Source organism: Mauremys reevesii, linkage group 22 (assembly GCF_016161935.1).
Source record: "Mauremys reevesii isolate NIE-2019 linkage group 22, ASM1616193v1, whole genome shotgun sequence".
Classification (NCBI taxonomy): Eukaryota; Metazoa; Chordata; order Testudines; family Geoemydidae; genus Mauremys; species Mauremys reevesii.
In genome coordinates, this window is record NC_052644.1 from 3818291 (window position 1) to 3887586 (window position 69296).

The 69296-nt window shown below is 59.6% G+C and overlaps 3 protein-coding genes across 5 annotated transcripts in view; 1 reads left to right on the forward strand and 2 right to left on the reverse strand.

Moving 5' to 3' along the window:
- The first annotated feature begins 13182 nt into the window (after positions 1-13182).
- ZFP36 (ZFP36 ring finger protein) lies at positions 13183-17768 on the forward strand. The gene is made up of 2 exons (XM_039511069.1): positions 13183-13365; positions 14533-17768. The coding sequence occupies exons 1-2, from the start codon at positions 13330-13332 to the stop codon at positions 15529-15531; spliced, it is 1035 nt and encodes a 344-aa protein (XP_039367003.1). The 5' UTR covers positions 13183-13329; the 3' UTR covers positions 15532-17768.
- A 24776-nt stretch (positions 17769-42544) lies between these two features.
- On the reverse strand, positions 42545-49675 carry LOC120388164 (mRNA decay activator protein ZFP36L2-like). Its single transcript, XM_039509795.1, has 2 exons — positions 49568-49675; positions 42545-46118 (listed from the first exon to the last, which is right to left on the reverse strand). The coding sequence occupies exons 1-2, from the start codon at positions 49619-49621 to the stop codon at positions 45315-45317; spliced, it is 858 nt and encodes a 285-aa protein (XP_039365729.1). The 5' UTR covers positions 49622-49675; the 3' UTR covers positions 42545-45314.
- A 15677-nt stretch (positions 49676-65352) lies between these two features.
- Positions 65353-69296, reverse strand: part of LOC120388772 (transmembrane protein 229B-like) — a 9595-nt gene continuing 5651 nt past the window's right edge. For 2 of the 3 annotated variants that reach the window (XM_039510850.1, XM_039510849.1), the window contains exons 2-3: positions 67152-67270; positions 65353-66429 (exon numbers count right to left, since the gene is read on the reverse strand). In XM_039510850.1, coding sequence (XP_039366784.1) covers positions 65925-66419 — 495 coding nt within the window. In that variant the 5' untranslated portion in view covers positions 66420-66429; positions 67152-67270 and the 3' untranslated portion in view covers positions 65353-65924. Of the gene's footprint in view, positions 66430-67151; positions 67271-67383; positions 67465-69296 lie in introns of those variants that run through there. The other variant, XM_039510851.1, reaches the window with a different exon arrangement.

Genomic DNA, 69296 nt, shown 5'->3' on the forward strand with positions numbered 1-69296 from the left:
GCCAGCTGTAACGAGTGGCGTCCATGTCGCAATCCAAGACACACACCCCCGAGGCAGAGGGCCCGGGGCTTGGCAAGGGGTGGGCCATTTCCCCAGGTCTCCTTCTGGTAGGGATGCACATCTGGAGGCCAGCTGTGCAATCAGCCGGATGCTGACTCAGCCCTAGGCGATTGGACGCTGCTAGAAGCCAGCTGGGGGCTTGGGGAGGGGTGGGAATCCATCCACTCTGTCACACACACCCGCCCCACAGCTGCCTCTCGTTATCAGCACATTCCTGCCATTCCCGGCTAAAATTAGCCTTCCATGTTGGGGGGGGGCCAGAGCCGGGCCTGTGGGGGAAAGGGGGGCCTGGAGCCTGGCCTCTCGGGGATGAGGTGGGGATCAGGGCCTGGAGCCAGGCCCATACAGAGCGGGGTGGGATCAGGGCATATAGACTGCCAAGGGAATACGGACTCTGTGTGTGTGATCGGGGCCTGCCCCCAAACCCATACACTTGTGCACCCCCTCCGGCCTGCTCACCCCTAGCCCGCATGTGGCAGATCAGTGCCCTGCAGCCCTGCGCTCTCCTCAGCCGCGCTCGGCCCTGCTACTTTTAGCCGAGGGGCTGATGTTTGCTTTCCTGGCTGCCCTCTTTACGTAACCTCACCCACCGGGCCGCCCCCCTCCCCTCCTGAGCCCCCTCTCCCGCCCCACGGATCGCCCCGGGCTGCAGCTACATGGCCTCTCACCCTGCTTCTCACCCGCTGCACCCCGGGCTGTGGTTTCCACCCCCTCCCCGGTCCCCACAGCTTCCATCCGCCTCGAGCCAAGAAAGAACGTGTGCCGTGATGGCCAGTCCTCACTCGGGTATAGCCTGTACCTGGGGGGCTGAGTAGGGGCCGCTCTCCCCAGTCAGCGCTGGCCCTGGCACTAGGGGGCGCTGGGCTGTGGGGAGCAGGGCGGGGCTCAGCAGGGGGCACTGGCCTAGGGGCAGCAGGGTGGGGGCTCGGCAGGGGACGCTGGGCTGCTGGAAGCTGGGGGGGGCAGGGCACAGCAGGGAGCGCCGGGCTGGGGGGAGCGGGTGGGGGCTTGGCAGGGAGCTCCGGGCTGCGGCGAGCAGGGGATGGGGCTAGGCAGGAAGCGCCGGGCTAAGGGAGCAGGATGGGGGCTCGGAGGGGAGCGGGTGGGGTCTTGGCGGGGCGCCAGGCTGGGGCGAGCAGGAGCGGGGTGGGGGCTCGGCGGGGGTGCTGGGCAGTGGGAGGAGGCGGGGGCTTGGCAGGGGCACCGGGCTGGGGAGCAGGATGGGGCTCGGCGGGGTGCTGGGCAGTGGGGAGCAGGGCGGGGGCTTGGCAGGGGCGCCGGGCTGGGGAGCAGGATGGGGGCTCGGCAGGGGTGCTGGGCAGTGGGGAGCGGGGTGTGGGGGGATCATTAGGGGACACTCAGCCCTCGCAGTCAATGCTGATCCCACAGCTCAAGGTGCTGATCTCTCTCCTCTCTGCGTTCGGTCACCTCTAGGACTAGCAGAGGCGAAAGCCAGCAAAAGCACCTGCATCGGCTGAGACCCTGGACACGGCTGCATTCAAACCCAGCGCCCGGCAGCTCGGCTCTTTCTCCCAACCAGGCCTTGTGAAGGAGCATTTGAAACCTATCGCTGCGCACGTCAGCCGGTGAGATATGGGAACCCTAACCCTAGCTCCAAGTGCCCTACCCATAGGAACCGTAACCGTAGCTACAAGTGCCCTACCCATAGGAACCCTAACCCTAGGGTGGGGCGCCCTGCTCATAGGAACCTTAACCCTAGCTCCAAGTGCCCTACCCATAGGCAGTGGTGAGCTGGAGCCGGTTCCCACCGGTTCTCGGGAACCGGTTGTTAAATTTAGAAGCCCGTTTAGAACCAGTTGTCCCGCGAAGGACAACTGGTTCGAAAAGTGCTTTTAAATTTAACAAAAGCCCCAGTAGCTCCCTGCCCTTCCCCCGGCCCCAGCTCACCTCCCTCCGCCTCTGCCTCCTCCCCTGAACGCTCCCGAGGCTTCTCCTCCCCCTCCCCGGCTTCCCGTGAATCAGCTGTTTGCGCGGGAAGCCTGGGAGAGCTGAGAAGGAAGCAGCGGCTTCCCGCAGGTTTGCTCGGGCAGGTGGGCGGGGGTGCTAGGAGGGCTCGAGGCACCGCATGGCTGCGGCCTGGCCCCCGACCCCGTGCCCGGGCGACGCGCCTCTGGCCCGGTCCCGACCGCAGCCGGCCGGGCGGTGCAGCTCCAGCCCGGTCCCGACCTCGGCCAGCCCGGTGGTGCAGCTCCAGCCCGGTCCCGACCTCGGCCAGCTGGGCGGCACGGCTCCAGCCCAGCCCCTTGGCCCGGCCGGCTGGGTGGCGTGGCTCCGGCCCGGACCCTGGGCCCAGCCGGCCGGGCAGCGCGGCTCCAGCCCGGCCCCAGCCAGCTGAGTGCCCTGACTCCAGCCCCGGCCGAGTGCCCTGGCTTTGGTTCCAACCTTGGCCGAGCGGCCCAGCGCAGGCCTGGCCCGGCCCCCCATCTCCATGCAGCGCGGTAAGGGGGCAGGGAGCATGGAGCGGGTGTTGGATAGAGGGCAGGGGAGTTGGGGGGGTGGATTAGTGTCGGGGCGGTCAGAGGGCAGGGAACAGGGGGATTGAATGGGGGCAAGGGTCCAGGGGGGGCAGTCAGGAAGGAGCAGGGGTTAGATGGGGCAGAACGGGGCAGTCAGCGGACAGGGAAAGGGGGTGGATGGGGCAGGGATCCAGGGGCGGGGCTGTCAAGGAACGTGGGGGGTTGGATGGGGCAGGAGTCCCGGGGGGGGGGGCATGACCTCCTCATGGGGTGAGGAGGAGGGAACCGGTTGTTAATATTTTGGCAGCTCATCACTGGATATAGTGTAACAATGGGGCAGGAGAGGGGCTGGCTTGTCCTCCGATAGGGACGCAGGTGTGGGGGGGTAATAGGAGCCTATATAAGAAAAAGACCCACAAAATCGGGACTGTCCCTATAAAATCGGGACATCTGTTCACCCTACCTATGCGATAAACAGATCCATAGGAACTCATGAAGGGGTCACACACTGGGTGTGAGTCAACAGCATCGTCCCGTTGCAAAACACAGACACACACACAAGCAAGCATGATTCCCGCCTGCATTAGCAAGCGTGTGGTAAGCAAGCCGTGACTCCGAGAAATGATTCTTCCACTCTGCTCAGCGTCGATCAGGCTGCGACGTGAGTTCTGGGCCTGGCTCGGAGCACCAGGCTTTGGGAAGGATGTGGACAAATTGGAGAATGTCCGGAGGAGAGCAACATGATGAAATGTCTGGAAGACGTGACCCAGGAGGAAAGATTGAAAAAAGTGGGTTTGTTTAGTCTGGAGAAGAGAAGGCGGGTGTGGGTGTGGGGGTGTGAGATAAGTTACCAAGTACATAAAGGAGTATTATAAAGGGTGGGGGGGGATAAATTGTTCTCTTTAACCACCCAGGACAGGCCACAAAATGAGGGGATCAAATTGCTGCAAGGGAGGTTCAGGTTGGACATTGGGAAAAACTTCCTAGTGGTCAGGATAGTTAAACACTGGAAGCAAATTACCTAGGGAGGTGGTGGAATCTCCATCACTGGAGGTTTTAAGAGCATCCCAGTCAGGGATGGTCTGGATCAGGAGCGGGCAAACTATGGCCTACAGGCCGACACTCCCACCGGGGTGCAGGGTCGGGGGCCTCTCCATGTGGCTCCTGGAAGCTGTGGCATGCCCCCCCCCTCCTCCAGCACTCCAATGGGAGCTACAGCGGTGGTGCCTGTGGACAGGGCAGCGCGCAGAACCTCCAGGCCGCACCTCCGCGTAGGAGCCGCATGAGGTAAGCGCTGCCTGGAGCCTGCACCCCTGAGTCTCTCTCCAAGCCCCTGCCCCAGCCCTGATCCCCCTTCCACCCTCTGAACCCCTTGATCCCAGCCTGGAGCACCCTCCTATACCCCAAACCCCCCAGCCCCACCCCAGAGCCTGCACCCCCAGCCGGAGCACTCACCCCTATCCCCAGCCCACTCCACGCTGCAGCCCGGAGCCCCCTCCCACACCCTGGACTCCTCATTTCTGGCCCCACCCCAGAGCCCACACCCTCAACCAGAGCCCTCACCCCCGCCCCCAACCCAACCCCCCAATTTTGTGAGCATTCACGGCCCGCCATACAATTTCTATACCCAGATGTGGCCCTTGGGCCAAAAAGTTTGCCCACCCCTGGTCTAGATAATACTTAGTCCTGCATCAGAAGAGGGGACTGGATTAGATGATCTATCGAGGTCCCTTCCAGCAGGACGATCCTATGACTAGATCATAAAGAAAGGTGGGTTGGCTTCTGGCCGGAGACAATGAAGGGATATTTACATAACAGCTAAACAAAGCTGGGCTGGAGTATCAAGGGGGAGTGGAAGCTGCACACCCTGAACTTTGAGAGAGAGAGAAGCCAGATTAGAAAGAGAAGGGCGGTGAACCCCCAAGTTATCCTTCATCTAAGGAGACAAGGGAAACCGGCCCCTGGAACTCCTATGGCAAGTCCTGACTGAGAGACAGTCAGCTGTGCTGGAGTAGGAGTAACTGGAGAGCGAAACCATCTGAAAGAACGTTTTAGCCACGTGTCTCACTTTTATTCGCTTGTAACCGTCTCTGCTTTGATTTCACTTACTTGGCATCGCTGCCCCTCTGTCCTGTTGTTAATAAAGCACGCCCAGCACTGTGTTGGAGTGAAAGTCACGTGTAAGGCCGGGTAACGGGGTGAGCTGTCTCTTGAAAGCAGCAAACGAACGTGGTTATGTCTCCGGCACGGCCTGGATGAATTTGGGGGAAATTTCAGTGCGCCCAGGGTTACGGGCCGGGTGGTGACGCAATCTCTCACTGGTCTGGTTGGCCCCTCAAAATGCGACAGAGGTACAAAAGGGCGTTAGACTGTGGTCTGATGTATATGGGGGCAATCTACCAGCGCGACTATCATTAAACCAGATTTGTTAAACCAGATTAAGCCCCTGTGTGAACGCTCTCATTCGGAATAAAAGTGGTTCCATTCGCAGAGGTGAATCGGGGGCGAGGCAGCTCTTCTGCCTCCTGGATGGGTGCTCCACCCTCCAGTCCAACCTTGTTGCGGAGCTTAGGAGCGCAGCCGCTGCCGACAATAGCTCTGCCCAGGAGTAGGATACGGTACCCACGTTAAATGGGTGAAGACCAGGCGAACACAGATCTCGAAAAGCAGCCATCCCTGGGGGTGTTTCTAGCGGGGTTCCCCAGGGCTCGGCACCAGACCAGACTCTAGTCAGCGTTTTCATCAATGATTCGGAAGTCAATATAAAACCGTGGGTGATGGAATTTGAAAAGCAAAGATTGGCGGAAGAGTCAATACCGAGGAGGACGGGACAGTCATAGGTGCTGGCTACACTGAAACATAAGCCCAGGGTTAGTAGAACCGGAGCGAGCAGACCCTGGGCTTGTTAAGCTCAGGCTTGAGCGTCTACACTTGTTGGTAACCCTAGGATAGGAACTGTCGAACCCTGGGGCTCAACCTGGGGCTCCAGCATCTACACTGCGTTATGGGGGCCTGGGTCCAACCAGCCGTATCCCGGGCTTCCTAGCGCCCTCCCCAAATGTGCCTGCTCTTGCCCTTGGCTTGTGGTGCAGTGTGGGGAAACTTGAGCATCCATCAGACTTGATGTGCGGAGGACAAAGAAATTCAGCCCATGGGACACTTCTTAGAATCATAGAAGATCAGGGTGGGAAGGGACCTCAGGAGGTATCTAGTCCAACCCCCTGCTCAAAGCAGGACCAATCCCCAAATGGCCCCCTCAAGGATCGAACTCATAACCCTGGGTTCCGCAGGCCCACGCTCAACCAGGGGACTCCCAGAGCATGAGCCCTCATGGGGCTGTGTCTACCCTGCCAAGCACCAGGGCTTGAACGTTGGGGCCTGGCTTCACCCTCTTGGGATCCTGGCCTAGGGTCTGCACCCACCGGCAGCTCCCCACCCAGCTCACCTCTGCTTCGCTTCCGCCTCTGCCTCCTCCGGGCGCCGTGTGCCCACTGTCCCACCCCCTCCCAGCGCTTGCGTGGCGAAAAAGCTGTTTCGCGCAGCAGGGAGGGAGGGGGAACGCGACGTGCTCGGGAAGAGGCAGGGCCGGGATGGGGATTTGGGGGGGGGGGTCCAATAGAGGCTGGGAGGGGGCGGAATTAGGGTGGGGACTTTGGGGAAGGGGTTGGAATGGGGGCGGGGCAGGGGTGGGGAAAGGGTGGGGTCGGGATGGGGCCAGGGGCAGGGGGCCGCGAGCACCCACCGGTGCCGGAGGAAGGTGGCGCCTATGGATCCTGGGACTCTGGGTTAGCGCGATTTGTGTGTAGACACAAGTTATTGGGATCCAGCCGGGGTATTTAGTGGCCTGTGTTATACAGGAGCAGGGCTGCTCGCGGGGGGGGAGGGGGGGCAAGTGGGGCAATTTGCCCCGGGCCCACAGGGGCCCCCATGAGAGTTTTTCGGGGCCCCTGGAGCGGGGTCCTGCACTCTTCTTCCGCTCAGGGTCTTCGGCGGTGGGGGGTCCTTCTGCCCCGTGGCGGAAGGACCCCCCACCGCTGAATTACCTCCAAAGCGGGACCTGCCGCTGAAGTGTTGGGTCTTTGGGGCACTCTGGTGGCGGGTCCCGGAGTGGAAGGACCCCCCGCTGTCGAATTACCGCCGAAGCGGGGCCCCCCGCCGCCGAAGACCCCAGGCCCCCTGAATCCTCTGGGCGGCCCTGTACAAGAGATCAGAGTAGACAACCTAATGGTCCTTTCTGGCCTTTAGCTCTGTGGCTACGTTTACACTGCGATAAAAGACTGGCCCGGCTCAGCTGATTTGGACTCTCAGGATCTGGGGTTGTAAAACCGCAGTGTAGATGTTCGGGCTCGCGGCTACGTGGCAATTTTTAGCCGCCGCATTGCACGCCTGAGTCAGCTGATCTGGGCTGTGCGGCGTGGCACAGCGAGTCTTTTATCGTGGCGTAGACGGGCCTTCAAAATCCGCGCCGATCAGTCGATCCCCATGTTTCAGGGCAGCCAAGCCATCGTCTCAGTGCGGCCTTGTCTACTCCGGGTGGGTTTTTACACCCCACCGATCCTCGCAGTATCCGAGCGCCCCGCAACCGGGCGTTACGCCAGGGGACCGCACGTGTGCCGTGGGTGCTTTGTTCTCTCGCGTGGCGTGCTGGAGGGTCTTGTTTTGGTAGGGTTGTTGCTTTGGTTTGCCGCTCACTAGGCCCGTTGCCGTGCGTGTATATTAGAGAAGATCAAAGAAAGAAGAACCGACGTGATTTGACGCGGGCTGGGAAGCCGATGTGGAGAGCGGACGACGGGCGGGCGAGCTGGGTGCGCGCACTCCCAGGTGAGTGGCTTCGCTGTAGCCCCGCTCAGAAGCCCTGAGGAGACAAGGTGAGGTCGTTGTTGGCCAGGACGGGACGGAGCCCCTTGCCGGCCGGAGAGGGCAGCAAGTGATGTGGGAGCTCAAGAAACCCAGGAGAACTCCCCGGCGAAGGGCTGAGTTGAGCAGCTGCGAATCAGGAAGATAAATCTGCCTCGTAACATCAGCCCAGAGCCGCACCCCATCCTGAGTGTGACAGTGATAGCACTCCCCCCACACACCCCCGCTAGCTGGGAAGTCCCCTCCCTGCGTGGTTTTGCCCTCCGGCAAATGACGTGGCTTGGATGCCCCCCCAGCCCCACCATCTCTAGGTCATATCTTCAGGCGACCGAGAGTGTCCAGCAGGACAGATGCCAGCCGGCCCCGTGCCTTGTGTGTGAGGGGGGTGGCTTTTCTCCAAAGCACCAGGAATCGGCCGTGCCCTGGCGCATGATGTTGGACTTGGTGGAACATTGGCTGGCGAGATGGAGTTGGGACTAGCATTAGCAGATGACACCAGGCATCAGAACTCCTGGGTTCTGTTCCCAGCTGTGGGAGGGGAGCGGAGTCTAGTGGTTAGAGCAGGGAGGGCTGGGAGCCAGGACTCCTAGGTTCTGTTCCCAGCTCTGGGAGGGGAGCAGAGTCTAGTGATTAGATCAGAGGGCTAGGAGTCAGTATTCCTAGGGTCTCACTCCAGCTCAGGGAGGGGAATGGAGTCTAGTGTTTAGATCGGGGTTCTCAAACTGGGCGTTGGGACCCCTCAGGGGGTGGCAAGGTTATTACATGGGGGGTTGCGAGCTGTCACTTTTAAATATATAAAAAAGTGTTTTTAATTTATTAGGGGGGGGTCACACTCAGAGGCTTGTCGTGTGAAAGGGGTCCCCAGTACAAAAGTTTGAGATCCACTGGTTTAGACTGAGGTTGCAGGAGGACAGTCCGGGAGTCAGGACTCCTGGGTTCTCTCCCTGGCCTTGGAGACCCACTTCAGGCTAGCGAAGCCGTGTGCAGCCCATCTCCAAAGTGGGACATTTCACCCCGGTCCTCCTCCCCCGCCCCCGGCTCCCCCTGCCTGTCGAGACGGCTCATCCCCAGCCTGGGGCCTGCCTGAGCGGGGGGCCCCCCCCCCATCGCCTCCTGGCACTGGGAGATTCCTGGGAATGCGGGTGGATTGTGCAACAGTCTGGCTGCAGAAGGTGCAGCAGAGGAAGTGTGCGGGCCGCTGGCTTCCCCCCACGCTTCCCCCAAACCGGAGCCAGACCCTCCTCCCGGGCCGCGGAGAGCAAGCGAGTGCCATTAGAAACCACTCCAGATCGAAGGCAGTCACGCTGGGGTTGGCTGCTGAGTTAAGGTCAACGGAGCCGATTCCCCCGAATGACAGGTCAGAGCAGAGGATCTGGACTCCCAGGAAAACAAATCAGAACTGTGGCTTCGTGCTCCTAAAAGTCAGGGGAAGTTAAACACGAGATTTCAAATGATTTCTGAACATGGTGGTTTAAAATAGAACATTCAGATACACGGCACAGAGCGCGCCAGCCCCAGACAGCTTACAGCTGGGTGGGAGGGGAAACTGAGGCAGGAGACCAGCCTTGTGGAAGGTCATCAACAGAGCAGCTGCGAATAGAGCCCAGGCGTCCTGGTGCTGCAGTGGGGGCCTGAACCTCTGGGCCCTGCTGCCTTTCTAGTGCTGAGGAAATTACCCGAGTGGAATAAGACTCCCGGCGCGAGGTGCCTGCTGGCTCCAGGTCTTGGGACATTCACGAGACTGTGAGAAGGCAGCAGCTGTGAAGCCCTGATACTCCACCCCAGGCCGGGCCTCCCAGAGCCAGGACAATGCCCATCCCCACCCCCTCCCATCCTCGGTCTCTCAGAGCCAGGGAAACGCCCATCCCGGCTCCTATCCTGGGCATTTCAGTGCTGGGAAATCCCCTTCCTCCATTCCCATCCTATCCTGGGCCTCTCAGAGCCGGGACAATCACCGTCCCCCCATCCCATCCCCGGCCTCTCAGAGCCAGGGAACCCCCCATCCCCCCATCCCATCCTGGCCATTTCAGAGCTGGGAAATTCCCCTCCCCCATTCCCATCCCTTCCTGGGCCTCTCAGAGCCGGGACAATCCCCATCCCCCCCTCCATCCCATCCCGGATCTCTTAGACCTGGGACAATCCCCATTCCATGCCCCCCCACCCCCAATCCCATCCCCAGCCTCTCAGAGCCAGGAAATCCCCATCTCTCTTCAGAGCCAGCATAACCCCTTTCGCCCCCTCCCCTCCGACCCAGGATATCTCAATCTCCCTGCCCCATCTGGGCTATCCCTGTCCCGCCCTCCCCCATAGAGCTGGGGTATCCCCTCCCCGGGGCTGTCTCGTTAGCGCCTTGTTGTTGTTATTGATCCTTGGACTTTCGCGGCTGATTCAGCAGGGATTTCCCGGCCTATCGGGGCAGTGTGCCAGTGATTCACACCCCGGAAACGTGGGATCCTGATGCAGAGCCAAATCGGAAGCCCTAACCCCGTCAGGGCTCTCTGTCCTTCCAGGGGTGCGGGCTCCCCTCCCGGCCTACTTTGACATGTTCCCCCCTTCACTGGTCCCCCTGAAAGATCACCCCCCGGGTGTCATCTACGCCCGTGCAAAGTGGTAGGTCCCAGTGCAGATCCCTGGGGGACCCCTCTATTTAGCTCTTTCCACTCGGAAAACTGACCGTTTATTCCCACCCTTTGTTTCCTGTCTTTTAACCAGTTACTGATCCAGGAGAGGACCTTTCCGCTTCTCCCATCTCAGCTTACTTTGCTCAAGAGCCTTTGCTGAGGGACCTTGTCAACGGCTTTCTGAAAATCTAAGTACGCTATATCCGCTGGATCCCCCTTGGTCCCCATGCTTGTTGACCCCCTCAAAGAATTCTAGTAGATTGGTGAGGCATGATTTCCCTTCACAAAAGCCATGTTGACTCTTCCCCAACAATCGTGTTCATCTCTGTGTCTGATAATTCTGCTTTTTACTATAGTTTCAACCAATTTGGCCGGTACGTGAAGTTAGGCTTATGGGTCTGTAATTGCCAGGAACTCCTCTGGAGCCTTTTTGAAAAACAGGCGTCATGTTAGCTAGCGTCCACTCATCCGGTACAAAGGCTGATTTCAGCGACAGGTTACATACCGCAGCTAGTCGTTGTGCAATTTCATATCTGAATTCCTTTAGAATTCTTGGGTGAATGCCCTCTGGTCCTGGTGATTTATTCCTGTTTCCTTTATCTATTTCTTCCAAACTCTCCTCTATTGACACTTCAATCTGGGACAGTTCCTCAGATGTGTCATCTGAGAAGAATGGCTCAGCTATGGGGATCTCCCCCACGTCTGCTACCTAACATAGAACAGCCCAGTGGCTGCTCCGAGATACGCCCAGTTGCCCACGGCCCCAAGGGGCTTTCCCAGAATCGAGGAATAGCTGGGGTGCAGCCAGCATAAACAGAGGCTGTGGAACATGCTGTTGGGGATTCCCGGGTAGCCAGTGAAACCAGGTTTCCTGGCCATGACCTGTCCTCACCCCTTGCTGTTATTCACCTCTGCTACATTTCTCCCCAGAGACAGCTGCACTGTAACACTGCCAGGATGGCTTCCTGAATATACGGGAGGCTAGATTCTGCCTTACTTATACCACAAATGAGTGAAGAAGCCAAATAACCCAGGCATCCTGTCTACCTGCCCACCTCCCACTCTAACCACTAGACTCCACTCCTCTCCCAGTGCCAGGTACAGAACCTGGGAGTCCCTGTGTTCCAACTAGGGTGACCAGATGTCCCAATTTTATAGGGACAGTCCCAATATTTGGGGCTTTGTTTTAGCTATTACCCCTGCCACACACACTCCCGTCCCGATTTTTCACACTTGCTCCCTGGTCATCCTAGTTCAGACCACCAGACCCCATTCCTCTCCCAGAGCTGGGGATAGAACCCAGGAGTCCTGGGATGATTGCGGTCACCGGCAGACCACACACTCCCCTTTCAGAGTCAAGAATAGAACCCAGGAGTCCTGCCTCACAAGCCTGTGCTCTAACCACTAGACCCCACTCCCCCACCCACAGCAGGAACTGGACCATGCTGCTCTTGGCTTAGGCCTGTTTGAAAGCAGACGGGCGAAAGCCCTGGAGAGAGACATAACATTGCAGTGACTGCAGAGGACGGTGTAGGTTTGCCCTGCCGGTTGGTTGAGGTTTGTCATTTCCTGAGGCTCGGGGGCCGACTCAGCTTTGCTGTCTCTCTGCAGAGGGGTGCGCCGGCACGCGAGCGGGCGCGTGGGAAACTTCCCGCTCGCTCGTTTGTTTGTTTCCCAAAAGCGTTGCATTGACGAGGCGCCTCGCTGCAAGAAAGGGGAACCCGGAGCAGCCGCTGCCGCGCTGAGTGTGCTGGGCGGCCTCCGGAACCTGCCCGTTTCCCGGGTGCTGACGCAGCCCCGATATATGGGGTGAGGGGCACCGTGAACAGTCCCTGGTGAGCAAACTGAGAACTGAAAGGCTGACGCAACTCGGGCCAGCGCACCTAGCCCCCAGGGTAGGGGGTAGGCTGGGGGTGTGGCCGGGACACACTGAGCTGTGACTGTTCTCTGCCCCCTAGGGTCCATAGGTGACGGATCGGGGGGCGTGACTGGCGTGCACTGAGTTGTGGCTATTCTCTGCCCCCCCCCAGTGTCCATTAGTAGGGAAGTGGTGGGCCGGGATGGGGAGTGTCACCAGATGCCTCTGCCAATGTTGCTTCTTGAGGGGTATTGACAACTGGGCGATTCGGTGCCCCAGCCTGGCCCCGCTCCCCAGCAGGGGTGTTCCTGTGTGTGAGAGGGGTCACATTAGCCCGAGGCCGGGACTTTTCCCCTATCGGCGAGGTGGAAGCAGGGGAGGCCCTTCCCGCTGTTGGGAAAATCACAGCGTTGGGCTAGTGTCCCAGATTGCCCAGAAATCACAACACTGCAAGTTACACGGGGCCTGATCTGTAGGGCGCAGGGCACGAGTTAGAGCAGCCCAAAGGCCACCCTGGTGTGCGTGTGAGCGGCCGGGGGCCCGGCTCGTACTACGGTGCCGCAGTAAACGTGAGTGCCCGGTGTCTCCTGCATGGCCGTGCTGCAGCAGCGAGCGTGCCAGCTCTCCAGGCCAGCCGCCCTGGGGCCTGCCAGCCTCAGAGCCAGCCGGAGCGGGTTGCGGCCTTTGGCTGGGGACGGAGAGGCAGCTTGAAAGGACGATGGGATGCGACCTCTGTTGGAAGCAATGAAAACTGCAGGTGCTGATGGGAAATTTGATTCCCCTGGCCCGGAAACCCTCCTGAATTTGTTCTTCAGCTCAACCAGGCCTCTAAGCTTGCCAGGCTCCCCCCCCAGGATGATGGGAACAAATCCTATCACCCAGATGAGCCTGATCTGGCTCCCAGCAGAGCCAAACAGCCCCCCCCTACCGCTGATGTTTACCAAGGGTGACCAAATTTACCTGGGGTGACCAGGTAGCAAATTGTTTTGGGGTGGGGGTGGTGGGGGGTGGTAATAGTTGCGTATATAAGACAAAGCCCCTAATGTCGGGATGTCTGGTCACCCTACATTGACCCCTTCTGGGGCCTGTTTCTCAGCCCCCCACTTCTTTCCCCCTCCTCCCGCCATCTGTTCATTCATTCCTCTCTCTCTCTCTTTCCTCCCTGGCTTCCCCCCCCCTTTGGTTTGGTCTTTTCCCACGCCCATCTATCCACCCCAACTCTCAGGGGTGGCTTTTTTTTTTAATAAGATGAGCTCATGGGAGGCGGGGCTACAAGAAGCCACGCCTCCCCGTGCGCCTATATAAGGAGCTGCTCGAGCGGTCGGTTTCTAGCTCAGCTCAGCTCAAGCCCTGGTGGGTTAAAGCAGGTCCCACCCGGGGGAAGACAGACAGACAGACAGACAGACTCGCTCACTCCTCTCTCTCCAGTTGCTCCTCGCTCATCTCCTGAGTCGCCATGAGCTCCATGGTGGATGTAAAAACCTTGTACGAGGTAAGAGGCGATCTCCCCTCCTGGGGGGGGGGGTGGGCTGAGTTTCCTGGGCTGGCCCGGCTCCCCTGAACTAGGCGAAGACTGACTTATGGGGGGCGATTTCTCCTGCCAAAACTCACAGCTGTGAACCCCCCCCCCCTAAAACTTTTTGTGGTCTGAGCCAGATGTGGTCTGAGCACAGCATCGCATCAAAAATCGGGGGGGGGGGGGCTAGAAAGGAGCCCTCCCGAAAAGATCTCCACTCTGTCTGCTCCCCCCCCCCACCCCACCTTTGGAAAAAGGGACCGAAAGTTGCTAACGCGGGTCTGAGCCGGAGTTGGGAACTTGGCTCGATTTGCTGCTTTGCGAGTTTTGGGGGGGACTCGCGATCCGGGGCTGATCGAGTGTCTGGCCGGCCGGGTCAATTTCCAAAAGCCTTTCGGGGACAGGGCCCGGACCCTAGCGGGGTCCACCGCCCCGACTGGGGGGGCGGGGGAGAAATTCCCAGCGGTCAGGAAAGGGTTAAAGTGCCCTGGAATGGCGTTCCTCCCCGCCGCCATACCGGGCGGCTGCTGCTGGGGGGGGGGGGGACTGGCCGCCCCCGGGCGTTATAGCAACTTTGGGGGCCGTGGGAACTTGGGGGGGTGCAGCTTAGGGGCTGTGTGGGGTTTTGAGCAGGGCTCCTCTCTGGGTGGGTGGAGGACCCCCTTGGTGCGGGGGGGGGGGGGGGGGGAAAGAGACGAGGGGAAAGGGCAGTTCCCCGTTTAGGTTTACACCAGGGTGGGGTCCCCACACCATGGCGATCTGTCCCCTCTTCAGCTCTGTCACTTCTCCTTCCCCACCACCCGTTGATTTCTCGGGGGCACCTCACCTTTTCCCCCTCCCGGTGCCCCGCAATCGCTTGTCGGCCCCCCCTACAGCAGGCTGGCAGAAGGTCCTTTGCTTTGGAACGGGGTGGGGGGGGGGGTCCGTGCCCGTAGAAAACCTTCCCCTTTCCGGGCCCAGCCCGAGGACTTTATAAATAACCCTGGGCCCTGTGCCAACCCTGGGCCTGTGAGTCACCACCCGAAGAGCCGGCGCTGGGGAGAGCCAGATGCCGAGTTTGCTGTAGGCAAAGTGGCCGTGCCGGAGAGGGTGTCGGAGCCAGGCATTAACCCCCCCGCTTTTTCCTCTCTCCCCGCCCTACAGAACCTCCTGAACCTGAATCTGAGCGAGGGGCGAGATGCTTCGGCCGGCTCTGAGCCCCTGGGGGGCGGCGGCGACTCCCACGTCTGGCCCCTGCGCACGGTCTGGAGCCCCAGCACGGAGCAGACGCGCTCCCTGCCCGAGCCGGCGGCCCCACGCCCTTCGTTCCGCACCGACCGCTCCCTCAGCCTGATTGAGGGCCGGGCCCTGCCACCCCCTCCTCCTGGCTTCCCCCCGCTGCAGCCCCCGCCGTCCCCCGCCCTCTCGGCCCGCTACAAGACGGAGCTGTGCCGCACCTACAGTGAGACGGGCCGCTGCCGGTACGGCACCAAGTGCCAGTTCGCCCACGGGGCCGGGGAGCTGCGGAGCCTGAGCCGTCACCCCAAGTACAAGACGGAGCTGTGCCACAAATTCTACCTCCACGGCGAATGCCCCTACGGCTCCCGCTGCCACTTTGTCCACTACCCGGAAGAGCGGGGGCTGGCCGCCTCCCCGCAGCTTCTGCGCCAGAGCCTCAGCTACACCGGGGTGCCTGCTGCCCGCCAGGGCTCCCCGCCGCCTGGCATCTCCGACCCGGCCTCTTTCACCCGGGCGCCCTCCATCTCCCCGCCTCCCGCCAGCGATCTCCTCTCACCGCCCTTCGCCCGCCTCAACTCGGAGCCCGTCCCTCGCATGGCCACCCTGGGAGAAGCCCTGGCCTCTTCCGCCCCCAGTGGGCGCTGCACCTGCCGCTGTGGTGGCAACGGCAGGCTGGGCACCTTCGAGAGCCCCCGGGACTACTACGCTGCCGCCCCGGGCATGCCCGTCGCCTCCGGCCTCCCCAGGACCCCTTCCTCCAACTCGCTTTCCGACCAGGATTGCTACAGCAGCTCGGGCAGCCTCAGTGGCTCCGAATCGCCCGTCTTCGAGATGCTGCCCACCAGCGGGACCTGGAGTGGCACCCGCCGCCTGCCCATTTTCAACCGCATCTCCGTGTCGGAGAGCGGGGAGGTTTTGGAATAGGAACCTGGCCAAGGGAGGGAATCTAATGGGGTGGAGAAAGGGGGAGGGGTTGCAATCGATTCCTTGGAGCAAAGGGCGACCCGCTGGTCCTGCTTCCAAGAGCCCTCCAGACACTGCCCCATGGCCCCTCCAGCTGCTGGTTCAGATGTTTGGGGAGGGGACAGCAGCTCCCCAGCCAGATGTTGGCAGGAGCTGCTCCTGTCTGGGGGGTGGAAGGGGATTGGGGTGACCTCCCCTGGTGTGGGACATGAGCTCCCCACAGTGGGGGAGGGAAGGGGGGGGACATGCATCCAGATGTGCACAAAGCAGATGCCAGCTGGGGAAGCCAAGCTCCCTGCCTGGCCAGATGTAGCCACGCCTTTTTAAGTAACTTGCTCCCGCTACCTGTGCTTGTGGCATGACTAGCAGGGGCCGCTGCCCCCTCGGTATAGGGCTCATCACCCCCGCCTGCCTCCACCCGCTCGTCCTAAAGTGCCAGATGACACCGCCAAAGTGCCTTGCCCAACGCCCGCCGTCCGGGAGTGCTCACCTGCTTCAAGTCAAGGACTGCTGGTCTCCGCGCCTCCCCCATGTCAGACTTTCCACCGGACTCACCTATGTTACAGAGGGTGAGGGGCAAAGCCCCGTGGGGCCGGCGTGCAGCCCTGAAAATGGACTAACTTGGAGCTGTGGGATGGGGAGGGTGCAGTTTTATGCCCCATATGTAGCAGTTTTTTTTGGGGTGGACCACATCAGCATATAGGGGTGTCTGGGGTGGGATAAATTTGGCTCTAATGGTGCTGCTTTCCTCCTCCGCCTTTACCCTTATTTCATGCTGTGAATATTTCAGGAAGGGGTCCCTGAATTGTTTGTGGGGGGAGGGGTAGAGGGTGACGGTCCTCCTGCTTAGCCCCCTTTCACAAGGAGCTGGCTCGATACTGGAGTACGTCCCCTAGCGTTAGTATGCGAGAATGGAGTAACTCTGTTCACTTCAGTTGGTGGTTTTCAAACTTTATTTTATTTTTTTTATTTGTGGACCCCTAAAATATTATGGCTGGAGGTGTAGATCCCTTTGGAATTCTTTGACATGGTCTGCAGCCCCCTAGGGGTCGGTGGACCACAGGTTGAAAACGACTGGACTTAATGGGTGTGAAACAGCTCTCGCTTTAAGTTGGCGGAGGGGTGTATTTATCGCCAAAGACGGTAGCATTACTGCAGTATTTATGGCAATTCCACTGGCTCGACAACCCAGCTGCAAAAGGAAGGGTGAAACTGACGCGGGAAGGAATTATCCAGAGTAGGGAAGCTCCAGTGTCTAAAAGGGGAGATGAGGCAATCTGAGCCGGCAATATCTCTGGGCGGAGCAGGAAGGCAGCAGTGACGTGATCGGGCAGTTTGCGAGGAAGATGTGGTGTGTCGTCCCCGTCCCCCTCAGAATCCAAAGAAGGTCATGGGGAGGGAGGGGTCTTTGTCCGTTTCTCTCCCTTCCCAGTTTGAATGCGGTGGCTAAGCTCGGTCAACATGACAGCAAGGTTGACCTTGATTTCCGGGGAGTTGGTGTCCAAAGCCATAGTGTTAAACCGGTCAGCCCTTGCCATGTAGCAAGAACTCTGTGAAGGGGTGGCGAGGGGGGAGACACTGAGTGTGCATTGCCTGCCTCCTTGCACAAAGCCGAGGTTGTGAAGTGCTCCTCGCTCCAGCCCACGGGATAAAAACGTGCTTTTTCTTGTAGAGGCAAGCTAAGGTTCTGCTCTGATCACATGACTCCCAAAGCTTGGGCTTTCAGAACCGCACTAAACATCACACGGCTTTGGCAACACTGGTAGCGAGCTCCAAATCCCGCTGTGGCAGCGTGTGATGCCCTCTTGGCAGCTCAGAGGCCTAGTGAGATCTTTCATGTTCTGTTTTCTGTGCTAACAATTCCCCTGCTTTTTAACTGTTGCTCTTGGAAACAGAAAACAAACAAGCTGATGTTTACCTTTCTAATGATAGACCAGAAACCAAAATTATTTATGGAACCTTATTTATTCAAGACAGAATTTTATATTATATTTATCTTTTTTGTAATATTCTGAATAATATATTATATTTTTCCGTGTTATTAAGAAGTTAATTGGAGAAAAACAATCCAGCCAGATGTAACCGGGAAGCAATATGTTTATAAGTGACAAATGCTTTTTTAATCATCTTTGTGGTGTTTTATTACTGAATCTTGAGGATTTAAAAAAAAAATGGTGGAAATAAAACCAAGAAAGCCATGAGATCGGACATGTTTGGTGTTTTTGGTGGTGGTGGTGTGTGGTGTGTGTGTGTGTGTGTGTTTTTTGTGATGGGCCTGCAGCCTGGGCCCTGTGAGATGGCTCAGTGTACCCCCACTGCAAGTCCCTCCTCATCTCATCTGAAGAATATAGACCAAAACATGCACAATGGGGCTGAAATTCCATTAAGATGCCTAACACATGATGTCCCATATCTTTCCCCCTACCTGCTGTCTGAGTATCTCCCAAAACATGGGGTTTTTAATAAGAATGGGTGGGGAGGGGAAATCTTCAAAGGCCTAACTGCACAGAGGCTGAAGGGAAGATGGGCTCTGCCCCAAACCGCTTCCAACCTCAACCCACACAAGATAGAGAGGGGGAAACTGAGGCATGGCTCAATAGAGGAAGCATGGCCCAGGGGTTAGGGGACAACCAGTGGGAGTTAGGTGCCTAGATCCCGTTGAGGAGCTGGGTGTCAGGACCTCAGTCCTCTAGTCTGGAGGGAGCGTTCTAGCTTCCATAAATAAGCTTTGGAAGAACAATCACCCATGTAGCCCCATTGTTCTAGTAAGGGAGTTATCTTCCCAGCTGCACGGGGGGATCCAGAAAGCACTTCCTCATTTTACAGGTGGGATTTGCTGCTCCGGGCTGGCTAGGTTAAAGCTAGCACAGGTATGGCTGCTGCCATCTTCCCCCTGAGAAGCTTGATCAGTTTAGATTTGTCTCGGGCCTGCCGTGAATGGTGGCACCTCCCCAGGTGATAAGCCCAGTCCAGATGCATGTTTCCTCCCCCCCTCTTCACCGACTGCTCTCGTCAGGGCTGACGTTAACAGGGCGCGGCCGGTCCCTGCCAAGGACACATCAGCAAAGCTCTTGGCACAAGGCCCTGTCCCCTCCCAGACTGGAGCAACCGGCCTGGTGAGTTTGGTAAACAAGCCGGCTTGGGAAACCCAACCGCACCCTCCAGCACCCAGCCGAGCAAGGCCCAGGCTGAGCCGACGGGGAGTGCTGGGTGGTTGGGCCTGTGTGAGAAACCACCCAAGGTGGGGCCCTGAACACTGTGGCACCAGGAGGTCGATTCCCTCATGATCGGTTTCATCCCATGGGCCCCCCGTGCCAAACTTCACCTGCCCTAGCGGGTGCTTGATACATCCGGGCAGAGGCAGCGCTGGGAGACTGGTACATGTTAAGGCCAGAAGGGAACACCCAGATCATCTGCTTTGATCTCCCCACAAGGCACAGAGCGCTGCCCTCATGGTATCAATGGGAAGCAGAGGTGTTCAGGAAGCACCGAGAGGCCTTGGCTGAGATCCAGGTCCCATTTTGCCGGGCGCTGCACAGACCCAGACCAAGATCAGGGCCCATCGTGCCAGGCGCTGCACAGACTCTGATCACGATTGGCTAGAGTAGGGGGTGGCTTTGCGTTGGAATCCCCCACCGCAGCCCGGCTGGAGGGATTCTCCCTAGAAAGGGGGCTGGGTTCTCATGGCGGCTGCATTGCTCCCGCTCAGTTGGGGGGTCAGCCGACCGCCGGGATCTCGCTCTTGGTAGGGCCTGCCGAAGCTTCTGGGAGCGTGGCTGCCTTCCATTCCGCTGGCTTTGGGTTTGGTTTGTTCTTTGTGGTGTTGGTCGCCGAGGGCCAAGGAGGGTTCTCCATGGGGTTCATTGCAGCTAGATTCCTTTGACCCGCAAGCCGGGGGCTGCTGCACTGTGGCGGGTGTGTTGCTGCGTGTAAGGGAGGCTATTGCCTGTGCGACTATAAAAATCTGCCTCTCGAATGGGTAAATCTACGGGGATGTTTCCTGGCTCAGGAGCAGTTGGTTTCGGCTGGCACAGGAGCGACTCTGGAGCGTTGAGTTCCTGTTTTTTCCCTTGTCTACTCCTGCAGTTGAAGTCGTTTTTTCCAATGCCCCCCTGCCCTGCCCTGGCAACTTCCTTCACAATGACCTATCTCTAAGGCATGTCCTGGAGGCTTAGGAGCAGAGACAGGCCCTAGAGATGGGGTGATCAGCCAGAGGAGCTGGATCGAGCCAGCGCTGTTTGTAAACAGACTCCAGCGCGGGCTCGGTGGGTCCTCTGAGCCGGTGGAGTCCGAGGGAGGTGACGCGGACGATGCTGGTGTCTCTGACTCCTTGCTCCTTCCTGATGTTCCAGCACGTCAGGAGACGTGCGACGTCGCGGGTCGCGCTAAAGGGACACGGGGAGTCGAGGCTGAGGCCTAATTCCCTGCCTTCCAGCGCTCTGTTCATCCCTCTGCCCTTGTCCTGAGAGAGCTCGGCTGATCACCCAGCTGCCGACTTTCATTTTCCTGGGTGGGTGCTCCGCCCCTTTTCCCCAAGGCTCCGCCTCTTTCCGCCTTCCACTCCGCCCCCTGCTTCCAATGCCCCACTCCCGCTCCCAGCACCTCCCACCCGCTGCCGCACAGCTGATGGCTTTCCCCCCTCCCATGGGTGCTCCAGCCCCGGAGCACCCGCGGAGTCGTCAGCGCCTATGGCTGATCGTGGGAAGCGTCGTCGAGCCGGGTGAGGAAGCACATGGGGTGTGGCCAAGATATACAGGCCTCCCCCGGGGCCCGTTTTGTTCGAAGCACTGCCGCGCGCCATTGTGTCTCCCTGCTCCTTGGCCCTCTCCGTCTAGCCTCGAAGGCCTCTTGAAATATTAACAGAGGCCGTGGTGGTCATAAAAGGGCACAACTCTTGGACGTTCTCCGCCCAGAACGGGCTGATCTCGTCCTTCTGCAGGAGAGGCGCTCAGACCCCGCTAAGCCGGGGGGCTGGCTGACGTCATGGGAAGGGGACGCTGTCTTGGGTCATGGCCCCGATGTCGGCTGGAGAAGCGGTTCTCTTTTCCCGGCGTGCAGGGGCATGGATCCTCTCTGTGCAGGAGACGGCCCGGGGCCGGCTCCTCCGGGCAGAGACCACGAAGGCCAGTGTGAACGTGTTTGTTCGCTCTTCTGTGTCCCACTTGTTTGTCTGAGCATCATCGGGGCTCTGCCCGTGTCTCTCCCTCTCCCTGCCAGTGCGTCCCACTGGTGCTTTCATACTAAACCGTTACAGGATGTGAATTTCACCCAGACAGGTCCAAATCCGCATACCCAGCCTGCCATCAGGCCCTAGAACCAAGGCTCTTAGACCTTCCCGGAGAAGTCCCAGCTCCTGAAGTGCTTGTTGGAAGAGATGGTGCCAGGATCCCTGGCCCGGTTTTCTCCACTGTGTGAAACCGACGCTCCCACAAGGTTCTTTTTCGGGTTGGAGCCAAAGCCCACGGCCCATCGGCAGATTTTTTTTTTGCCTCTGGCTGGCGGCTGACCCGGCTGAGATCCAGAAAGCAGCTGTTCCCTTGTGCAGCACTCTGTCCCCGCAGCCTGGGTTGTGCTGGCACGGGGGGGAGCTGTACCTGTCTGACTGGTGAGGAATTAGCGATGCCTAGATGCCCCACTGGCACAGCATCCAGTGGCTCTCTGATGCAGTCCAGCAGCTTTCTAAAGGCCAGGCCCCAGGTACTGAATTTAGGGTGACCAGACAGCAAATGTGAAAAATTGGGACAGGGAGTTGAGGGGTAATAGAAGCCTATATAAGAAAAAGACCCAAAAATCGGGACTGTCCCTATAAAATCAGGACATCTGGTCACCCTAACTGAATTCTACAAGCCTCTGGCATCTTATCGGTCCGGATTTTTTTCTAGCCGTGCTGTCTCCAGGAGAAAAGAGCTGCGCTCCGTTTCCTCAGGGCAGCGATCACCCTGCCGTACAAAAAGGGAGCATCTCTGTGACTCACAACAAGGAAGACCCCTCTCTCTCTCTCTCTTCTGTTCTGATGATAAGGTTTTACCCAGGGACTCCGTTGGCTGAACTCGATGCACCCCGATCCAACACATTGCATTGCTAACCTCTGCCTGTCTGATCATTTATTTTTAACTGGTGATGTCTTAACCATGAGCAAAGGCTGTCCTCTGGAGGTGGAGCTTGTTTCAAAGGGCCAGCAGAAGGCCTGTGATACACTGACCCATCATTGTCCTCTGCAAACGTTAGAAGCTGTCGGGATCAGGCCAGCGTTCTCGTCCTATAATTCTTTATTGGACCATAACGGTTTGAGTGGCTTAAAGATTAACGGGGGTCTTAGCCGCTGCTTCCCAGTTCGCAGAGGCATTGGTCAGTGGGGTCCTCTGTCTGGGATGCTGCATGGTCTTCATTTGGAGCCATTCCTGCACCTTTCAGAAGCCGTCTGTCTGGCTTTCCCATGCCGGATGGGGTTGCCAGTTTTGGTTGCACGTATTCCTGGAGGTTTCAGCCCAGGACATAATCTGCAATTGAAGATTAATTTTGAATTCCTGGAGACGCCAGGACAATCCTGGAGGGTTGGCCACCCTATGCAAGGCGGCCTGCAGAAATGGTGCTGCCTCCTCCCTGGATTCTCCTCTCAGGGACACGTTTGGTTTGCCAACCATCTTGTGGCCTCAGAGTCGGGGCACCGGCTAGTGTGGCTGGACCCTCTCCCGGGCCTTTTGCACCGGATTCAGAGGGATATTAACTGTTTTTTTTTAATAGTTACTGCCACCATTCCAGTTCAGTGGGCTGCTGAGTATTTGCAGGCAGTTTTTATAAGGAGTTGTTCTTCTAGGAGGCATCCCTTTGTCCCCCTCACTAGCTAGCTCCTCCCTGTCTGTGGACGAGATCCTTGTGCAACCAGGCAGACTGTTTTCCTGGAAGGGCTTGGTGAATGTTCCTTTTGCACCCGTGACCAAGAAGCAGGTCTACAGCATGTGGGGCAGTTTGCCACCCTCTCTGATCACCCTGATACAGGCTGGAGGGTGCCCCTGGGTGACTCTCTGTCCGCAGCTCAGGCAATGTACAAACCTCCTGCTCGCCGGTGACTTGCAATGGAGGGGCCTGCATAACATGGCAGCAACTTATCGCTGCATGCACCCTCTCACCCCGGAGGTGTCTGCGCCGGGTTCCCTTTCTAGCCGGCTTTCGACACCTACGTTGCTCAGGCCTGATTCCTCTTTTTGTTTATTGCAGAAGCTTTTCAGCCCTTCACAGATTGAGATACAGAGCTCGCATCTGGCCATTTTCCTGCCTGGTTTCCTTTTTGCTGGGTCAGGCAAAACTAGCCATTTAGAAATCTCACCAGACCAGCCCGGCCTCGGGGTACAGTGATGGGGTGTGCCAGGCCTGGTTGTGGGTCGATTACCCCTTTTATAAATGGACTTGTAACCTGGACACTTTTTGGTGCGTTAACAATTGTTCAGGTGAACTTTGATGTTAGTGATCCATGTTTTATGTTCAGTTAAGCCATATTGTGCTTTATTTTACTCCTATCTTTTGGGGGTATATTGTATATAGTGTAATTTTAGAGCATTTTTAATCGTTTTTAATGTGATTTTTATGGGACTAACGGTGGTTTTCGTGTCATCTCTCTCTCTCGTCCCAGCCTCTCTTGCAAACAGGGAACGTCTGATCCGCTATCACAGGCCTGAACTCTCGGCCTGTTCCCGAGCACGGGGCAGTGCAGGGCAATTTGGTTCAGAGCAGTGTGAGCCGCTCGGTCAGAGGGTAAAGTTTGGGGAAGGAAATCAAAGTACAGGGACGCCCTCTGCTCCTGCCTCACTCGCATGCATTGCACACGCTCCCACCACGTTAATACCGCGTGCCACTCTTTGCCTTGCAGCCATCCACCATCCCAGCACATCTATCTATCTAATCTATCTATCTATCCCCGTACACCTCATCTATCTAATCTCTCTTTTTTTCTCTCTCTATCCCCATACACCTCCTCTATCGATCTATCTCTAAACACACTCATCTTTCTTTCTTTCTTTCTTTCTTTCTTTCTTTCTTTCTTTCTTTCTTTCTTTCTTTCTGTCAGGCAGCAGGTTTAAAACAAATAAAAGGAAGTATTTATTCACACAACGCACAGTCAGCCTGTGGAACTCCTTGCCAGAGGATGTTGTGAAGGCCAAGACCATAACAGGGGTCAAAAAAGAACTAAATTCATGGAGGACGGGTCCATCAATGGCTATTAGCCAGGCTGGGCAGGGATGGTGTCCCCAGCCTCTGTTTGCCAGAAGCTGGGAATGAGCGATGGGGGATGGATCACTTGATGATTCTCTGCTCTGTTCATTCCCTCTGGGGCACCTGGCACTGGCCACTGTCAGAAAACAGGATCCTGGCTAGATGGACCTTTGGTCTGACCCAGTAGGGCCGTTCTTATGTTCCCTCTTGCCCCACGTCTCTCTCCCTCTCTCTCCTTCCATGGTGCCAAAGTGAAGTTACTCAGGGGTACCTCAGCCCCCCAGCACTGGGGGAGGCTCAGAAATTCTGGGGATTTGGGCCCAAGCGGCACCCCCAAAGTCCAGCCCTTTGGGATGGAGCAAGAAGCTGCACAGAGGAGACCTTGGAGTTCTTTGCCAGTGACGTGTTCGAGTGGCAAATTTCACCTCCCGAGTGACAAGGCTAACATGCCCGCAGATCCAGTGGTTCTGGGCCACTCTCTTACCTGGCTGGTGAGTTTAACTCTTACTGGGGTGTTTACTTAGGAGTTAAACTCACCTGCCGTCCGGTCATGTTGAGACGCAGCCAGCTGCAGATGTCTCCAGCCCTGCAGGAACGGCCAGACGGGCTGTGTCAATGGCAGAGGGCCTGTCGTGATGTGGCCATGGTGTGAGTGTTGAAGGATGTGAGATATGGGGCTGTCGGATGGGATGCTTCCCAGACCAGCTGGCAGGGTCCCTGTGGGAATATTGTTTGGAAGACCGTGCTTGAACTGTGCGGGAGCTTTGGAGGTAATAGAACCCAGGAGTTCTGGCTCCCAGCACCTCTCCCCCCCTCCACCACCCTGCTCTAACCACTAGCCCCCACTCCCACAGCAGAGATAGAACCCAGGAGTCCTGGCTCCCAGCTCCCCCACCCTCTAACCACTAGACCCCACTTCCCTCCCAGAGCTGGGATCAGAACCCAGGAGTCCCGACTCCCAGCCCCCCTGCTCTAACACCCAGACCCTACTCCCCTCCTGGAGCTGGGAACAGAATCCAGGTCTCCTGGCTCCTAGGCCCCTTCAACCCCCTCTGCTCTAACCACTAGCCCCCACTCCCCTCCCAGCATCAGCAGTGGAACCCAGGTGCCCTGACTGCCTGTGGGGCTCGTGTTTACCACCTGCCAACTTTTTCCAGGCCGGAGAAAGTGACGTGACCCTGTGCAAGTCCCCTGTGCAGAGACGTCTGCTGCACCCCCCCCATACAACCCCCCCCCCTTGCGAGCGGCCTCCCTAGCTTCCCCTGTGCAATGGAAAGGGGAAGTGGCCCCCAGCTCTCTCTGCAGCAGCTTGTCACATTCAGTTCCTGTGATGGCGCAACTGCAGAGGCCGGGCCAGGGCCAGGGCTGCGGGTAGGGGGACGGCTTCCGCTTTCCTCCTCTAGGGAGGGGAACTGGGCTTGTCAGCGGACGGTAGGGGTGGGGGGTTGGGGTGTGAGAGCTGCCTTGGCAAGGGAAGGAGACTGGCTGAGCTGCCGGCCTGTTTCATGCCAGCCCCACGGCACAGCTGGGGAGTGGGGCGGGGGGAGGCGCTCCTTGCTAGGGGACAATCTGCGGTGGGAAACGGCGGTGCCTGGCCTGGCCTGGCCAGGGGGACGGGACACAGGGACCGGCTGGGCGTGCGGGACACACAGAGACCGGCTGGGCCTCATGGGGACGGGACACAGGGACCAGCTGGGCTGGGCCAGCGGGGGACACAGGGACCAGCTGGGCCTCATGGGGAAGGGACACAGGGACCGGCTGGGCTGGGCCAGCGGGGGACACAGGGACCGGCTGGGCCTCAGGGGGACGGGACACAGGGACCGGCTGGGCTGGGCCAGCGGGGGACACAGGGACCGGCTGGGCCTCATGGGGAAGGGACACAGGGACCGGCTGGGCTGGGCCAGCGGGGGACACAGGGACCGGCTGGCCTGGGGGAGACGGGACACAGGGACCAGCTGGGCTGGGCCAGCGGGGGACACAGGGACCGGCTGGCCTGGGGGAGACGGGACACAGGGACCGGCTGGGCTGGGCCAGTGGGGGACACAGGGACCGGCTGGGCCTGGGGGAGACGGGACACAGGGACCGGCTGGCCTGGGCCAGTGGGGGACACAGGGACCGGCTGGGCCTGGGGGAAATGGGACACAGGGACCGGCTGGGCCAGGGGGACACACAGAGACCGGCTGGGCTGGGCCAGCGGGGGACACAGGGACTGGCTGGCCTGGGGGAGACGGGACACAGGGACCGGCTGGCCTGGGGGAGATGGGACACAGGGACTGGCTGGGCCTCAGGGGGACGGGACACAGGGACCGGCTGGGCTGGGCCAGTGGGGGACATAGGGACCAGCTGGCCTGGGGAAGACGGGACACAGGGACCGGCTGGGCTGGGCCAGCGGGGGACACAGGGACCAGCTGGCCTGGGGGAAATGGGACACAGGGACCGGCTGGGCCTCAGGGGGACGGGACACAGGGACCGGCTGGGCCAGGCCAGGGGGACACAGGGACCGGCTGGCCTGGGGGAAATGGGACACAGGGACCGGCTAGGCCTCAGGGGGATGGGACACAGGGACCGGCTGGGCCAGGCCAGGGGGACACAGGGACCGGCTGGGCCTCATGGGGAAGGGACACAGGGACCGGCTGGGCTGGGCCAGCGGGGGACACAGGGACCGGCTGGCCTGGGGGAGACGGGACACAGGGACCAGCTGGGCTGGGCCAGCGGGGGACACAGGGACCGGCTGGCCTGGGGGAGACGGGACACAGGGACCGGCTGGGCTGGGCCAGTGGGGGACACAGGGACCGGCTGGGCCTGGGGGAGACGGGACACAGGGACCAGCTGGGCCCGGGGCAGGGGCGGGACACAGAGACCAGCTGGGCCAGGGGGACACACTGAAACTGTCTGGGCCTCAGGGGGATGGGACACAGAGACCGGCTGGGCCAGAGGCAGGGGGACGCAGAGACCGGCTGGGCCTGGGGGGGACGAGACGCAGAGACCGGCTGGGCTAGAGGCAGGGGGACACAGAGACCGGCTAGGCCTGGGGGGGATGAGACGCAGAGACCGGCTGGGCTAGAGGCAGGGGGACACAGAGACCGGCTGGGCCTGGGGGAGATGGGACGCAGAGACCGGCTGGGCCAGAGGCAGGGGGACTGAGAGACCGGCTGGGCCTGGGGGAGATGAGACGCAGAGACCGGCTGGGCCAGAGGCAGGGGGACGCAGAGACCGGCTGGGCCTGGGGGAGATGAGACGCAGAGACCGGCTGGGCCTGGGGGAGATGGGACAAAGGGACCGGCTGGGCTGGGCCAGGGGGACACAGGGACCGGCTAGGCCTGGGGGAAACAGGACTCAGGGACTGGCTGGGCCTCAGGGACGGGACGAAGGGATCATCTGGGCCAGGGGGACACACAGAGACCGTCTGGGCCTCAGGGGGACGGGACACAGGGACCAGCTGGGCTGGGTCAGGGGGGGACACAGGGACCAGCTGGCCTGCGGGAGACGGGACACAGGGACCGGCTGGGCCGGGCCAGGGGGACACAGGGACCGGCTGGCCTGGGGAAAATGGGACACAGGGACCGGCTAGGCCTCAGGGGGACACAGGGACCAGCTGGGCCCGGGGCAGGGGCGGGACACAGAGACCAGCTGGGCCAGGGGGACACACTGAGACTGTCTGGGCCTCAGGGGGACGGGACACAGAGACCGGCTGGGCCAGAGGCAGGGGGACGCAGAGACCGGCTGGGCCTGGGGGGGATGAGATGCAGAGACCGGCTGGGCCAGAGGCAGGGGGACACAGAGACCAGCTGGGCCTGGGGGGGATGAGACGCAGAGACCGGCTGGGCCAGAGGCAGGGGGACACAGAGACCGGCTGGGCTGGGCCAGGGGGACACAGAGACCGGCTGGGCCAGAGGCAGGGGGACGCAGAGACCGGCTGGGCCAGAGGCAGGGGGACGCAGAGACCGGCTGGGCCTGGGGGAGATGAGACGCAGAGACCGGCTGGGCTTGGGGGAGATGGGACACAGAGACCGGCTGGGCCAGAGGCAGGGGGACGCAGAGACCGGCTGGGCTAGAGGCAGGGGGACACAGGGACCGGCTGGGCTAGAGGCAGGGGGACGCAGAGACCGGCTGGGCCTGGGGGAGATGGGACACAGGGACCGGCTGGGCCGGGGGGACACACTGAGACCGGCTGGGCTTGGGGACAACGTCGAGTCTAGCTAGCCAGGCGTGTGTCGGGGGGGGACTCCCAGCCATCCCCTGGACCCTCTCCGGTTCAGGGCCCTTGTCCCACGTCAGCCTAGCTGCAGGACTCTCCTTTGCAGCATAGAAGAAGGCTGAGCCTTCTGGGGGTGCCTTTCCCCCCACCCTGCTCCTGCGCCTATACTGCCTCCTTCTCTCACCCTGGATGCTGCTCAGCGCCATCGCCCACCTCCATGGGGCGCCTCTAGTTCGCCAGGTCGAACCCCATTGGGTGAGACGAGTCTAGCTGGGCTCAGCTTGGCTCCGAGTGTCCCTGCCACACACAGGGGGAAAAAACTCAGTTAGGGATCCCCAAGCCGAGGCGCAAATGGGCCACGGTCACTGCCCTCCCCTCTCCTAGCTACTTCCACCCACCGCGGTGTCTGGGTGCCTCGCAATCTGGAAGCGGGTTATCCTCTCACCAGCTTGTGGGGCAGGGCAGAGCCACTGACCCCATTGGCCAGGTGGGGAAACCGAGGCAGCAAGAGGCGAGAGGTCTCTGTGGCTGAACAGAGCGCTGAACCTGAGCCAGATGACGGGACCCCCACCCCCGCTTCCCTGGTCCCCACTCGCTTCCCAGAGCTGGGGAGAGAACTCAGGACTCGTCACTTGCAGCCCCCCGGTCTAAGCACCCGGGAGCCCTCCCCACCCGGTGTGGGCTGAGTCTAACACAAGCCAACGACTGGGAGTTGACGCTGGACCAATTCAGCCTGGAAACAAGGTGTCTGTTTTTAACGGGGAGGGTAAATGAACCATTGACCAGGGGGTTGTGGTGGATTTTCCACCACCGGCAATTACTGTTTTTTCCTAGGCGTTATCTGGAGGCTGTTTGCTGGCCTGTGTTATTCGGAGGTGAGTGTGGGCGCCTTGGCCTTATAATCTATAAAAAGCCGGGTCTTGGCTACCACCCGAAACGCTGCCCCACCCCCCCCCCCACCCTGGGGCCGTTCCCATGCCGAGGACAGGCTGTGGGGTGTCAAAACCCCAAGAGAAATCCCCTCCTCGCAGGGCCCAGCGTCCGCCCTCCCCGGCCCAGCACTTCGCGGTGTCTATATTTGGCTCTGACTGGTGGTTTTTCTATTGCAGATCAGTGAGTGACGTCCCAGGTAGGAAACTCACGCGACGGTGGGGGTGGGGGGTGTTACTGCGCAGCCGCCACGTGCGGGGAGGTGGGGGGCACTGGGGTGGCTGTGGAACCAATAGGGGGAAGTTGGGGGGGCCATTGTGTGTGGGGGGGTGCCCCACCCCACCCGCTGGGCTGCCTCACCCTCTGGCACACCCTGGTAGGAGCTCAACGCTGTTCTCCCGCGTGGGGCGGGGAGGGGTGGAGGCTGAGGATGGGGGCGGGGGCAGGGTGACCAGATGTTCCGATTTTATAGGGACAGTCCTGCTATTCGGGGCTTTTTCTTATATAGGCTCCTATTACCCCCCCCTCCCCCGCCTGTCCCGCTGTCTGACACTTGCTCTCTGGTCAGCCTAGGTGAGGGTGTCAGAACACATTGGGTCCCTCTGCCCCGAACCTGCAGGACGACCCCCTCCCCCAAACAAACCCACCCCAGCGATGTGACGCACGCAGCCGTAGGCTTCCCCACTCCTGGCCCACGGGGACTGCAGAGTAGGATTCCCCCCCACCCCCACCCGCTGCCGCATTTCCCATTCCTGCTCTCCTGCCCTCCCTCCCACGCAAGCCCAGCCGGCCAGCCATAAAAGGCAATTCGAGGAACTGACACAGCAGAGTCACTGGGTTGGCGGAGGAGGCAGGGAGCCCTACGCAGTTCACAGCAAGCGGGGTGCCCTCCCCACCCCTGCTGCGGAGACAGCGTGGTCTCGCCCAGACAGGCATAGCCAGCCTGTCAGGACACCTGGGTTCCATTCCTGGCTGTCTTGGCTGACCCCCAGGCAATTCACTTCTTCTCTGCCTCAGTTTCCCCACCCTTAGTCTCGATAGATTGTTTGCTCGCTGGGGCGGGAGCTGTGCCTGGGCACCATCAGGCACGACGCGGGTTCTGATCTCAATAAAGGTTGCAGCAACAAAAGGAACGTTCCTACGGAGTCAAAGTCCAGCTGGCGGCGTGGATTTAAGGTGGACGTTAGCCCAGGTTCTGACGTTCAACGTTCAGAACAGTGTCAAGAGCTGGAGTTTTGCGGAAATGTTTACCTGGTCTAAAGTACCTGTGGATAGTCTTATTAGCCGCATCTATGCTGCACCCTGCTGAAGTCCGAGCATCATGTGGCAATGAGTTCCACCTGCTAATTTGCACTGTGTTTAATTAAAAAAGAAGCAGGTCAAATTCTCTGCTGGTTCAAACCGACGCAGCTCCTCTGACTCCGATTTCCACCAGCAGGGGCCCTGTATTTCTCACACTCAGCCCGTGTCCTTGTGTTACAGCAGGAGGGTAAATCATGAAAGACATTGTGTCTAAATCCCCTAGAGTGGATTAAAAAGCACAACCGCGGTAGGTGTAGCTGCCCAGGGATTGCAGCTTCCTCTGGGGTGGGGCCCAGCAGCTGATTAAAAAGCCGTGTGGCCTGCCCAGCCCAGGGAGTGACTGTTCAGAGCTGAGATGCAGCCACCTCTGGTGTGGAACGCAGCACCAGGTTAACAGCAGACAAGTTTAGGACAGGAAATGAAGGAGAACCCTATATTCCACTTAAAGAGGACGTTGGGCCCAGCACGAGACTCATGAGAGCATCTCTACCGGGGCAGCATGTGGCCAGAAGCCAAGTATGCGCCTCCCTCGCCCCACCGGGGAATTGGGTCAGGAGTGATTCTGAAGGCAGAGCGCCCCCCACCCCCGATGGGAGCCACCCACCCTGCTTCCTGCAGGGTGGTGCCCCCCAGGGGTGGGGCTGGGCACTGCGCTGACTCTGTCCAAGCCCAGATGGGGCCTAACCCTGAATTCGAACAGGAGCATCACACGGGGCTTTCTGAGCGTTACTTAATGTTGTGTTCCACCCGGGCAGGGCTGAGGGGAGCAGGGTGTGGGACAGAGAGACAGGAGAGGAGGGGAATGGGAAAGAAAGGAAGTAGACGAGGGAGGGGCCGGAGGGTGCCCAGAAGTGGCTGCAAGCGACTGGCTGCCCATGCCTGCTGCTGGCTCTGAGCCCCTGGCAGGGACGCGGCCTTGTGCCGCCTGCGTCACGGCCACGGGCTCCCAGCCGCCTGTGGAATGCAGGCCGGGAGTCAAGGGCAGCTGGAGTGGCACAGAGCAGAGCTCCTCGGGCAGGCAAACCGCTGGGGCGCTGACGCAGCCGGCGTCCCTGCGGGAGCTGCCGACCCCAGGGGCCCTCTGTCTCCCCACATGTGCCTGTGTTGGCATGGAAGCCGGGTTCTGCCCGCCGGCCCTCACCCGCCTCTCCGCAGCTGAACAGGAGAGAGACGCTGGCTGGAGCTTGGGAAGGGACCGATTCACAGGAGGTGGAAGCTGAGGCACAGAGAGGGAACGTCCTGGCTCCCAGCCCTCCTGCTCTAACCATTAGATCCCGCTCCCTTCGCAGAGCCAGGACAAGAATCCAGGAGTCCTGGCTACCAGCTCCCCTGTTCTCACCACTAGTCCCCACTCCCTTCCCCCGCGTTAACCCTTTCCTGGCTAGCTCTCGCAGGGCCCGGAAGCGGAGGGGAGGAAGGAGCTGAACCAGGCCCAGAGCTAAGCCAGCTGGGGAGGGACGCCTGGCCGGTCTCCGGGGCTACAGGCTCCCGTTGCCTGGTTACTGGAGACCGTTGCCCAGTGACACCCGATCTCCATCTCAACCAGCCGTCGTAAACCCTCGCGTCAAATAACCGGGTTCCTGGCAAACAGCATGTGTCCTCGGCTACCCCCCCCTCGCTCCGCTGCCCAGCCCCGGGCGTGGTGGAGGTGTCTGCTGAGATCCAGACCTAAGGAAGAACCCGGCGGGGGCTAGACGTGTCCCCCTCCCTCCCCAGAGTGTGCCCCGACTTCTGGGGGCTGGGGAGATCTCGCCCTCTCCCCGGCTGTGCGTTGACCTCTGTGCTCAGCAGCCCGATGGCTTGGCCAGGCGGGGATGGGGGCTCGTGCCTAGGGCAGGGGAGGGGTCAGGACAGAGCCCAGGACAGCCCTGGAGGGTCACCTCTTAGTAGGGAGCTGGGGACATTCCATGGGGAGACATCAGCCCGCCCCAGAGACAGACAGAAAGTCAATGGGGACCAGCAGAGCCCCGGGAACCTGGGGTCGGGGAAGTAGCTCAGGGGACAGGAAAAGGGGAAGGGGGCTTTCTCCTCTATGGGGCACCAGCTCTCCCCTGGCCCCAGGGCAGGGGACTGGCTGGCCTGGGGTGAGGAACGGGCCATAGGGCCTTTCCTGTCTAGGGATCGCTGTCCCCCATCCAGACGCAGGGCTGGGGGGGTGGGTGTGGCTGGCCGGGGAGGGGGGGTGGTGGCAACATGCAGCAGCTTTGGTCTTCTATGGCCCTGGCTCCTTGCAGTCAGATGTGATTCAGATCCGGCCCCACTGCAGAGCTGTTTGCTGGCTCCCCTCTGACAGGCGAATTCCCAGGGAGCAGGTGTCCCTCCTCCTGTGCCCCCCCTCGGAAGGACTCCCCTGGGGCTCCGAGCCATTCGCCCAGCAGGGATCCATGACTCACTTGCCATCGGCCTGGAGGGGCGCAGAAAGCCCACCCCGGTAAAGGGCAAGCGTGTGCACCCAAAGGCCCCACGGTGCCGGGTTAGTCATCCCTGCATGGCTCAACCGCAGGCTAACCTCATAACGCGCTCCAAGCTCACACCTCCAGCAGCCTCTGCTCCGCTCCCTCCCCTCTGCCCCGAGAGGCCCCGCTGGGTGCTTGTCTGCGGTGGGGCCATGCTGCTGCTGGAGCAAAGCTGGCACAAGTAACAACAGCAGTGATGCCAGGGCAGCATGGGCACAGCCTAGCCCTGCCCGCCCCATGGATCCAGTGCTACTGTTACTCCACCTAGCTTTGATCTAGGGAGACACCAGGAGTCCTGGCTCCCAGCCCCCCCTGCTCTAACCACTACACCCCAGTCCCCTTCCAGAACCGGGGCTACAACCCAGGAGACCTGGCTCCCAGCACCTTCCCCAAGCCCTGTGCTAACTCTCTAGACTCTGTCCCCTCCTAGAGCTGGGGATAGAACTCAGGAGTCCTGGATCCCAGTCCCCCTCCTCCAACCACTAGACCCCACTCCCTCCTACCACTGGGGATAGCACCCAGGAGTCCTGCCTACCAGTCTAGTTTGATCGAAGCTAACTCAAATATGTCTACATCTGGCTGCAGTCACACACTTTGTAGACCAACCCGCCAAGGTTTGACTCCTTCAAACCTTTCAAACAAGGGGCAGGTGGAAAAGTGCCAGGTTTTAAAAACCCTTCCCTCTGTCCCCACTTTTCTTGCTGCCCAGATCACTGAGCAAATAAGAGCAGGATTTTATAATTCATTGTTTTCTTCTGATTCGTTTGGGTCTACCTGTCTGCTAATGACTAGAATCCAATCTCATGCTCCAGGGCTTCATCCAGTCACCCACGTGGGTCAGGAAGGATTCTCTCCCCCACCCCCCGATGCACAATTGGAACTTGAGGGCTTTCTCCCCTTCCTCTAAAGCATCAGAGATCGGCCACAGTTGGAGACAGGGCAAGGTGGGCTTGGTGGAAATACAGAGAATTATTTTTCCTAGATGCCTGGCTGGTGGGTCTAGCTCATGCGCTCAGCATCCAACTGATCCCAGCTTTGGGGTCAGGAGGGCATTTCCCCTACAGCTCAGATTGGCAGAGGCCTTGGGGTGCGGTTGTGCTTTCCTCTGCAGGGGCGCAGGTCGCCGGCTGGGATATCTTTCTTGAGCAATTCCTTGCGGTTGCAGGGACTCTGGGCGTCGGCAGCACCACGGTCTCTCCTGCTCTCTGCCCATGGCACAGAATAATTTGATCTCTAGGGGCCTGATATTCTTTGGTGGAACTGAAGGCCCTGGGCCCAACAGGGGGGGATTTGGGTGAAACGCCGAAGCGTGAGATTCGATTCAAGTCAGCGTGCTCCAAACGGCAGCGAATGAGTCAAATGAAAACAAGACGTGAATCTCGCACTAGCCTGCACTGCTTGAATGAGTCAGCCGGCAAGAAAGGCAAAGAACGAGGTTACCAGCTGTCACTAAAAACTCAGCTGCAGCCTGCGCCAAGTTCCGAGTGAGCTGCCAAGGGGGGCCGTGGAGAGGGGTTGAAATCTAGGGCTGGGGCTACGCTGCAGATTTCTGCCGGCGTGGCTGTGTCGGCCAGGGGTGCGCGGGGTGGATGGAGCAGGCCTGATGGACGCCCCACGTGCAGATGCCATTCAAACCGCACTGTAAGAGTTTCACAGGCTCACGGGACTTTTTAGGGGACATCACACACAAGAGATGAAGGGGGCCGAGCAGAGACAGGGCTAGTCCAGGGGGGTTGGAGAACCGTCCAATACCAGCTGCCTTGCGGTGAACTCTGTAGCTTAGGGACTGTTTCCCTACATAAGGCTGACAGAGGCAGGGGGATACAGAGGGTGTTAAGGGGAAAACCCCAGGGTTGAGCCAGACAAAGCCACAACAGTCCTGCCCCAGATAGTTTACCAACAATATTGACTGAGCAAGGATTGGGGACTAAGTGGCAGAGAGGGAAAGTGACTTGGCCAAGGTTGCACAGGGAGGCAGTGGCGGGACTGAGCAATACGCCTATGCTGTGACCACAAGGCCAGACTGCATTTTAGCTCAAGCCATGCTTAGTTCGCTGTTTCCTGGGTCCTGACTGCATGTTTTCCCCTACAAATATCTGGCAGACCTGCCCCGTTCCCCATCTAAAACCTGGCCTGGTTTGCGGCCTGTTTTTTTCCCCCGTCAGCGTGCATGGGCCCAGCTCTGCCCCGCCTTGAGCTTTGGGCTGGTGGAAACACAAATTCAGATCCAAACTTAGTAGCTGGCTCTCGTCTTTAAAACCGGCTAGATCCAGAACCCAGGATCTCGGGCGGGGTCGGTGCAGCGCCTGGCACAATTGGAGCCCTGATCTCGGTCGGGGGTCTGTGCAGCGCCTGGCACAACGGGGCCCTGACCTCGGTCGGCATCTGTCTATCATCCAGCCCAGTGTGGCCCTGATCTCAGCTGGGGTCTCTCTGCCCTGCATTTTGTCGGACACCCGTACATAGCCGTGCTAATGCCCTGCTGCGTCTGGCTGGGGGGTTCCCTCTGCCGGAGGGGAGCCGGAAGCCGCCTCCACCCATTGCTCCCCTTCGCCGCAGGCTGTTTGTGTTCCCAAGGAGTGGGGCTGGGCCGATGCAGGCTGAACCCAGGGACCTGTGCATCTCATTTCCAAGAAAGACGCGATAGGCATCTTTCAGGGGCAGGGAGGGGGGAGCGCGGGCGTGAATCACCGTCACGGGCTCCGTGCCAGCGAGACAAGCGCAGCGGGCGGGCGGGGTGGGGCAGGCAACCCTGAGCGATGAAATGTGCCCTGAGCTAGGGCTGAGACTGGTGTGAACTCGCGCCTGGCCTCCTGCCATGGAAACCCTCAAGCAAAGAGATGGAGGCTGCCGCTGGCCAATGGTGCCCCCCGCTGGAGGAAAGGGGGCATCGCGCTGCTGTGTCAGCGGTGGGGCCTGGGGCGGGTCATTGACCCTTGTTTGGGGTGTCCGGGGAATGCGTGGCAAAGGCCTGGTTTTCTCCTCACACGCATCTCCCGCCTGGTTTACACCAGGGCGAGGGAAATGGGCCCCGCTGACTGTAGCGGAGTTACTCCTGATTTACACCGGGGCAGTGCAAGGAGTGATTTGGTTACGTGGGGCTGGGGAGGGAGGGAAGGAGCCGGACTGAGCGTCCTGAGAATCAGAGCTCTGTCTGCAGAGCAGTGTCAGTCCGGTCACCCCCGGTGGGGCTCATCCCCCCGCCCCCCCAGCTGAGAAACACCCGCCCGCCCTAGGCCAACCCTAGAGCACAGACCTGATGGGCTGCCAGGACCTACCCACGCCCCCGTGTGCACACACACGCTCCATGCACACAGCTGGTCTGCCGCTGGCCCCTGTGCGCGCACACACACGCACACAGGGACCTGCCCTCATGTGCACACACACACACACTCCACACACGTGGCTGGTCTGCCGCTGGCCCCTATGCGCGCACACACATGCACACTGGGACCTGCCCCCATGTGCGCGCGCACACACACACACATACACACACACACACTGGGACCTGCCCCCATGTGCGCACACACACACACACACACACACACACACACACTGGGACCTGCCCCCATGTGCACACACACACACACACACACACACACACACACACACACACACTGGGACCTGCCCCCATGTGCGCGCACACACACACACACACACACACAGACACACACACACACACTGGGACCAGCCCCCATGAGCACACACACACACACACACACACACACACACACACGCACACAGGGACCTGCCCTCATGTGCACACACACACACACACACACACACACATACACACACACACACACACACACAGCTGGTCTGCTGCTGGCCCCTGCGCGCACACACACACACTGGGACGTGCCCCCACGTGCACACACACGCAGCTGGTCTGCCGCTGGCCCCTATGCATACACACCCCCTTCACGCACACACCCTTCACACAGACACACACACGCACACTGGGACCTGCCCCCGTGTGCACACACACGCTCCACACACGTGGCTGGTCTGCTGCTGGCCCCTATGCACACACACCCCCTTCCCACACAAACACACACACACACGTACACGCACACTGGGACCTGCCCCCATGTGCACACACACGCTCCACACATGCGGCTGGTCTGCTGCTGGATACAAACACACGCACACGCCTGATCTTCTGCTGCAATCCACACACACACACACACACACACACACACACACACACGGCTGATCTGCTGCTGGAGAGGAGCAGGGCCTAGTGGTTGGAACGTGGGGCGGGAGGAGAACAGGACTGGGAGTCAAGACGTCTGGGTTCTCACCTTGGTTCTACTGAGCGACCTTGGGCAAGTCGCTGCCGCCTCTTTGTGCCTCAGTTTCCCCTCCCAGCCTTTCTGGGAGCTCTTGTGGCGGGGGGAGGGGGGTGCCTCTCACGCTGTGGCTGTGCAGCGCCTGGCACAACGGGGCCCCTTGATGCTAGTATAACAGCAGTCAGACGGCAGAGCACCCCAGTCCTGGATCCTCTGGCCTGGACCAGGTCGGTCCCTTCTGTCTCTTCAACCAGCAGAAGGTCATTTGGGGACCTGGCTTGGACCCGGATCAGGTCCGGCATTGCTGGGACCAGCTGCAGGAGTTGCTTGGGCAACATATTTTCCCCCACACCACTCCCACACACCAGCAGAAGCAGCACCAGATTTCCCCCATAGCGGAAAAGGCAGCTCCTTGCTGCATGGGGATGGGGCCAGAGACTGCAGAACCCAGGTCAGCCCATCCTGCCCGGCCCTTCCAGCATCCGGCCCGTATCTTGTGGCTGAGCTAGCGCGGGTGTGAGCGAGAGGCAGCCTGTCTTCAGCTAAAGACGCTGAGAGATGGAGAAGCTGCCCCGTCCCTTGGGGAGCTGCTCCAGTGGTCAAGCCCCCTCCCTGTTAAAAATGCGGACCTGCCCCCGTTTCTAGTCTGAACGTGGCCGGCTTCCACTCCCAGCCCCTGGATCTCATATTGCCGCTGCATGGTGGATTAAAGAGCTCCCAGCTAGCAGAAATCTCCTCCTCTAGGCCTCAGCCTGGACGGAATAATCAATAACAAGAGCTAAGCTCAGCTCCTCAAATTATTCAGGGTCCTAACTCCCACTGGCATCTCATCTGGCACTTTTCATCTGCCGAGCCCAAAGCGCTTTGCCAAGGAGGTTGGTATAAGGATCCTCATTTAAAAGATGGGGAAACTGAGGCCCAGAGCAGGGCCATGACTTGCCAAGGTCACCCAGCAGCCGCACCAGGCACAGAACCCCGCTCTGCCGAGCCGCCACGCCGTGCGCGATCCGTTCGGCCGCACAGAGGTCCTGTAGTCTCTTGGTGGAAGGCAGGTTTCCCAGCTCGTGAATCAGTCCCACTCCCAGGGCTCTTTCCTGAGCCCCTGGCCAGTTTTCCAACAGGAGCCCCAGGTATGGCCCAGGACCCTATTGTGCCAGGTGCTGTACATTTTTATTGCTATTAGGTGTATTACAATAGCACCTAGGCAGCCCATCATGGGCTAGACCCCATTGTGCCAGGTGCTGTACAGTTTTATTGCTATTAGGTGAATTACAGTCGCACCTAAGAGACCCACGCATGGGCCAGCCCCCCTTGTGCCAGGCACTGTACATTTTCATGGCTATTAGGTGCACTATGGTAGCACCTACACACCCCACTTATAGACCCGGCTCCCACTGGGTCAAACCCAGAACACACAGATGGCCTCTGCCCCAGACTGCTTCCAATGGAAGTACCATCCTCTGGGGCCAGGTGCACCAGCCCAGCGAGTCGAGCCCTGAAAACTCAAGGCAGCTGGGCCTTGACCCCTTCACCCAAAACGAAATGAAATCTGGGCCCTTCCCTGATTCCCAAATTTCTCCCACTGCAACCTGCAGGGGGCACCCTGCACTAGCAAGTCCACACGGGCCTGTGAGCAGATGGGTGAAGGGGTCTGCGGACCAGAAATAGGGATCAGCTGTGTGAACGGCTCCAGAATGACACCCGACTTTGGCTTGCAGAACTCAACTCCACCCCACCCCTGCTAAGAACCCACCCCCGCCGAGGGTGCAAACCCCACATCCCGCCCCATCTCCAGCAGGGCGGCTCCAGCTGCCCAGGCACTGGTGCAAACAGCAAAGAGGGCCCCCACCCCCTGTACAAACAGGACAGCTGCTCCCCCCCACCCCAGAGAAGCCGCTACATAAGCCCTTTAAAACTGAGCCACTGTCGGGAGCGGGGGTGGGGAGACTGATGGGCAGGCGGTTTTGTCTGGCAGATCCCAGGGCCATAGGGGGCCCAAACCCATCCCCCAATCCCCGTTACCAGCTCGCTCGCCCCTAATCTCTGCTGGGGAGACGGGGGTCACTGCAGGCTGGTGGAGACTCTCCCGGACACCCGCCCTTTTCCGGCAGCCAGGGCCCAACTGGTTAATTCCATCAGCTGGCCTGGCGAGGATGATCTGGTGAGGGTGAATGGTGCAGAGGCCTTTGAAATTTCATGGGAAAGCTTTGAAGGCTGCTGGGTTTTTCTTTATAAAATTCATACATTGAGGGAGAGAGGGAATTTAAGTGCCCTACAGCGGGCCGGGTTTTCAAACAAGAAAGGGAGGGGCCCTGTTCCCCCTTCAGCCAGCGCTCACGGCTGTCATCGGGGCAGACCGCTAGAGCAGCGCAGGAAGGCAGGAGCCATGGGCCTCGCTAGGATAGAAAGGGGTGCGGTTACCCAGTTGCAACTCTCCCAGGACTTGCGTTGGGTCTGCTAATAACACCCCATTGATGTGTCGTGAAGATGGCCCTCATGCTCCTTGGGGACCGTGGGCCAATCACAGCCCCACTCTGTGCCTCAGTTTCCCCTCTCATTGTCTCTTTCAATGGTAAGCTCTTGAGGGGAGCACCTCATCAGGCCCCCTTTGGTGTGGCCTGTAGGAGCTACCTGAATCCACAGAATAATTGCTCCACTTGTGAATCCCCATCTCCGCCCCCCCGTCTCCCAGTGAGGCCGTGCAGCACCTGGCACCCCGTGTGCGGCTGGGGCTCCTGGCAAATACAAACAAGAACATTCAGGGTTTAGTTCACGTTGCACTGCCGTAACTCCCACGCCAAGGGAGGAGGAGCTTGGAGACTTCGTTTGAAGGCTCAGTTCCCGGCCCCAGTCCCACGGGCGGGTGCTCCTAGTCACAGGAACGGCTCTGAGTCCGTTCACATGAGCCGCTCTGAACCATGGCAGCATGTGAGCTTCCCGGGGCAAGGAGTGACATTTTGATACGATCACATGGTGCACAGCTGGCCGGCCCACGTGTAGCTACATGTGACTGGAAACCACCCCTCTGCTGCAAGCCCGCCATATCCCCCAGCTGTAGGATGGGCAGCCGTAAACAGGCCCAGCAGGGGCTGAACGCAGGCTAGCTGGCCTTGGGGGCCCATTGACCCGAATGGGCAGGGGAAGGAGGGTGCTGAGAAAGCAAGTCTAGGGGTATGGCAAGCCCCTAGTTCTCCCTGTGCCTCAGTTTCCCCATTTGTAAAATAAGAATGGTGCACAAGTACTTGACACCCTAGGTAAGAAAAGGGGGATTTTAGCTACCCTGTACGGGTTGCTTTTCAGAAAGGCTTGGACCAGGTCTCCCACCTAATGGAAACTAAGAAGTCATGGGAGAAGAGGGAAGATCATCTTATGGATCAGGACCTGGCTAAAAGCTAGGGAAAGGGTAGGAGTAAGTGGCCCGTTACACAGTGCAGAGAGGTAAATAGTACAGATCAGTGGGGGATCCTACTAGGACACGTGCTGGTCAATCTTTGTAAGTGATCTGGAAAAGGAGGTGAAGTAGCAACGTTTGCAGCTCAAATAAAATGATTCGAGAGAGTGAAGGCCAAAGCTGCCTGGGAAAAGTGACAAAGGGACCTCACTCAACTGGGTGCCAAAACAGCAGATGAAATTCACTGCTGAGAAGTGCAGATTGGAAAACAAAATCCCAGTTGTACATACGACGGTGTCTACGTTAGCTCTCCCCACTCAAGAAAGATCTCGGCGTCACCGTGGATAGTTCTCGGCAAACTTGTGCTCGCTGGCGTCAAAAAGGCTACCAGGAACTCATAGGAAAGGGATGGAATATATAATGCCACTATAGAAATTCCTGGTGCACCCACACCTCGAAGACTGTGCCCACTTCTAATGAGTCCATCCAAAAAAATGATATAGTGGGACTGGAAAAAGGTTGAGAGAAGGGCAACAAAGACGATTAATGGGCTGGAACAGCAGCCCTACGAGGAGAGACTACAGAGATCAAGGCTATTCAGCTGGGAAACAAGATGACTAAGGAGGGAAGATGATAGAGGCATAAGATAATCGTGCGGGGGGGAGAAGGAGTGCTACTCTGTCACGGTACAAAAACCAGGGGTCACCCAATAGACAACAATACAAACAAGGGGAAGTCATTTCCCCACACAATGCACAACTAACCTGTGGAACTCATTGCCACAGGATGTTGTGATGGCCAAAAGTAGGACTAGGTTTAAAAAAACAAAAACAAACAAAAAAACCCAACACACCAACCCCCCCCCCAAAAAAACAAACACTGGAGAAGTTCCTGGAGGATAGGTCCATCACTAGCTATTAGCCAAGAAGGCCAAGGACACAATCCCCTAAACCCCTGACTGCCAAAAGCCAGGAGTGGAAGACAGGGGTGGGTCACGCCATAATTGCCTTGTTCTGTACACTTCCCCGTAACCCCCGGCAGAGACAGGATATTGAGCAAAACTGGCCTGACCCAGCATGGCAGCTCTTGTCTTTCTGTGGCCACATTGCTGGCTGGTCACAGAGCAACTTGATTGTAAGGCTTGTGCTCTTGGACAAGATTCCAGGCCAAAACAGGGGGCGGGGCAGGGAAGCCGGTTACATCGGAAATAGCATCAGCCAGGCCAGTGGCTAAGGGGGAAGGATCAATAACGTGCGTGTCGGAGACGTCGCTTGGAGAGCAAACAGGACTAGCAGCCCAGTCCTAGCTGGCGGTGGGGTTGTGAGGCTAAGGGGGTGGGTAGAGATTGGGAGGTGCCAGGGCACTAGACGGGTACCCAAGACAAAACCACAGCACATTGTGTCTGTGACGAGGCAGCGGCCTCACCCCATTACATCCACACTGGGGATTGCTTTCGCCCCAACATGGACTGAATCAGGGGGAATTCTAGAACATGGGAGGCCACCGTCAGAGAAAACACTTCACTCCTGTTTTGAAAACCTCCCCCACTCTGGAATTAAGTCCATTACTTGTCCGGGGGGGTGGGCGGAGGAAGAGAGACATGCACCTCCAAGAATGTCTGTTGAAACTGTAAAATTTCAGGGGAACCCCCCCCCAAACAAGATGTTTTTGTCAAAAAGAGGGTTTTCAACATAAGGGTGAGGATGTGGCCCTAGCAACCCCTGGCATTCACAGCAGATCTGAAAGTGCTTTACACAAAGGAGGGCAGTGGTCCTGCTAGTGAAGGCAGGGGGCTGGACTCAATGACCTTTCGAGGTCCCTTCCAGTTCTAGGAGATAGATAGGCATATCTCCATTTGACAGGTGGGGAAATGGAGGCAGGGTGGTGACTTGTGCATCAGCCACCGACAGGGAGTTTCACCGTCTTTACGTACAATGTCTTTGCTCAGAGAGCGCTACAAGAGATTTTAAGCAGCGGTGCAGTCAGTGGAACCTAGGAGTCAGGGATTTGCTGAACTTCTAACACGCCTGCTTAAAGTTCAACATGGGCTTGGTGCCAGAAGCTTGACGTTAAACACGTGCAAGATCAAGGCCTAGTTTGGCATTATTCTTCCCCTGTAAGTGCTACTGTGATACTAAACAGCCATTAAACACAGCCAGCCTTCAGCTTAAAAGATTAAGCAGAGACTCAGATGCACAAAAAAAAGAGACAGTTTTATTACAGTCAGGAAATAGATACAATCCATAAAAAAATAATCACCCATTATATTAATTTTATAGATCTATAAAAAAAAGCAGAGTGAAACCACTATAAATAAACAGGAAACCAATTTCGCAATAAGTTAGATTCAGCACGTTTACAGTCAGGTACTTAAGGCAGGCGCTGGCCCTGACGTTCCAGTGCGCAGGATAAACAAACTAAAATAAGTTTATGCTCCTCTACAAAGATTTGGTTCCAAATATCAGAAATAGGATTTAAAAAAAAAAAAGGACAATAAATAGTTTAAAATATAATTTAAAACAAAAACACAGATCGAGGCTTTTCAAACCTAAATTTGACGAAGGGCTGGATATTGACTGGAATAACCCTTGCAGAATTACTCATGTCCCTGCTCCATTTCAGAACGAATTTTATTCCAGAACGGCTGCTCTGCTTCGGAAGCGCATGAATTATTCCAGAATAGAGCATCCGCACATGGAGAAATTCTGTCAATTTCCACCCCCTCACACAAAGCGGCCCTTCGATGCACAGGTCTGATCAGTTGCGCGGAAAACAGACTATTCCCACTGGAGTGGGATCGTCAAATCCACCCCCAAGGCATCTTTGAAAAGTCCTTGCCTTAGCTACTAGCCCAGCGACGCTATCCCAGCAGAGGAAGCCTTCTACCTTTGAAAGATTAGTGGCTTTCTTCAAAATAACTGAAGGGGTTGAAACAGGGAAAGACACCTAGATTAGCCAGTCAGCAGGCAGACGCTGCAGAGCCGGTGAGGTGCCATCTTACCTATTGGAAGGGACTGGGACATTAAACCCTAGCCTAAACACTGCCCCATTCCCAGCCCAGCGAGGAGGGGCAGATGGATCTGAAACATGATGGGGTTGGGATGTGTGTGTGTGGTGGGGGGGAGAATTCAGGAGCCCATTTGGGTTTTTAGAATCTGGCCCTAAAGCGATTCGGCCCATAAGCTCCGGGTCAGCTTCGCTGAAGGTCTCGGCTCCCAAACAAACAGGCAGGTTTTGCCCGCGAGTTTGGATGTTTGAACAGCTTAGCTCAGAGCAGACGACTTATGAGCACGAATCTGTCCCTTCCTTGTGTTAGGGCCTGGGCGGGAACAGAGCTACCTGGAGAAATCTCGCCTGGCGTAGACGGTGGGTAGGGTGAACACCAGCTCTGCCTCCTCCCAGACAGTCCCCCAGGCTGGGTAATTTCCTGCCATATTCCACCCGCTTGACATGCAAAGAGGCAGCTCTACCTCCTCGCCACGAGGATCCAGACCACTCGGGAGGAGATTAGAGGGGCTGGGGGCAGAAATCTGGCAGGCCAGCCAAGTTAGGACAAATTTGGGAGGAGAAATCACTTGCCAAATGGAAGACTCAGGACATGGATTCCCAACCTGGGATGTCACGAGGGAGGGAGGAGAGGAGGGGACCACTTCCCACTTATATCTGGACACCACAGGGGGGGGAAATCCAATCACCCTCTTCCCCTTGCTGGAATCTAGCACCCCCTGCTGGCAAGATGAGAGCCAGCTGCCGCCCCAGCCAGGCTGTGCAGAGTTTGACTGGCAAGTTTAAGTCACATCAAGCCCCACATGGTGGCAACCAGCTCCTCCGAGCCTGAGGGAGAGTAGCACCTAGTGGGCAGACTCAGAGCCCCCCAGCTGCAACCGGCGGCTAGCAAGGCCACACGGCTCGTTCAGGACGCTCAGAAGGGCTCTCGGGTAGAGGTCACGATCTGTTTAAAAACTACAACCCTCCTACCACCAGCAGCCCACCCTGAGGGAATGAAGCAGGAAGCGGTTTCTTTTCGGTTCCCCACCTCCCCTGCCCTAGGCCGCTCGGAGACACGAGGCCCGTGAGCTTCAGCACCACGTCCATTTCACTTCACATCCACCCTCCTGCGCTGGCCCAAAGCCGGGGCACCAGAGGCTCCCCAAAAGCTTACAAAAAGGAGCTACCGGTTCACACCGGCTCTGCAGCTCACAGCAGCGTCCGGCTCCGGTGGAAATACCCACACGAGATGCAGAGCAGCAGAATCAGGCCCCCCCCCCCCCCACACACACACACAAAAACCCGTATCACAGCAACTTGGCTATTTGTGTTAAAAAACACTTTCCTTTTTTTGTTTGTTTTGGAAGACACAAGGTCCCACGCATCTGAGTTTCCAGCAGTGGCCTCTGGGTCAGGAGATCTGACTCAGAATCCACCCACAGACCCAGGCTGCAGAGATGTGGAGGTCAGGAGGTCTCTGCCGCCCCCGCCCCCAAGCAAAAATAGCCCCGACTGTGTTCACCAGTGAAAGCCGGGGAGAGGTTTTTCCTCCTTGCATGGTTGGTTACAAGACTCTATCCCCGGTCCCATAAAGCAGCAATATGCACTGGTATAAGCAATGGTATGAGGCATGTGATTGGGGGGGTGGGGGGGCGGGGAGAGAGAAGCACCCCCACTTCCCAGGCCTAGTTCTCTCCCCTTTTGCAATACTGGGGTGGGACTCCAATGGGAGTGGAATGGAATGAGCCCAGATTTACACCAGAAGGAGACGATCTGGCCTATGATCCCAGAGGGGGCAGTGCCGAGGTTATTGCCCCAACACACTCAACCCTGGAACCGATTAACCCCTTCAGCTCTGACCCGATACGGTAGCTCCCCACCGGCCCCAGCCTCTAGGCAGAGAGGCAGCGACCTAAGCGTTAGGCCCAGCAGAGGGTGGGGGGCAGGGCCCACGCCGGAGGGTCGCTGCACACCTGCTAGTCGGAGACCGACAGGCGACTGAAGATGGGGAGCCGGCGCCCGCCGGGCCCCAGTTCCGGGGACTCCGACCCGCTGCTGCCTCCCGAGTCCTCCTGATCCGAGAGGGAGTCGGAGGAAGGGCTCCTCTGCAGCAACAGCTGCCCGGGGAAGACGAAGGCATCAGGGGCGGCCGGAGCCCCCCCTGCTCCGTCCTGGCCCAGAGCGGCGGTGGCCGAGAAGACCAAACAGGGGGGCTCCCCGGCAGGGCAGCGGCAGGGCCCGGGCGGCGAGGGTGGCAGGGAGGCGCTGCGGGAGAAGGAGGGGGAGCGGCCCCCCAGGCGCGGGGGCTGGCGCTGCTCGTCGGCGTTGTGGATGAAGTGGCAGCGGGAGCCATAGGGGCAGAAGCCGGCCGTGTGGAAGGTCCGGCACAGCTCCGTCTTGTACTTGGGGTGCCGGCTCAGGCCCCGCAGCTCCCCGGCCCCGTGGGCGAACTGGCACTTGGCCCCGTACTTGCAGACCCCGCTCTCCTCGTAGGTGCGGCACAGCTCCGTCTTGTAGCGGGACGAGGCGGCCGCCGCCCCCTCCCCACAGCCCTCGATCACGCTGGCCGAGCGCTCCGCCCGGAACGGGATGCGCTGGAGGCTGGTGCGGGGCAGCGCCGGGGCCCAGTCCCACTGGCCGGGGAGAGACCAGAGGGCATCGTCCAGGGGCTCGGCGCTGCCGGACGGTGCCGCCGGGCAGGCGGAGAAGGTGCGCTGGTATCCCACCGGGCATCTCGCCGTGGGGCCAGGCTCCTCTCCCACGTTCAACCTCAGGAAGGCCTGTAAGGGCAGAGGAAAGGGGAGTCGGTTAGAGGAGGCAACACACCACCGGCTGCGAGGCTGGGGACGGCCATTAGCAGAAACAGGCTGAGCTGAAGGGGGGAAACCCTGCCCCCAACCAAAAAACAGACCGGACGGCCCCTGGCTGAGCCCCACACGCCAGGCCGAGGGCGGCCGTACGCCTGCGGCGGTGAATAACGAAGCCAAACCTCAGGCACCATCCTAAGCATCAGCAACCAGAAAACCCTGTTGATTGGGGATTGAGGGGGGCGGGGAAGACCCCCCAACAGTGTGCCACCCACTAGTTTGTGCTTCCTTGGTGAGCTGTGAAGCAGAAGGCTGGATGGCCTAGTGGTTAGAGCACAGGCTGGGAAGTGGCCTTAGGACTCCTGGGTTCCATGCCCCCACCCCCAGCACTGATTCACACAAGGCAAGCCGCTTCCCTCCCTCTCCGTGCCTCTGTTTCCCCACCTTCACAGTAGGGACGTCTGGTAGCAAAGTTCTTTACAGACACTGGGGGGGTCCTCACAGGGCATGGGAGGAGGCGAGCACACTGCTGTGACAAAGTGGGACTGTTCTTAATGTTTCCTCTGAATACTGGGTGGGTGCCTCAGTTTCTGGATGACTCTGTCTCCTGGCAATTAATGGCCAGGGGGACCCTTCCCCCCTGCAAGGGGATGCTAAAGGCGGGGGAGAACAAAGAGGTCAGGTGACCTCCTGGCCCAGGAAAGGAACTCAGCAGAGAGGAGGGGCTGGAGGGGGTGTCAGTCTGGAGCTGGCTGGGGACGAGAAGTGAGGGCAGACGTGGGGGTCTGGCTCACTGCCCCCCAGAATGGACCCAGCTGAGAGGTCCTGTTCTCTGTACCTACAAGCTCTGTTTTAGACCCTGTTCCTGTCATCGACTAAACCTCTGTCTTAGTGGCTGGCTACGAGTCACGTCTGACTGCGAAGTGGGGGGCAGGACCCTCTGGCTTCCCCAGGACTCTGCCTGGGCGGACTCTCTGTGGGAAGCACACGGGGGGGGACGACACGACTCCGTGACAGCTGCCCTCTGCTGGATGGAATCAGAAGGGTGCAGCTGTGTTTCCTAGACCCTCTAGGCCGCTGGCAAGGATTTCCAAGGGGTTTTGACATGGGGGGAGGGGTTCTTGCCCCACAGCTGCTCTCAGCAGGCCCTGGCTCATGGCAGGGAGCCAGCCACACAGAGACCTTAGCAGCCAAACAGTTTAGGGGGCGGATCTGACAGCTCTGACCCAGGAGCCACACCAGGAGGCCACAATGCACTTGCCCCAGCTGATTAAGGCCTGGGAGCGGGAGCTGAGCCATGCGCCGCCGGCTCAGACATCTGCAGGGGCTCCGTCTGGACTGCCCGGCTCATGCAATTAGCCAATTACCCCGTCTGGGGCCTGCAGGACCGTAGATTGTGGCTCCCGATGGGGCAGGGAAGGATCATTGACTAGAGGCGCAGCAAGGAGCCGCTCCCCCATCCAGTGTGGGTGGGAAGCTTGGACATCTAGGGGACATGTGGGGGGAGGGCTCCCCCCCACAGTGCTCCTAGCTAATGAAGCATTAATGTGGGCACTGGAGTGGAGCAGGGGGTGTGCCAGACAAGGACTCCTGGGTTCTATTCTCAGATCTGCTGCCAGGGCCACTTTGGGCAAGTTTCCCACCCCCGTGCCTCAGTTTCCCCATGCACCCCATATCTAAATTTTGGTTCAGATTTACACCACCTTGGCGACTCCAACATCCCAGTAGGAGAGCGCCCACCGCTGGAGATGCACTGGTGTAACAGGCCAGAGACGGTGACCTTTTCAGGGGCTGTGCACCGGGGCCTTTGGCGGCTACCATATTCCATGTAATACAAGCAGACCCACCTTTTAGGGAATGCTCTAGGCAGCGGAGACGGGCACCGGGCCCTTGGGGGAGAGGGGGCAGGGTGTACACAACCTGGCTTCTACCAGGGCTTCGTCCAGAGGGGAGGCCAGAGGCTGGTTCACCGTTCCAGGCGTGGCCCCGATCGAAGTCAGTAGGTGTGGGGCCCATCTGCCCCCCTGAGCTGGGCTTAGTCCCAGGTCCCAGCAGGGAGACGGTTTGAACAAAGGGGGCCCCACCACGTCAGCCCGTTCTCATGCTCCAGAAACGCCAGGACACGGCACCGCGGCACAGGAGGAGAAAACGGTTCCTACTTTCCCGGCTCCCCCAGGTCGAAACCTTGCAGAGAACACAAGCCTGGCCCATGCGGCTGAAGTTCCTAGCCGGGAGCCAGTCCCAGCCTGGCTCTGCCCCGGAGCCTCTTACTGTTGCTTTGCGCTCCAGTTTCACACTGGGCGTTTAATAAAGCGCTCGGGTGTCTTGTATCCCCCCTCCGCCCCGAGCAGAGCACCACTGCTCGGAGCAGAGGGGCCTGCCTTGGGCTGCTGCACCCCAGGAGTTGGGGAAAGCCAGAGGGGTGGGGTGGGAATCTCTGAAAGCCAGGGTCAGATCCCCAGCAGGTGTCCTGTTTGCAGCGAGACCCAGCTCACATCCGCTGAGGGCCCAGCCTCCGGCAGGCAGATTAGGGAGGAAAGAGACACCCTCCGCCCCAAACCATCCCAGCTCTGAGCAGCTACAACCGTGCTAGGAGCCACAGGGAGGGGACAATTTGTAGTGAGGGGGAGGCTGAGAGCCATTGATCCAAGCTGCAAACCATGCACTGAAGCCGGGGGGGGGGGCGCACCCCTGTTTCCAGCACCCATCCAGCTTGAAATCCTAGAAGATCAGGGTTGGAAGGGACCTCAGGAGGGATCCAGTCCAACCCCCTGCTCAAAGCAGGGCCAATCCCCAGCTAAATCTCCATGCTGCCTGTCCGGACACCTAGGTGCAAATCCTGCCTGGCTTCTTACAAACCTCGGCACCGTTTCTCGCCCCTCATGCTGGGCCCAATCCTGCCCCCGGAACGATCAGCCAGCCCAGTGACCCACACAAGCTAACGGACTGCCTGGTCACGTATTTCCATTGCAGTCCAGCCGGGGGAGGGGGAAATCGAGGCACGGCGAGAAAGCGCTTCCAGCCAGCCGTGGAGTTCACAGGGAGCGGGGCTGGAAGAAGAGGCCTTATTCCGCCCCCCTGCCCAGGAGGGGAAGCGTGGCACCAACTCACACACTAGCAGCCCCGCCACCCCACCCCACCCCGGGGCAGGGCAGCCGGGAGCACATGGAGAACCAGATCAGGCTGCACCGTAACTAAACCAGCAGAGACTTTCTTGGGGGGGGGGGGGACTTTCTTGCTTCAGGATCTTCGCCCCCTTTAAAGGCCGGGGTGCAGCTCAGGGGGCCTGGCCTCCCCAAGCCGGAGATCACCCCCCGCCCCGGCCAGGCACTGGGAGGGGGGTAACAAAAGCCCATTGGGGCAGGATGGCGGGAAAACAGGAGGGAGGAGCAGAGACCCCCCCCTGCAAGTGGCAGCCCCACCTGGCACAGAGGATCGTCCAGCTCCACGAAGGGGGTCAGCAGATCCGAGGGCATCGTCTCCTCCCCGGGCCCCGGCTGGCTCCTGCGGCTCTCGGCGCGGTAGCTCCGGGCCAGGCCCGCGTGGAGGGCTTTTAAAGAGCCAGCGCTTGCAGCCGCGCGCGGCCCCTTAGCTCCGCCCCCTCCCGGGAAAGGGGCGGGGCGGATAGCGGGGTGGGCGTGGCCATGGTGAGCCAGGGAAGGGGGTATGTGTGTGGGGGCGTGTTTCACGCAGCAACATTCCCATGCATGGCTGCAGCCACAGTGGAGGCTGAGGCGAGAAGCCAGGACTCCTGGGTTCTTTTCCCAGGGCTGGGCGTGGGGTCTAGGGGTTAGAGCGAGGGGGGGCTGGGAGCCAGGACTCCTGGGTTCTATCCTAGCTTTGGGAGAGGAGTGGGGTCTAGTGGTTAGAGCATGGGGGGGGCTGAGAGTCACGTCTCCTGGGTTCTCTCCCCAGTTCTGGGGGGAGAGTGGGCTGTAGTGGTTAGAGCAGGAGGGTTGGGAGTCGGGATTCCTGAGTTCTTTTCCTGGAGCTGGAGTGTGACCCTTACCATGTCATTTCCCCATTCTGTCCCTCAGTTTGCCCACATGTAAATGGGGTGGGTCCCTCTCTTTGTAAAGTGTTTCAGGCTTTTTGGATGGGAAGCCTCTTGCAGCAAGCTGGCTGGTGTGTCTGTGGACTGCTGCCTTCCTCCGGGTGGAACCGGAGCTGTGCCTCTGTGAGCCAGTCCCCCTATACTGCAAATGGAGATTCTCCTTCAGCCAGAACAATGGGGCTGCCTGGACTTGGGGATGGTGTGTTCTAACCCTGCTGTAGCTGGGAAAATTAGCTACCCATACCCCCAGTAGAGAGGGGGCAGCCGTCGTTACCCCTCAAAAACTCGCCGAGATCTGTATGGGCCCTATATGTCGTCCTGCCCACATTTAAAGGCACTGATGTCCTCTGCTGGTGTAGATCAGGGTCGCTCCTCTGATATCCATGCCAGGCCGGCTTACCCCAGCTGGGGGTCTGGCCCCAGTGGGTACATCTACACTGCAAGAGAACGCCCAGGCTGGCCTGTGTCCGCTGGCGCGGGCCTCGGGGGGGGGGCTATAAAATCCCAGTGTCGATGTTATTTGGGGCGGAGCTCAGGCTGGGACCCTGGGAGGGGGGCGGGTCCCAGAGCCCATGTCAGTGGGCACGGGCCAGCTGTGGGCATCTAATGGCAATGGGAAAATGCCCCTGGCCTCTGGTGGAGCTTTGCCAAGGGCCAGTAAATCAGGTGTTTTCACCCCATTGGCTGTGCTTCCCTTCCTGCCTCTCGGGCCTGATCCCCCGTCCCTGGCTCAGTCATTTAAGTGGGCACAAAGTGCTTCCGGGTCAAATCCAGGTGTCTGTGGTGCCCACTTCCCAGCGGTGCCGGTGATGGCATGAGGGGCAAGGCAGGAGCAAATAGCCCTCTGTGCCCTGGGGGGCCCCCCGTTGCTGTTGTCTTTACCCTCCCTGTGTGGCAGAGCTGTGCTCTCATAGACTAGCAGGGTTGGAAGGGACCTCAGGAGGTCTCTAGTCCAACCCTCTGCTCAAAGCAGGACCAATCCCCAGACAGATTTTTGCCCCAGGATTGAACTCACAACCCTAGGTTTAGTGAGCCAATGCTCAAACCACTAAGCTGTCCCTTCCCCCATTGCACAGCTGGGGGAAACTGAGGCACGGCTAAGTGACTTGCTTAAGGGCACGGAGAGAGTCTGTGGCAGAGCAGCTGACTGAATCTGGGTCTTCTAAGTCCCCGACTGGCACCCCAAACCCTGGGCTATCCTGCCTCTCTGGCATTGTAAAAGCATGACCAGGGGTTGAGCGTCCTGCATCGAGCCGCTCCCAGCTGGGACACGGAGCGGGGGCTGTTGAGAGGGGAAAGCACACGCATGTGCACACGCATGCACCCACACACGAGATTCTTTCTCAAGAGCTCTTTCACCGCGAGCCTGAAAATACAGTTGATGATGCAAACCCCAGTGCCCTTTCCCCTGGCATCGGTGGGCAACGTCTCTAGGCAAAATAATTTATTACAACCCGTCTGTGCCACCGACCCCACATTCACCCTCCACGTAGCTTCTCCCCCCTCCATCCCCTTCCTTTCCCACCACTTCCCCTCCTGGCCAACAGCTGCCAGCTCGGGTATTCCCATCCCATGACTCTGCGGCGCCTGGCACCCGCCGCTGTAAAATCGTTCAGGCAACGGTCACAAACAGCACCCAGCCCCGCCCTGCCGCAGCCCTGGTGCAGTTGCTGCTGCAGTGTTGGGCAGAAAGTCTTGGGAGGCAGCGTGGTCCAGGGGTTAGAGCAGGGCATTCTGGGAGTCAGGACTCCTGGGTTCTATCCCCAGCTCTAGAAGGGGAGTGTGGTCCAGTGGTTAGAACAGGGGGGTGGGGAGTCAGGACTCTTGGGTTCTACCCCAGCTCTGGAAGGGGAGTGGTGAGGGTCTAGGTGATCTCCTGCTCCAACCACTATAGCCCACTCCCCTCCCAGAGCTGGGAATAGAACCCAGGAGTCCTGACCCCACTTACCCCCCAACTTTAAACTATTCGGCTCAACTTCCTTCCCGACCCAGAAGGAGAACCCAGGAGACCTGATCCCAGCCCACCTTGCTCTAACCAGGGGTTATTTTAACCTCCGCTACCATCGTTAATGAGCTGAGTCCTTTTCCCCTGGGCTTGCCCACCCATAACCCTCCTCCCCACCCCCTAGTGGTCCCCTGGGAGAGACTGAAGTAGATGCCACTCTGGCTGGAGCCGGGGCAGAAGGGAGGGGGTGATACCAGACTGATGGGCCCATTGGTCTGGATTTGGGGGTGCCAAGTTAGATGGACCCAGTGTCCCTGTCTCCCTTGCCCACCAAACCCAAGCTTCATAGCTAGGGGGAGACCCCCCTCCAACCCCCGGAGCCTTGCGCAGCTGCTGGGCACCCCAAAAGCAGTAGGGGCAAGGAGGAGCTAAGAGCCGGCTGAACATAAACAGCGTGTCATAGTCCCGCTATCTCTCCTGCTCTTCCCCCCGCGAGCCCGTTGGCTGCCAGCTGGGCTGAGCTGATAGTCACAGGAGCGAGCGAACGGGCCGGAGGAACCAACCCAGCCTCGGAGGATGCGTGGCGAGAGCGTTGGGGTATATCTGCTGCTCAATTTAGCTCAGCTTCAGTCTCGGGGGGGTTGGGTGGGTGGGGAGTGTTGCGTGTTTGCACCACTGGTGTGTGGTTGGTCTGTCGGCCGTGAGGTGCATGCTCCCAGCGCTTGGGATCCACATGCCCCGGCCCCTGAGCATGGTGGGATTTGCACATCGATGCACTAGCACCAGGGTTTACACTCTGAGCGAGTGAAATGTGCTAGGGCCTAGTCGCCACCAACTGCAGCAGGATTTGCACACTCCTAGGCCCTGAGCACGGTAGCGTTTGCACACTATGGCACTAGCGCCAGGATTTGCCCACTCACAATACAGGTGGATTTGCACACTAGGTCCCGAGGGCAGGATTTGCATTCCCAGCCATGGAGCATAGTCAGGGGCGGCAAGCCGCGGGGGACGCTCTGCCGGCACCACGAGGGTGGTAGGCAGGGTGCCTTCGGCGGCACGCCTGCGGAGGGTCCGCTGGTCCCGCGGCTTTGGTGGACCTCCCGCAGGCGTGCCTGCAGAGAGTCCGCTGGTCCCGCGGCTTCAGCGGACCCTCTGTGCTTGGGGCGGCAAAATGTCTAGAGCCGCTCCTGAGCATAGTAGGATTCGCACACCAGCTCACTAGCACCAGGATTTGCACAGACACAGTGCAGATCAATTTGCACTCCAGGTCACTGGTGCCAGGATTTCCACACCAGGTCACTGGTGCCAGGAGGTGCAGGCAGATTTGCACACCAGTTCTCCAGGGCAGGATTTGCACACCAACAGGCAGATTTGCACATCTGACCACTAGTGCCAGGATTTGCACACCCATCATGCAGACAGATTTGCACACCAGTTTTCCAGGGCAGGATTTGCACACCCACCATGCAGCCAGATTCGCACACCAGTTCTCCGGGGCAGGATTTGCACACCAACAGGCAGATTTGCACATCTGGCCACTAGTGCCAGGATTTGCACACCCACCGTGCAGGCAGATTTGCACACCAGGTCGCTAGTGCAGGATTTGCATTCCCAGCCCTGGAGCATGGTAGGATTGGCACAGGGCACAAGTACGCAGGGGAACCCCGAGAGCCACTGAAGCAAACTGTAAACCCTGCATACAATGGAAACCATTTCAAGCCAGGGGGTGCGGCAGCCCCCCTCGTTCCAGCACCCAGGCAAGTGCCAGGACTCACTCCTGGTCCCGGAGGCCACCATGGGCCTTTTCCCCGCACACGTCTCCAGCTGTTGGGCAGATGTGGCAGGGTGGCGCCAAGGCTTAGGTGGGTGCGTGGCAGGGGACACTCCCCCAGCCCCTCTGGCTCTGAGCCCGGGGAGCTGCAGAACAGTTAGCACCAGCCGGGCCCCGGCGCTTCCTGATTAGAGCAGAGGGCTTCCCGGCTCGACCGCAGAACCCAACGGCTTCAGGCCAACCGCTGCCTCTGCGGCACCTGCACCGATAACCCCCCGCCCCCGTTCCCCCGGAGGGGGGATTCCGTGTCCTCCCCTCCCCCAGGACTCATTCTCCTCCTTGCATCCTCCGCCTGCCCCCCCGTCCCCCGTCAGGATCAGGCTTAAACTAAACTGAATTCAGAGAGTCCACATGGGACTCCGGGCTCCAGGGTTCTATTGGAGTGAGGGCTAGTGGATAAAAGAAAGGAGGGGGGGGGGCGCATCTCTGAGCCAGGACTCCTGGGTTCTGTCCCTGCCTCTGGGAAGGGAGTGGGGTCTGGTGGGTTAGTGTGAAGCAGGGCTGGGAATCAGGACTCCTGGGTTCTATTTCCAGCCCCCCCCCCGGCAGGTGAGACCCAGGACTCCTGGGTTCCATCCCCAGCTCTGGGCTGTGAGCATGCCCTGTTCCCTTGCCGGGGCTCGAGGAGCCCAGGAGATGGGAGTTCGGCCCTGCAGCCAGGCACTTTCCTTGCACACGTCTCCAGTGGCTGGGCAGATGTGGCAGGACCACACGTCTCCGGGCGCTTCATTGGGGCCATGTGGGTGGGGCTGAGCTGGGATTCTCCCAGGCTTTGCCTTGGGGCTCTGTGCCGTTCCCCCCTATCCATCTTCATCACCCCAGGCAACAGCAAAGGCTGTGACTCCCTCGGGCCCCCTCCCAGCAGCACTGAAGGCATGTGCTGGCCTGGCTAATAGCCAACAGCTGGCCCGGAACGCCCCGCTATACACAGACCCTGGCTCTTTTAAAGGGACAGCGCACCTATTTCATCTCTTCCTCCACTACTGCTTCCAGCTACACCTGGAGCGCAGGGTTTTCTCCTTCAGCCTCAGGGAGGAGAGTGGGGTCTAGTGGTTAGAGCAGGGCTTGAGAGCCAGGACTCCTGGGTTCTATTCCCAGCTCAGGGAGGGGAACCTTGCGGTGAGAGTAGAGGGGGTGGGTGGGAGTCAGGACTCCTGGGTTCTACACTCGGCTCTGGGAGGGGAGCGTGACCTCCTCCCCTCACACCCCCTGCAGACCTGGGAACATGAGTCCGACTCTCCAGCCCTGCGGGGCTCAGGCAGGCCAGGAAGGAGGTGACATCAGTTTGCGCCCCCTACTGAACCAACCATCCCCCACAGCACAGCGCCCCCTAGTGCTGCACTGGGGCTGGCACTGACTGCCAGGGCAGAGCGCCCCCTACTGAATGAACCATCCCCTGCAGCACAGCGCCCCCTAGTGCCGCACTGGGGCTGGCACAGACTGCCAGGGCAGAGCGCCCCCTACTGAATGAACCATCCCCTGCAGCACAGCGCCCCCTAGTGCCGCACTGGAGCCGGCACGGACTGCCAGGGCAGAGCGCCCCCTACTGAATGAACCATCCCCTGCAGCACAGCGCCCCCTAGTGCCGCACTGGGGTGGCAGAGTTAGAACGGTTTCAGAGGGGAGAGCGCCCCCGCTGAGCCCCCGCCCGGCTCTCCTGCAGCACAGCGCCCCCTAGCGTCACCCCGAGTCAATGGAGCCGGCACTGACTACAGGTCAGACTAGCCAAGGGGCCCCGTGCCCTGTAACGCACCTGTAACGCCCTGGACCTCTGGATTCTTGCCCTCCGCAGCTGGAGCTAGACGACCCAGCTGGGTTACCCAGGGCTGGAGCAGGCGCATCAACCACCCGCCACTAGGGGGCGACAGAAGCGCCATGCGGCACTGCGGGGGATGGGACACATCCCCGCAGGAGGAAACGCCCAGCCGGTGAATGCAATGGGACACGACTGGCAGGACAGCCATTGGCAGCCCCACGCCCTGCCCCTCGGAGAACAGGCCGGACAGCGGATTCGAGGGGGTGGGGGAGGGGATTCATCTCAAATTGGGACAAAAAGCCAAAATTGGGGGACAGGGGGGAGTTTCTTCATCATCATCATGGCAAAGGTTTTAGCCTCCTTGTGGCTCAAGCATCATCTGGGTCACACACACACACACACACACACACACACACACGGCTGATCTGCTGCTGAAACACACACACACACACAGCTGATCTGCTGAAACACACACACACACACACACACACGGCTGATCTGCTGCTGGAACACACACACACACATACACACAGCTGATCTCCTGCTGAAACACACACACAACTGATCTGCTGAAACTCACGCACGCACACACACACACACACACACACAAAACTGATCCCCTGCTGAAACACACACACACACACACACACACACACACACACACACACACACACACACACACGCGCGAGCACCGGCTGGGTTTGGTTCCAGCTAATCGAAACCATTTCAAATTTGTCCTTTTTTTTACACTCTGAAATCAAGGCAATTAAAAAAAAAAAGAAAATCCAAGCAGGAGGTCTGGCCATTTACAAAACAGATTTGAACTGTTCCCCCTCCCCCCTCTAAAAGCCCCCCAGATGCCATCGACATCGAGACACCTTTGCCTCCCCAAATTAATGGAAAACTGCCGGAGCATCAGATGCTACCGGACAAGGGGGGGCAGTTGCCCCCCAACACCCGATCTTGGTTTCCCCTTCCAGACTTTTCATAGCCCCATAGGCCCCATCATGCCTCCCCTTCGCCCCCCTTCCCCCCCCCCCCGACGGGTATCCTACAATAATCACACACCATGTTTTAGATCCTGACACGACTTTACCCCCTCCCCCTGAATTTTTCTGAAATGACGCCCCGGGAAAACAGTGGACGAAACTGGTCTGACCGTCCGTGCTCGGGAGTCGCCAGGCCGGCGTGCCCCCAACTCCTCTGTTTCTGGGGCCAGCGGGGGAGCGAATAAAGCCGAATAAAGCGGCAGAAGAGAGACTCAGATGCCCCCGTGGAAGGAGGCGGGGAGGGGCCTGGAGATGGGATTTCTGGCGGCCCCCCGCCGAGCTGGAACATCTGTCCGGGGCTCAAAGGGGAGGCCGCCCGGTTTGAAAGGGGCTTTGTCTGCTTGGCTGGGAAAATGCCTTTGGTGCACATGGGAACGATACAATACCCCGCGGGATGGATGGGTGCAGAGGGGGACCCTCCCACCCTTGTCTGTCCAGCACCCTGCAGCCTGCGATGATCTCAGGGCTTGTCTAACCCTGGCGCTTATTAGCCGCCTGGCTGGGTCGTTCGTGCCCGGCGCAACGCGGGATGAATGAGAAGCACTTTGTGCCGGTGTGAATGACTTCGGGGGTGGGCAAACCCCGGGGGTTCTTTGGGCCCTGGGGCAAGCCACATTGCACTAGTGACTTGTGGCGGGGGGAGAGTGGTTGCCAGAGTGGTGGGGCTAGTTTCCAGGTCAGACCCCCCCCCAAGTCACTGCAGTTAGTGCCACTTAGCTACAGTCAAGTTACCCCAGTGCAAAGCTGCCCCCTGCTGGAGGCCTGGCGTGTGTGTGTGTGGCTGGCCCTGCTGGAGGAACTGTGATCTGGGGGTGGGGATGTGGGGGCGTGTGTGGGGGTGTCTTCCCAGAGACTGTCTGTCCACCCCTGCTGGAGGGCCGGCGTAGGGATGGGGGTGTGTGTGTGTGGGGGTGTCCTCCCGGAGACTCTCTGTCCACCCCTGCGGGAGGGCCGGCGTAGGGATGGGTGTGTGTGGGGGGGGGTGTCCTCCCGGAGACTCTCTGTCCACCCCTGCTGGAGGTCCGGCGTAGGGATGGGGGTGTGTGTGTGGGGCGGGGTGGACTCACACGCTGCCCCCTGCTGGAAGGATGGAGACCCACTCTGCGTGTGTTACCACAATACACATGAGACTAACAACACGCCACACCTGTCCCCTGGGACTCTGATCTGCCTGCTCCCTCCAAGTCCAGAGGGTCTGCCCCGGGCTCTGGAAGGGGAGTGACATTTGGGCGTTAGAACAGGGCCGGCTGGGAGTCAGGACTCCTGGGTTCTCTCGCGGCTGCCCAGCCTGGCCACCACCGCAGCCCCATGCTGTTCTGGCGCCATTCACCTCCCCGGCCCATTGCAGACCAAAACCGAAGCCCAGCCCGGCACCCGCAGCCGTGCAGACCTGGGCTCGGGTGAGGCCTGGAGAGCACAGGCGGCATTCGCCACCTAACGTGAGCTAACCCCCGTGCGCCATCACTGACTGCTAAAATACAGCAGCGGCGCCCTCAGCTGGCAAGCAGCAGGATTGTCCCTCCTCCCACTGCAGGGCCCCTGTAGCCCCCCTCCCCACTGGCTGCATCAGCTCCCCCCCCTCAAGCCAGGTTACTTTAGAACTGCATCTAATGGTGGGGTGGGGTGGGGTGGGGTGGGGGCTGGGTGTCAGGACTCCTGGGTTCTATTCCTGGCTTCGGGAGGGGAGCAGGATCTAGTGGTTAGATCAGGGGGCCTGGGAACCAGGACTCCTGAGTTCTCTCCCCAGCTCTGGGAGGGGAGTGGTTTCTACTGGTTAGAGGGGGAGGGCTGGGAATCAGGACTCCTGGGTTCAATGTGGAAGAAGAGAGTGCGGGTTCGTGGTCAGCGCAGTGAGTCAGGACACCTGGGTTCTCTGGGCTCATGTGAGGCTGAGTTAGAGAAGGAAACCGCCAGCCTGGACTCCTGGGTTCTGTTCCCCGTTGTGCGATTGGTGATGACTCATTTCCCCCATCTGAACAATGGGAAGAATTCCTTCCCTTTGCTCCAGAGCAGCGCGGCGAGGGGTCACATGTGTCCAGTACACCGCACGCCTGAAATACATGTGGCAAAGGACACGCATTCGAGTGCCGAAGGCACACACTTGAAGGCAGTGCTCCGGTGTGGGAACTGGGGAGCTCTCCCAGCCCGGCTCGGAGCAGAGACCCACTCGCCCGCCCCTGCCCTGTCCCCCATCACCTTGAAATGGACAATCCAGGGGAAGGCGAAATTCACACATGGCTAGAAGAGCTGACGATGGGCATCGCTGGTGAAAAGCGCACGAGAGCTTTACAAGGCTGGGAGTCAGGACTCCTGGGTTCTAGCCCCAGCTCTGGGAGGGAAGTGGGGTCTAGTGGTTAGTGCAGGGGGGGACTGGGGCCCCCCAGGACTCCTGGGTTCTATTCCTAGCTCTACTACCCCACCTGCTGTGTGACCTTGGGTAAGTCACGTCCCCGCTCTGTGCCTCAGTTTCCCCTTTCAGTGCCTGAGTAGACTCCAGGGAGCGTCTGGCTCTCAGTATGTCTGTGCCACACCTGGCACAATGGGACCCTGATCTCAATCGGGGTCTCTGCGGCGCCTGGCATAAGGGGGGCCCTGATCTCAGTTATGGTCTGCACAACGGGGGCCCTGATTTTGATCCATCCCTGTGCAGCGCCTGACACAAGAGGGGGCCCTGATCTCAGTCCGGGGCTGTAGATATAATTACGATACCACTTCTATCTCTAGCGTCACTGTCCCGCCACTCGGGTCGGCGGACGTGAATTTCCTATGACAAACGGGGATTTTTTTCCCCCTTTCCACTTCAGGCCCCCTCTTAAAGGGATGGAGAAAAGCAGCAGAGGGGGGAATCTCTCCCCCAGGAGTAAAGATTTACCTATAAAGCACATGGGGAGAGGGAACCCTTAGAACAGTGGGGGAGGGGGGTTGTGGCTATGAATGCGCCCCCCCCCCCCCAACCAGGCCAGCCACCTCTTTCTGGACAAAGCAGCATCCCCTACAGTCACAGGCTTCTTCCCAGCTAATGTGGCGGAAAGTGCCTTTGAAGGGAAAGTTTCCTGCTCCCTGGGTTTTATTTCGAAGGCGGAGGAGGCCGGGATTTTAAAGGGGGGGGGGGAATTTGGGCTTTACCAAAGGGCTGAGGGGACGGGGTCCTGCTAAGCAGACTGGAACAGCAACAAAGGCTGGGAGCCGGGAGCCCTTCCGGGAGCAGCTGCTGCTCTGAGCCCCGAGGATCCGGCTTCCCAGGAGAGGGGCTGCAGGTGGGAACACACCAGTTCCCCGCCCCCCAGCGCTGCATGTTGCTGATCAATGGGCTATTAGGGGTCTGGCCTGAGCCACATTCACCCTCCGTTTCCCCCCACTCCACCCCAGAGCGCCATGGGGGCCGGATGCTCAGCTGGCGCAGGCTGACGCTGCTCCGCTGACGTGCGGGCGAGGGGCTCTGAGCTGGGACTCCGCACACCTAGCTGCTCTTCCCAGCTTTTCCGCTGGTCTGCTGGGTGACAAGTCGCATCGCCGCTCAGTGCCTCAGTTTCCCCTCCCCCCCTCATTTCGACTGGAAGTTCTCTGGGGGCAGAGACTGTCTCTCGCTCTGTGGCTGTGCATCCCCTCCCCCAGCACAATGGGACCTGGATTTCAGCTGCGGCTCCTAGGTCCTACTGTCATCCTCCTAAGAAATAAAACTAAGTTACATGGAGCAACGTTGATTGAGCCAGCTGGGGATCGGGCCCATTGACTCCAAAGGAGTGAGGCTGGTTTACACCAGCTGGGGATCTGGCCCCTCTGACCCCCAAATGGAGTGAGGCTGTTTTACACTGGCCGGGGATCTGGCCCCTCTGACACCCGAATGGAGCAAGGCCGGTTTACACCAGCCGGGGATCTGGCCCCTCTGACATCCGAATGGAGCGAGGCCGGGTGACACCAGCCGGGGATCTGGCTCCTCTGACACCCGAATGGAGCGAGGCCGGGTGACACCAGCTGGGGATCTGGCTCCTCTGACACCTGAATGGAGCGAGGCCGGTTTACACGGGCCGGGGATCTGGCTCCTCTGACACCCAAATGGAGCAAGGCCGGTTTACACCAGCTGGGGATCTGGCCCCTCTGACACCTAAATGGAGCGAGGCCAGTTTACACTGGCCGGGGATCTGGCTCCTCTGACACCCAAATGGAGTGAGGCCGGTTTACACGGGCCGGGGATCTGGCTGGCGCAGTCGTCTGGTTTAGCTAAGGGGAGACAGTGGCCCGTCTCAGCCGAATCTTAGCCCCAAGCAGGCAGCGGGGCAAGTTCTGGCTCATGAAATTTCTGAGCCCATCGCTGGGGAACTGATCCCCCCTAGAGGCAGGGACGGGTGGGCTGGCTGGTCCGACCGCCCCCTAATGTCTCAGCCAGGGGGACCAGACAGCAAATGTGAAAAATCGGGACGGGGGGTGGGGGGTAATAGGAGCCTACATAAGAAAAAGGTCCAAAAATCAGGACTGTCCCTATAAAATCGGGGATCAAACCCTCCTCATCCCTTTAGCCGGCGTCTGTATGATAAAAACATTCTGCTGGACTGGCTGCAGCCTATTGCTAATTGGTACGCTGCTGCCCTCTGCTGGATGGAATTGGGACTGCTGTCTGTGGGTCACAAGGACGGACACACACAAACGCATACACAACCACAAACACAAGGACACAGAGAGACACACACACACACAGACGCACACACAACCACAAACACAAGGACACAGAGAGAGACACACACAGATGCACACACAACCACAAACACGACACAGAGAGAGACACACACACAGGAAAACACACTCACACAATCAGAGAAGCAAATCAGTTCTGGATGTGTTTCTGGAAGAGATGCTTGAGCCAAACCCCAGTTATTGGGCCCCAACTGGGGAAAGTGGGGGGAACCCAACGGCCCTGTGCTCTAAAGGAGGCCGATTAGATGATGTAATGGTCCCTTCTTGTCTTAAATGGGATGATTCCCACACCCGCCCGCCCCTGACAGAGTGTGGGGCTGTCCCGATCGCAGCTTACCCTCCCTGCTGATAATAATCCTCCCTAACTTTCATCGCTGCTGGATCTCAAAGCCCTTTGCAGAGCAGTGTCATTAACCCTGTTTTACAGATGGGGAAACTGAGGCCTGGGGCCGTGCCTGAGCAAACCGGGACTAGAACCCCAGCTACCGCTCCACCCAGTAGGCCACGCTGCTCGTGCATTTAGCTCCACCGCCGGTTGCTGGGCTTCAGTCCCTGCCTGAGCTGTCATTATCTGGCTCTGCCCTAAAAGTGGATCGCTCCCCTTACACCAGAGTCACCGTTTTGGTCCCTGTGAAGCCGGGTCGTGTGCACCAGCTCGCTGCAAAGGCGTGTTTGCACCTGTGTTTGGGGAGCCCCGTCCTGTCTCAGCGGAGAGGCTACGGTCCAGATCTGGAGACACCGCTGGGCTGCCCTGTCTCTGAATGGGGTGTGGGGTGAGATCAGGTCGATGGAGGGGGGCGTGGTAGAGAGCCCTGTTCTCCACACAGCTTGGGGGGGAGCTTTCATGGACAAGCTCAGCTGGGCTTCCATTGGTGACAGCAGGGGCCTGGGAAATCAGGACTCCTGGGTTCCATTCCTGGCTCCGCAACGGCCTGAACTTCCCTATGCCTCAGTTTCCCCACCTGTAGGATGGGGTCAATGATTCTGACCTAACGTCCCAGGACGAGCTGTCGGGGTTAAATTAATGGATGGGCGTAAAGGGCTTTGGGATCTTCAGGGGACAGTTCTTGCGGAAAGGGCAAAGTATCATTAAAGGGATGTACAAGATCGCAGCCGCCGTGACTCACGCTGATTTCAGACACCAGGGCTGGGTACGGGGACAGACACCTGTAAGCCGTCGCATCCTGTTTGCCCCAGCTGAACGGCCAGGTCGCCTCCTCAGATAAACAAGTTATGAAACATAATTGTTGGGTGAAAGAGGAAAGAACCGTTCGTGATTATTAGGTGTATTACAGCAGCACTTGAGAGCCCCAGACAGGCATGAAAAATACTCCAGAAACCTGCTCCCCACTCCTGGCCGTGGGATTGGAGTAGGAGGATCAGCCCAACGGGCCCATCTAACCTGTTATCCCGTCCCCCCCTGCTCCCTGTCAGCCCAACGGGCCCATCCAGCCTGGTATCCCGTCCCCCCTGCTCCGCGTCAGCCCAACGGGCCCATCCAGCCTGGTATCCCGTCCCCCCCAGCTCCGCGTCAGCCCAATGGGCCCATCCAGCCTGGTATCCCGTCCCCCCTGCTCCGCGTCAGCCCAACGGGCCCATCTAACCCGGTATCCCGTCCCCCCTGCTCCGCGTCAGCCCAACGGGCCCATCCAGCCTGGTATCCCATCCCCCCTGCTCCGCGTCAGCCCAACAGGCCCATCTAACCCGGTATCCCGTCCCCCCTGCTCCGCGTCAGCCCAACGTGCCCATCTAACCCGGTATCCCATCCCCCCTGCTCCGCGCAGCCCAACGGGCCCATCTAACCCGGTATCCCATCCCCTGCTCCGCGTCAGCCCAACGGGCCCATCTAACCCGGTATCCCATCCCCCTGCTCCGCGTCAGCCCAGCGGGCCCATCTAACCCGGTATCCCGTCCCCCCTGCTCCGCGTCAGCCCAACGGGCCCATCTAACCCGGTATCCCGTCCCCCCTGCTCCGCGTCAGCCCAACGGGCCCATCTAACCCGGTATCCCGTCCCCCCTGCTCCGCGTCAGCCCAACGGGCCCATCTAACCCGGTATCCCGTCCCCCCTGCTCCGCGTCAGCCCAACGGGCCCATCTAACCCGGTATCCCGTCCCCCCTGCTCCGCGTCAGCCCAACGGGCCCATCTAACCCGGTATCCCATCCCCCTGCTCCGCGTCAGCCCAACGGGCCCATCTAACCCGGTATCCCGTCCCCCCTGCTCCGCATCAGCCCAACAGGCCCATCTAACCTGGTATCCCATCCCCACTGCTCCGCGTCAGCCCAACGGGCCCATCTAGCCCGGTGTCCCGTCCCCTGGCTTCAGCAGCTGCATCCGTATAGGGAAAGGGGCTGAGGGTAGCGATGGTGAAAGAGGCAGGGTAGGCGGCCTATGCAAATCACACGTGGACTCTGTGCCTCAGTTTCCCCAGCCATTACAGCGGCTTGGAGGGGGCTCATTCTTGCCGTAGCCTGCTTCAGCTGTGCAGGTCCGACTCAGCACAAAATCCTCTTATTGCCCAATGCCTTCCGGCCTCAGCTGGGTCGAAGGTGTGCCCACCCCCACGCCATCTGCCGCCCCCACTGGGCTGCACCCTGCACGGTGGGCATGGCTTGGTTCACTGCAAACACATGGCCAAATTTCACGTAGGTTGGGGGATTGCAAAAGGGTGGTTACCAGAACCAGCCTCACCCCTCTCCCAAAAGCCCCGGGTCATCGGTGCTCAGATCATGAGCTGTCCCAGCGTTGACCTAACCCGAGGCAGGGCGGCCTTCTCCGTAAAGCACTGGCAGGGCCTCAGGAGCCGAGGTTTTTATTCCCTGGTCTGCTGCAGCCTCCCAGTGTGACCTTCGCATCCCTCTGTGCGGTGGTTCCTGCAGTAGGGGCTGTGGGGATGAGACCCCTGCCTTGGTCTCTTGACTCTGGAAGCACTTCGGGGATGGCACTGTCTCTCGCTCTGCCCCACGCCTGGCACACTGGGGGGCCCTGACCTGACTCGGGGTCTGGGCAGCATCCAGTGCAATGGGGCCCTGATCTCGGTCTTGGTCTGGGCAGCGCCTGGCACAATGGAGTGCCCTTCTCCCTCAAGGCCCGCAGCTACCACCATAATGCAACTCACCGATCAGAGCCCATCCCTGCTCCCCTTAGCTGGCTTCCCACCTCCCTGCCAAATTGGGCTGCCTTCAAAGGGGGTCATTTGTCTCTCTTCTCCACCCAGCTCATCCCAGCCACAAATTCCTCCCGCGACCGGGTGGGTGGGAGCTGAGCCTGCCAGCGTCTGTTTACCCTGTCAATCTGCGGCAGATCCTGTTTGGGAGCTCCTCACCCTGTCTGTGCGCTCTGCCCCGGGCCTGGTGCTGGTGCAGGGGGGCGGAATAATTGGTTTTCAGGGTGGGGCCAGGGTCAGGAGACGATTGAGGAAGTTGCGTTCATCACTGATCGGTCACTCGGCAATAACAGAGGAACAAAAGAACTTTTTAATGACAGGCTGCGTCCCCAGCACCTGAGCGAATAGCACCCCGGCCCAGCCCTGCGTTGTGGGGCGGCTGTGGCCCTCACAGAGCCATGATCATGAGAACCAGCTGGCAGCAAAAGGGGACCCCGGCTGCCAGCAGCGACTAGGGTGACCAGGCAGCAAGTGTGACCAATCGGGACAGGGGGTGGGGGGGTAATAGGAGCCTATATACGAAAAAGACCCAAAAATCAGGACTGTCCCTATAAAATCAGGACATCTGGTCACCCTGGCAGCGACACCTGAGAAGAGCAGTTTTCTCCCCCTCCCGAGAGAGGGGGTGGCAAAGATTAATTAGGCCAAGAGTCCTTTATGCAGCCCTGGTGGGGGGACAGAGCCCCCCTGCCTCTGAGATTTCCACCCCCTAAAGAGAGAGTCTTTCCACCTGGTGTGGAGCACAGTCCTCCGCTGTGTCTGGGGGGGGATCTAGGGCGTGGCTGGTGGCTACTCTCTGCCCCCCAGGGCCCGTAGGGGGCAGAGAGTCATTCAGATCAGCCCCAAGGTTGCTCCATCCCTTTTTATACCCAGGACCGATGTGCTGCCTTCTATGATGCGTCAGGCAGAAACACAGCTGACCCCAGCTGCAGGGCGCAGAACGGGGGGGGGGCACCAACAGGGGCTAAAAGCCACCTGCCCCCCATTCCTGCCGCCACGCCCAGGGATGCAGGAGTGGGGGGCTGAGAACTGGGCCCAGGGTACGTCCTGGCGGACGAGTCCCCGGGGAATCTCCCTGCATTAGCACCAGGGGATGGATCCCCCCAGCAGGAGTCGGCGGGGGAACAGGAGGGTCTCGGGGGCGGGGAGGACGGGAGGATCAGAGCTTCGCCCCGCACCGCCCGGCCACCCCCCACGCAAAGCCGCCCCCGTGGCTAGCGTCAGGCCGCGCCGGGAGCTGCGGCAGGACAGTCCGGAGAGGGGCAGGCGGCCCAGCCCGGGAGGTGCTCAGGCGTCCTTGCGGGGTGCGAAGCGGCCGGCGGGGGCCGCCGTGGGGCCGGGCCCCTCCAGCCGCAACCGCAGGGTGTTCCCGATGATCAGCTTCTCCAGCAGCAGGGAGCCCAGGAACCAGAAGAGGGCGTACTCCAGCGTCACCAGCCCCATGAGGTGGTAGCGGAAGTGGCTGTAGTCCCAGGGGCAGGCGTCGAACCGGCGCAGCAGGTAGCCGGTGGCGAACTCCCACAGGTAGATCCAGAGGGTGTAACACAGGCAGCGGCTCAGCAGGGGGCAGCGGCCCTGCAGCCGCAGGTACATCCGCTCCAGCACCAGGCTGGACGTGCCGTAGATGAACAGGGCCCAGACGCTGGTGACGCCCTGGAACTTCCAGTCCCGCTCGGCCACGAAGGCCCAGGTGGCCGTGAACATCACCTCGCAGAAGTAGCCGTGGATGGCGTAGATGTACCAGCGGGTCAGGGGGCTCAGGGGCTCGGCCCGGCCGCCCATGGCGCGGGATCTGTGGGCAGTGGCACATAGGGGGGGTGCATTAGTGAGGTGGCACCGCTGGGAAGGGCAACAGAGGGACATATGGGCTGGAGGGACTCGGATCCTAGGGAACCTACACAGAGCCAGAGTGCTCCAGCGACAGTGAGTGGGAGCTAGGAGTTAGAGCAGGGAGGGGCGTTCAGGACTCCTGGGTTCCATTCCCAGCGCTGAGAAGGGAGAGGGTCCTAGTGGTTAGAGCAGAGGGCTTGAGAGCCAGGACTCCTGGGTTCTTTTCCCAGCTGTGGGAGGGGAGTGGTGTCTAGTGGTTAGAGCAGGCCCGTTCGGCGATAAGATTTGCCACGCGCAGTCTCAGGCTGCTAGTGAAAGTGGGGGGGGGGGAAGCAGGTGTGTGAGCAGGGTACCAGGGCTGTGCCAACCTCAGCAGGGGGTTAGCTAGGGGTAGAGATGTGGGTGATGCTTCTGTGGGGGCACCCAAGCTTGCAAGGCACTTCGCTACCCCTGGCATCAGCAGGAGGAAGCTGAGGTCAGTCTTCCACCGCTACCAGCGTCTGCCACGCAAGCTCTGCCTTCCGGCTTCACTCTCCCTTTGCAGGTTCACCATCGGCAAACGCCGACCCCCCCTCATAGCCCCCCACACACTCCCAAGTCCTCCAGGCACCTCCCTACATCGCCCAGCCCCTGGTCCACTCCCCCAATTCCCAACTCTAAAGGTGCAGGACACTCCCAGCGTACCCGTTCCGCCTTGGACCAGGGCTCTGCTCCACCCCCGGCACTTAGATTGGCTTGTAGAGAACGCGAGGATCTGTTTATTCACCAAAGAGCAGCGATTCAAAGGGCAGCCGGCAGAAAGGCTGGAAACAAAGGGTAAACACAGAAAAAAAATTTTTTTTAAATCACAACACGCATCCTAGACCCCGCCTACCCCATGATCTAGACATCAGCTGCCCCAAGGGCTCGTCCACACCTGAAACACTACGGCTGCCCCACTGCCGTGTAGACACAACTGACGCCGGAATTCTTAGCGCTGTCTACACCGGGGCTTGGGTCGGCTTAACTTGATCGCTCGGGGGGGGTGTGGGGGTGTGCGTGCGTGTGTGTTTCACACCCCTGAGCACCGCAGCTGGCTCGATGGATTTTTCTTGTGTAGACCAGCCCATCCACGCGTCCGCTGCGAGACCCAGACGGACTCTGAATCTTTCCCCGGTGGAGGGCAAGGGGGCGGAATGGAGGATCGCCGCCATGCGCGGCTCTGGCCTCGCCCCCGATCCACCCCCTACGGGGTCTTGGGGGGGGCAGAGACCAGCCCCACACAGCGCAGTGCGCTCCGGCCAGGCCTCTGCTCCGCCCCAGCCACTTACACCCCTTGCACGCCAGCCTGGGGGAGTGCTGAGGGGCCCGTTCCCACCCCACCGCAGGGCCGAGGCGGGGTCTGAGCGTGAGCAGGAATCTGGCCCATTGACTTCACCCAAGGTCAGGGAGCCAGGGCAGATCACCAGCGAGAGAGAGCAGAGGAGCAAAAATGGGGTCTTCCCCCCTCCCCTGTCTGCAAGGCACATCCCCAGTGGGGCTGGCCCTGGCACCACCATATTCAATAACAAAACCTCCGGACGTGGCTTATTGCTTAACTGCCTGGGGGGCGGATCTGCCCGAGCGATCAGGTGACTCACAGTGCCCAGCGTCCCGGATTAGCTGCTAATATCGGGAGGAGCCGATCCGAGCCAAAAGAGACAGCATCCGCCCCCAGCAAAATCCTGAGTGGGGTTGTGTTTTAATTACCTACCCGGCTAATCGCCGCCTAATCCCGGGCGGGCGCCGCTGAGAGGCGGCAGAGGAAAAACCAGCTCCTCCAACAGGTGCCCAAGGAAGTCATGGAGTTTAAAGGTCAGATCGGCGAGTCTGACTCCTGGGTAACCCCTTGATTTGAAGCCATCAAGAGAAGGGAGAATCCACCACTGCCCTGGGGAGTTGGTTCCCTTGGTTAGTCCCCTGCGTGGTTAAAAATTGGTGCCCGGTTTCCAGTTTGAATCTGTCCAGCTTTACACTTCTTATTCGGCCTTTCTCCTCTAGATTAAAGATCCTGTTAGTACCTGGAATCTTCTTCCTGCGAAGGTCTTAGATCGGTGGTTCTCCACCTACTGACCATTGCAGGCCGCACATGCAGCTCTCTCTGTGTAATGTGAGCTGTGGCCACACACTATATATACTGGTTTATGGCCCTGAGAATGTCCCATGGGCTGCAAGCAGCCTAGGGGCCGAGAACCATGGTCTTAGGCACCACGATCAAGTCACCTTGCTGGCTTTGTCACCTTTCAGAGAGGACGTCTGCACCATGCACTAAGCCCCGGCGCTGCCTCAGGGTTGAGCCCAAGCCCTGTTCCGCCCACACTGGGGTGACCGGATGTCCTGATTGTACAGGGACAGTCCCGATTTTTGGGTCTTTTTCTTACATAGGCTCCTATTACCCCCCACCCCCGTCCCGATTTGTCACATTTGCTGTCTGGTCACCCTAGTCCACACCCAAATCAGCCTGACTTGAGCCAGCAAGCACACAGGACCCATGTCCTAGGACCCTGGTGACGCGGATCCAAGCCGTCATTTTGTACTGCGGACCCAGCGCAAGCCGCAGCCCCACGGCAGAAGGGCTGCGTAGTGCCGTACGGACGCGTTACAACGGCCGTGAGATCCCGGATTCAACGGCTGTAAACGACACAGTGCGGACGCTCACGAGCGGGCTTGGAAAACCCCACGTCCACAAGCCCGGGTCCCGCAGATCTGGGTTTACAATGCCATGTAGACAGACCTTGATGAGGTCTTTAATATACCCACGGCACGCGGCGCCGCACAGTAGCCGCAGGTGTGGGAGGCATTTTCCACTGG

Coding starts and splice junctions, on each gene's coding strand:
- LOC120388164 (XM_039509795.1), bottom strand. CDS start 49,621: ATGCCCTCGGATCTGCTGACCCCCTTCGTGGAGCTGGACGATCCTCTG. Junction 46,119..49,567: donor TGGACGATCCTCTGTGCCAG/GTGGGGCTGCCA, acceptor CTGCCCTTACAG/GCCTTCCTGAGGTTGAACGT.
- ZFP36 (XM_039511069.1), top strand. CDS start 13,330: ATGAGCTCCATGGTGGATGTAAAAACCTTGTACGAG. Junction 13,366..14,532: donor ATGTAAAAACCTTGTACGAG/GTAAGAGGCGAT, acceptor CCCGCCCTACAG/AACCTCCTGAACCTGAATCT.